Consider the following 72089-nt stretch of genomic DNA (forward strand, 5'->3'; position numbering starts at 1 on the left):
CTCTGCCCCAATCCCCTCCTCCGCGGGAGAAAGACGAGGGCTGGACCACGCCTCCCCCCGAGCGCTGAGATGGGTTCACCCACACCCGGTTCACTGAGCCTGCGAAACAGGAACATACCATTAACCGCAGGGGGGTCACCTACCTGTTACAGTACAGATTAAAATACATGACCTTCTACCTGTTCAGGTTTTTAACTCTATCAGGTTCCTCACTCCAGCAGTTCTCCTCATTTTAACGCTTCTGTCCCTAAACTAACCCACTAAACAGCCGCCTCTTAACATCATCACACACCACGTCTAACCAGCACACTACACTAAACTACACTAAACTACACTAAACCAATCCCCGTCACCATCACAGCACATCCTATATCTCTGAAAAAATTCCTGATTTTATTTATATTATAAATAATGATATTATGATATATATATGATAGTTTCCTTTATAAGCCTTTATAAACCTAATAACCTCAGTTCCATTCATAAACTGTCACACATTCACTCCTGTCCCTAATTACTGAGGAACTTCACAAAATGATGATTATTGCTGGATTTCATACAAAAAAAAATAATAATTTTTAAAACTTTTCAAGCTCTGGAACACAGTAAACATTCATCTGGCTCTGATCTTCACTGATTCCTATTAAAGAATTTTTTTTTTTTTACTTTACTGGCACTTCCATCATTTCTATTTATTTTAAAACTTGTGCTTGTATTGTGTTTTATCTTTTACAGATTTTTTTTTCTTTCACTGCTGTTATTATTTTCCTGTTTTATTTGTGTTTTAGCTTCAGGCTGCAGCTGCACTTCCCGCTCTGGCCAGCAGGTGTCAGTAATGTGCACTGAGCTGAAACGCCTCTCTGACGGAGCTTCTCTGTAATAACTGAAGCTGTTTATTACTTTTTAATAAAAGTTAATGAAGTTAGCACAGGCTAGCACAGGCTAGCACAGCCCGGCCTGACCCAGCTGACTGACCTCCCCCGCCGCGGGCGGTTTGGTTTCTCCCTCCTCTCGGGTGTTCATTCCAGCATTTATCTCCATATCGACATCTTCCCTCGAGGAAGTAACTACACACCGGCATCTTCACACAACAACACGAGCCAAGAGAACAAAGATTTAGAGCTGGAACAAGAACAAACAGGTTTCACTTCTTCTTTTGCTTCTTCTGCTTCTTCTTCTTCTTCGTCTGCTGCTTCTTCCTCGGCTTTATGGCAAACAACTGCTTGGTGCATTATCGCCACCTGCTGGTGTGAAGCGTGAACCAACATGTTTCCTAAAAATAACTTCTCCTTCTTCTTCTCCTTCTCCTTCTTCTTCTCCTCCTCCTTCATCTACTTCTTCTTCTCATCCCTCTCCTTCTTCTTCTCTTCCTTCATCTTCTTCTTCTTCTCCTTCTCGTCCCTCTCCTTCTTCTTTTCCTCCTTCTCCTTCTTCTTCTCCTCCTCCTTCATCTACTTCTTCTTCTCATCCCTCTCCTTCTTCTTCTCTTCCTTCATCTTCTTCTTCTTCTCCTTCTCGTCCGTCTCCTTCTTCTTTTCCTCCTCCTCCTCCTTCTTCTCCTCCATCTTCTTCTTCTTCTCATCCCTCTCCTTCTTCTTCTCTTCCTTCATCTTCTTCTTCTTCTCCTTCTCGTCCCTCTCCTTCTTCTTCTCCTCCTCCTCCTTCTTCTTCTCCTCCATCTTCTTCTTCTTCTCGTCCCTCTCCTTCTTCTCCTCCTCCTCCTCCTTCATCTTCTTCTTCTTCTCGTCCTTCTCCTTCTCCTCCTTCTTCTTCTCCTTCTTCTTCTCCTCCTCCTTCTTCTCCTCCTTCTTCTCCTCCTCCTCCTCCTTCATCTTCTCCTCCTCCTCCTTCTTCTTCTCCTTCTTCATCTTCTTCTTCTTCTCGTCCTTCTCCTCCTCCTCCTCCTTCTTCTTCTTGTCCTCCTCCTTCTTCTTCTCTTTCTTCATCTTCTTCTTCTTCTCCTCCTCCTCCTCCTTCTTCTCCTCCTCCTCCTCCTTCTTCTCCTCCTCCTCCTCCTTCTTCATCTTCTTCTTCTTCTCCTCCTCCTCCTCCTTCTTCTTCTTCTCCTCCTCCTACATGAGCTGGTACCCATAAAAAATAATTATTCTTCCTTGTTGATGAAACCTGTATGGGGTCTGAAGACTTTCTATTGGTACGTTTTGTCTTGATGTCGATTTCTCATTCGTTAAACGTATGAGAACTAGAAAAACAATCTGAACTTCCTAAAAACCACTAACCCTTAAGTTACTAATATTAAATAATATTCATGAATCCTTGCGTAACATAAAATACAATAAACAATAATCATACTTGTATATATTTACACTTCTTCATCTGTGTTTACTTTCACAACTGCTTCTTTACATCTAATCTTTTACTCTATTATTCTGTTTTTGTTTACAGCTTCCCTTAGTTACATGTCTATACTCCTCTGTACTCCTCATACGCGTAACGAACTTACACGCAAAATAAACAGATTCTGATTCTGAGAAGATTATAGGTTTTTTTTTTTTAAAGATGTAAATATCAGCTGGAATTCTGATCTACACTATATGGTCAAAAGTATGTGCACCCCTGACCATCACTCCTACATGTGGTTCTTCTCCAAACTGTTGCCACACACTCTGAAGCTCACAGTTGTATAGAACGTCTCTGTGTGCTGTAGCTTTACAGTTTCCCTTCACTGGAACTAAGAGGCTCAAACCTGTTCCAGCATGACAATGCCCCTGTGCACAAAGCGAGCTCCATGAAGACATGGTGTGTGAAGGTTGGAGTGGAAGAACTCGAGTGTCCTGCACAGAGCCCTGACCTCAACCCCACTGAACACCTTTGGGATGAACTGGAACTGGAGACTCCTTACCCAACATCAGCGCCTGACCTCACTAATGCTCTTGTAGCTGAATGAACACAAATCCCCACAGCCACGCTCCAACATCTAGTGGAAAGCTTCCCAGAAGAGTGGAGCTCATTATAACAGTAAACACAGGGGAATAAATCTGGAATGAGACGTTCAACACGCACATATGGGTGTGATGGTCAGGGGTGCACATACTTTTGGAAATATAGTGTACATTCAAATCAGATATTCATCTTTTGATCTCAAACCCAAATGTCTTCAGTGTAAAGCAAACACACACACACACACACACACACAGAGAGAGAGAGAGAGAGAGAGAAATGATGTCAGATCAATTAATTAATTAAAATATAGCTTTACACTATTTACATATATATATATTAAATACAGTGATAATCAGAGTAGGGGAAATCTATCTATAATAAAATCTAATATATTTATAAACACTACACACGAGATTTTATTTCTCTTCTTTCTGTTCTCTGCTGTTCTTGTTTTTCTGATATTTTCTCTTTTTTTCTTATTTCACATCTCTTCTCTTCTTTTTTCTCTTCTCCTGTGTTTTCTTTTATATTCTTTTTCACTTCTTTACTTTTCTCTTCTATAATATTATTTTATTTTAATGTTGTGTTTTATAACCTTGGTTGAGAGGATCATGGTGTCCTGGTACATTTTAATTCACTTCTTTTTTATTTTCCAGCAATTTCGTAAAGATCCTGTAGGATCACTTCTACACGATTCTGTAACGGGATCCATTTAAGATCCTCTTCAGGTCTACGTGTGATATTTTTACGAATCCTAAAGGTGCACTTTTCCACCGTAATTATTATTATTTTACTAAACAAAGCTGCTGTATGAATATGTTTACAAAATGTTATTGTAATTACCTGGAAAAACAGCACATCTTTCGGTAATATTTAAATGTCAGAACAGTATATTTCAGCTTTAAATAAAAGAAATGATCCATGAATTATTAACCATTAATGACCAGTACAGATTAAGATGTTTACAGGATGCTTTTTTAAGATTTATATGATATATTTATATATTAGTAATAAGATAAAATACTCTAATTTTAAAGAAACTCTTTTATGATTTTAAAGCTCCCAGAGCACCCTGTGTAATTTCCAATAACTTTCCAATAACAGGACATTATTTCCAATAAATCGAATAATCGGACGGACTGAAATTCCAGTAGGATTTCTTTGACAAGGGTTGTGTTGTGATAGTTTGGGGTAATGTTGGGAATATACAGCTCTCTCAGCAACTCTGTTTAACTTTATTTCCTGTGTAGATGAGTTATTACACAAAAACTGATTATTAGAATGAATTCTTCCAATGTTTCTGTAAATCTGGACACAAAATGGAGACTAGTAAATACTTTACTTTTATTTGGAGTGAATGGTCTCGTGCCTCAGGACCTGAGCGAACTTTTGGTCTTTTATGATCCTTTTATGATTTTATGAGCTGTAGTGAAGGATCTGTAGAGCTTTCTCTTACAAACCCCACAGTTATGGAACAGCCTTCCACTTAGTGTTCGGGGCTCAGACACAGTCTCAGTGTTTAAGTCTAGGCTGAAAACATATTTGTTTAGTCAAGCCTTTAGTGAATAGTTTTTTCTTAGGTACAGGAGCAGGTCTGGAGGGTTTCACAGGCATAGAGTGTTGTGGTGAACTGGGATGTTTGGATGCTGTCGCCCCCCCACTCTCACACGTTCACTCAGGTGTGTTGATGGTGGAGCGGCTGCTGCTTTATGTCCCAGGAGCCCTCATGTCTGTGTTAGCTTCTGGCTCTCCCTTTCAGTTATGCTGTCATAGCTAGTCTTGCCGGAGTCCCTGCTTGCTCTCTGCATGCAAAATACATTGTCCTTAACCATTAGAGGACAAAAGCTCACCTAACAGTCTCTCCCTCTCTCTCCATCTCTCTCTCTCCCCCTCACTCTCTGTCGAGCTACACATGCTACTTCTGAGATGCCAGTGATCCTGACCCCTTCTGCTCCTCCTCGCTGCCTGACCCATCCTGATGCCCTACTTCTGGTTGGAGTTCTCATCGGTTGAGTTCGCTCGCTGCTGCTGGGGCCCCATATGGACTGCCTGAAGAACTGTTTGGATTGCTGGGGATGGAGCCACCTGGGGGCTGTGGAGATGGCTTGGGGATCTCATATGGGGAGCTGTACTGTACTGTACTGTACTGTAATTGCTTGGGACTGCGATTGCTGTAGTGGCTTTGGGGCTGCAGTTGCCACGAGCAGCTTCGTACTCAGGACTCCATCAGTGGACAGTGGATATCCTCAGCAAAACAGACTTCATGTGAAAACTGTGATGAATTTATTGGTTGCACAATTGCACTATTTGTCCATATAGTACACAATAATAGAAGGGAATGATTTATAATCGCACTATTCGTTGCACCCAGATGAGGATGGTTCCCTTTTGAGTCTGGTTCCTCTCAAGGTTTCTTCCTCATATCATCTCAGGGAGTTTTTCCTCACCACCGTCACCTCTGGCTCACTCATTAGGGATAAATTTATAAATTTACATCCTGAATTTATTTATTTCTGTAAAGCTGTTTTGTGACAATGTCCATTGTAAAAAGCGCTATACAAATAAAATTGAATTGAATTTGCTGTGAAATTTACCAGAGAAAACACTTTTTTTTTTCATTTTATTTATTTTTTATTATTATTATTATTTGCAGTTAAGATGACTGAATTTGATGTGTTTCTATTTGTAACAAAAATATAAAGATAGAATATATACAACTTGAATTAACTCCCATTTTGTCTCACTGTCACTCTAGTTGTTTACAAAGCACTGAAAACGCTCGCGCTTTGTTGTTATAAAGTAAATACAAACAGAATGAACCAATGAGAACGTTGGAGCGGTGGAACGAGCCGGGTGACGTCATATAGGCAGACCGTCCGTTCGCGGCACATCGACCAATGAGAACGCAAGCTTGTGTGGAGCTACGTGATGGACACACGGCTTCAGCCAATAGCGAGCGGCTTTGCTGTCACACGGGGGCGGGGCATGTTCTGATTTGTGTTTTGGGATCCGCAGGTAGAAGTTTTAATGATGGAGGTGGAGGATTAAAACTCGTACTCGAGTGAACAGAATCCTCAGACTGGCAGTTCAGCTCTAACATCAAAATGACCGTTTTTGAAGTTAGCAACCGGCTAATGGAGAGCGCAGTTGAGAAAATAATGAGCGAAAATCTGGCATTCACGATTCTTGCAACGTCAGCTTTCACGCTCGCACTGGCGTATTTATCTAAAATGGTGTTCAAACAGCAACAACCGCAGGATAAAGACGACGGACAAGTGAGTAAAGAACTGCATCCTCGCCACCTCGACGCCATTTTAGCGCCTTTGCAGCGGTGCTGACTGGCGTCGCGTGTTGCCATGGCAGCGGATCATTCCACCGTGCTGCGGAGTGGGGGGAGTACTGCATCCCGCTCTGTCTCTAAAATAGCGAAATAGCAATTAATACATCCGAGAAATGTTCAAAGGCTGATTATTTATTTCTTTAATCTTAATTATAAATTTTTAAACAATTCTACTTTTTTGTAGAAGATTGTCTACATTGTTGGGTATACCTCACTACCCCTATGGAAGTTATGGATGCGCCTCTTCAGATGAAGAGAAATATGACTATGCTAAGCTAATACTCCACCAAAAATACACTGTTAAATTGAATTTGAACTATTTTATTTTATGTAACGATATTCCGATATTTACTTTTTTCATTCAAAAACATTTTTTTTTGAGTTGTTTGTGATGGCTTTTTCAAAAAAATAATATTTTGAATGAAAATACTTTAAATTATTTACTTGTAATTGCCACAGGTCAATCTATTTGCAAATAAAAGTAAATAATGAGGCAATTGTGTCAATGGTAATTTTGTAATACACTTACAAAAAATACATACAAATTCAAAACAGGTTTTTGTGTTAATTAACGTTTAATGCAGTATCATATGAACATAAATGACATAAAATTCACAGTGGTGAATTTTGACCAGTAAAAGGGACACTTTTTAATGAAATTTCCTCAGATTAATAAAAAAAATAAATATAAATCCGAGGTTTTAGGGTTTACAGTAACACACCTTACACAGAGATTAACACACCTCTCATATTTAGTGTCAAACCTGAATATTTTGAATAAATAAAAGTGTCTACAGACAATAACTGCACAAGAACTGTCACAAATGATGAAAATCACTCAAACTGTTGTTTCGTTTTCACAGAAATATCCTCCATACATCCCGTCCAGTTTGCCGTTCCTGGGTCATGCCATCGCTTTCGGAAAAAGCCCCATCGACTTCCTGGAAAACGCGTACGAGAAGGTGACATGTCCTCGTCCGGCCTTCAGTGGAACCACCACATGATCTTATATTAATTAATTAGTCCAAAATACCTCACTGCAGGTACCGCAGTAACAACTGTTACTACATAAGACGTGTTTCCTTACGATATTTTTATTCATAGTCACTGTCCATAATCACTGTGATGTCATAGTCACTGTCCATAATCACTGTGATGTCATAATCGCTGTGATGTCATAGTCACTGTCCATAATCACTGTGATGTCATAATCGCTGTGATGTCATAGTTACTGAGTTATTGGTAGTTATTTTAACTACCACTAGAAGGAAACCTTTAGTAAACGTACTGCACGCTCAGAAACAAAGGGACCAAACTGTACTTTTCCTTGTCGGTCCAGTGGTACCATCAAAGGTCCATCTTCTGTACCATGTTAAGCAGGTCATATGGTGTAGCTTTAATTGGCTTTAAAGTTACATCAGTGGTCCCTAAGGTCCAATTATGTTCCTTAAATTAGTGTTAAAGGTATACATCTTCATTCACGTTTCTAGCTGAAAATACACCTGAGGAACAGTACAGTTCAGTTCACTGCCTTTAGTTCTGCAACTTCCTGGTTTTATATACTCGATGTGTGTGTGTCTTCAGTACGGACCTGTGTTCAGCTTTACGATGGTGGGGAAGACGTTCACCTATCTGGTGGGAAGCGAAGCAGCCGCTCTGATGTTCAACAGTAAAAACGAAGACCTGAACGCCGAGGACGTTTATTCACGGCTGACCACGCCCGTGTTCGGCAAAGGAGTCGCCTATGACGTCCCCAACCACGTACGCCACCGTGCACTTCCTGAAGGAAACACAGTGATTACAATGAGCTAAGAGTGATGGAGGGGTGAAGGAGGAAAGAAAGAGAAAACAATAGAATGGGAGAAGAAAGATTGGGAAGAAAAAGGATTGTGGAAAATACAGCACATTTAAGAACAGCTGTAAATGATCAGAAATTTTCTGATTTCAGTATTTAACATCTAGAAAAAAAGATTTAATTCAAAAGATGATTTTAGTGTTCACCTGATTAGTGTTGTAGAAAAGGTCAATGTGATGAAATTTATCACATTAAATATCACAACGCACAAGTTTATACGATTTATTTTGTTAATTGATTAGTTAATTAACTCATTTATGATGTACTGTTTTTTGGATCTGATGTTATTGATCAGCTAATAAAGAAGAACCTAGCGTAAAAAAAGCATAAATATCCCCTTCTGGTGAAAATGTACCCATAGATGCTTGTGTGTGTGTATGTGTGTGTGGGTGTGTGTGTGGGTGTGTGTGTGTGTGTAGGTGTTCCTGGAGCAGAAGAAGCTGTTGAAGACGGGGCTGAACGTGGCTCGCTTTAAGCAGCATGTACAGCTCATCGAAGAAGAAACGAGGCAGTATTACACCCGCTGGGGGGATAGTGGAGAGAAGAGTGAGATACAACACACACACACACACATACACACACATACACACACATACACATACACACACACACAGAAGTTTAGCTGAGCTTTCCTCAGAGGCAGATTCAAGACTTCCACTTAATTGGACTCCTTGTTTTTTAGCTGCAACTCAAGGATATGCTTTTTATGCTGATGTGCTGAAGATTCCCCACAAGGGGGCGCTACTAACACTAATGAGATGCAAAAGTACTGCCTCCGGAGCCCAACAGACCAGCGCAAAGCACTATGGGAGAATGTTTTGTTGGTGTTTGTAATCATTGGTTAGATCTTGGTTCCAGTTCAAGTTCACATGAGTTAGCTGATTTTTGCGTAAGCCCTGATACAACATGGCCGACACCACTAGCGATGCCCAGGTGACAAGATTTAAATTACATGACGTCAGACTTTCTACTTTTAATCTGATATTACACCATTTTTGCAATATACATCCAGTTTATTCTTCCCACAAGCATCCAGATCAAACACACAACCAGTTCAACCCAACCAATATTAATATCAGTAATAATAATAATAATAATAATAATAATAATAATATCAGTATCAGTAATATATATATATATATATATATATACAGTTCTGTGCAAAAGTCTCAGGTACATGTAAAGAAATGCTGTAGAGAAAAGACGCCTTCAAAAATAATGAAATGAAATGTTCCTACATTTAAAAATCCTATAAAGAGAGTAAACAGTAATAAATGAAACAAAGTCAGTATTTAATGTGACGATCCTTCACTTTAAATAAATAAAGCAGTATCTGAGGTGCAGTGTGTGCAGTTTTATAAGGAAATGAGCTGGAAGTGTTACTGAGCATCTTGCAGAAGCAGCCACAGTTCTTCTGGAGACTTTGACTGTCGACTCGCTTCTTATTTCTGCAGCGAAACCCAGCAGCCTTCATTATGTTTTTATCTGAAAAGTGTCTCTTATGGAATCTGCTGCTTTCTTTACTGACGTACAAACATTTTTCTGTAACATTTCATTTTGTGCTGGAAAACTAATGTTTGGAATCTGAAATGTTTTTGTACTGAATCAGTACTGTATTAGGCAAGGATGAGATCATAGCAAATCTTCTTGCTTATTTGTGTTTTTCCTCATACTTTTCTCCTAACACACTCTTTCTTCCTTTACTCTTCCCTTTACTTCCTTCTTTCTTTTTTCCCCCTTCTCTATTCTCATTACTGCTTTTCCTCCTCATATTGCTCTCCAGATCTGTTTGAGAGTCTGAGTGAGCTGATCATCCTCACGGCGAGTCGCTGTCTGCACGGCGTGGAGATCCGCAGCGTTCTCACCGAGAGTGTTGCTCAACTCTACACCGACCTCGACGGAGGATTTACCCACGCTGCCTGGATATTACCTCAGTGGCTTCCTTTGCCTAGCTTCAGGTACACACACACACACACACACACACACATACCAAAACCCCACCCCAGCTCATAGCAATCCATTGTTCTTGGACGCATTGTCATGGCTCTATAGTGTGGTACAGTTGCTACAGACAATGCCGGGCTGGGTCAGGTTTCTCTTTTTTAGACAGGTCTTTAGCAGTTTCCTCCAGGCTACTTTGTGTGTGAAAGAGATCAGTTTATAGGCCATCGTTTCACAGCTGCTTCCTCTGCAGAGCACACACACCCACATATAGACTGGACTAACTGGATTTATAAAAACTGGCTTGGCAGGCATCACCCTACATGTGAGCGCTACTGTATATGAGGCAAGAACAAGCACGGCTCTATGGGCACTGTAATGGTTTCTACAGGTGCCTGGATCTCTAGGATCTGCTGAAGACACTTCATATGGAAATTCTCCATCAGCATCTAGTGGTTTTACATGATCCAGGCATGAATTTCCAGGAATATGTACAAAACCCAATCTCCAGAAGAAGTCTTCCAAACATGCCAAGATGAGGCTCGCACCCTGGCCATCTGCACTGCAGAAAAACGTCATCTTAGCAAGTTAAAGTATCTTCAGTGGATAGTCAGAAAGATCTACATTTACATTTATGGGATTTGGCAGATGTTCTTATCCAGAGTGACTTAGAAATGTGCTTTGAAATCTATCAATAAATACATCCTGATACTGGTTCACTAGGTCACAAACTAGGAATACCATCAGTCCAAAACTCTGTTGGGGAGGTGATAGAGTAACAAGCGCTCAGACAATATGTTTTAAAGTGCTACTTTAAGTAGTTCAGGAAGAGGTAAGTCTTTAGACGTTGTTTGAAGACTGCCAGTGACTCAGTCAGCTGTTTGCACATCTAGAGGAAGTTCATTCCGCCCCCTCGGTGCCAGAACAGAGAAGAGTCTCACATTTCATTTTAGAAGATTAGAGAAATCTAGCATTTCCTTCTAGAAGATTACAAGCCACCAAATCTGAGCTCATCAAACCTATTTTTAGATATGTTTACTAACTTCAAGCTTGAAATAGTCTAGTTCTATTGGCATATAATTATATAGTATTTATTTCTAGAAAGAAGCAAACTTATTTGCCAATAGAATAATAAAATTTAAAGCTTAAAAATGGTAAAATATGTCTAGAAATAGGCTTAATAATCTTATACATGGTGTATTGTAATCATAGGAAATACTAGATAAATCTGACTATATTTAAGATCTTTTCACTTGCTCAGATGTTAGTTTTTGCAGTGTGATGGTGGGTATGAAAGGTTATGAAAGTTAGTCTCAGTGGTAGAAGAAGCCGTGTGTAGATAATATATCCCCAAGAAGACGTGCGCGTGTAGAGGGAAAAGCGGAAGAGGCCCAAGCATCGAGCCTTGAGGGACACCAGTAATGATTCTGCATGTAGCACATGGGGATCTTCACTCAACCTCAGACTTCTGAGGACCATCGCAACTATGAGATCCTCTTCTCTCCACACTTCACTACTTTTTGATGCTGAGAAATGAACAGTAATGTCCTAAATTAAGTGTTCTCTGTTGCAAGTCCATTCTTTGCAATGTTGGTGTTCGGAAACCGCCGTAGATCCAAGGGTGATGTTAACGATGGGTTAAAATGTGCTATCTGTTGGCAGGCAGAGAGACCGTGCTCACAAAGCCATCAAACAAATCTTTTACAAAGTGATCGAGAAACGCAGGAAGAGCGCAGTGAAAGAGGACGACATCCTACAGACACTCATAGACGCCACGTACAAGTACGACATCACTCATCTTACGCACTGTATATAGTATGTGTAACACGGCGTATGTTTTAATACCGCATTACCGTGTCTCTCTGTAGAGATGGACGCGCTCTGAATGATGATGAGATTTCAGGGATGCTGATTGGTCTGTTGTTGGCGGGTCAGCACACTTCCTCCACCACCAGCGCGTGGCTTGGGTTCTTCCTGGCGCGAGACCCTGAGCTGCAGAAACGCTGCTACAGCGAGCAGAAACAAGTGTGTGGAGAAAACCTGCCACCCGTCACCTACGAACAGGTCAGGCACCACCACAAGACACTACACTACCCATGAGCACCTGCTTCTGCTCAGCAACTCCCACATATTCACCAGGGAAAGTTAGGATGCTTTCACAGCCCAGGGTTCGGTGTGAGCGCTGTTTTCGAGAGAGCCGATCCCTGATCTTCTCGAAACAGTGGTTTGGGGTTCACTTCACCTGGAAGCTAACCTCGATCGAGAGTAACACGATTCGTTCAGTGTGTCACATTACCTGTGGTTTTGTAACGTGACGCGCTCCGTGATGGTGAGGAAAAGGTTATTATAGTCAGAGGAGGAGATGGAACAACTTATTGATATATAAAATCAAACTTTAGAACTGGATCACTGTAGTTAGATCAGCTTTATGGAGCGAGCTCCTGCGCTGAGAACATCACAAAAACTTACATCTACTGTACTGATGGCCTGCATTGGCTAAAAAACTTACCTGAGCTGTTGTTGTGTGGTTGATGTTGTGCAGCTGAAGGAGCTGACCCTGCTGGACTGCTGTCTGAAGGAGACTCTGAGGCTGCGCCCTCCCATCATGACCATGATGAGAATGGCTCGAACTCCTCAGGTATGAACGCTTCTGTTCTGGTGGAAATCCTGCTGCTGTTTAATTGCACATACATCTTACAATACGTACCTTTTTTACTTTCTCTCTTTGGTGTAGAAAGTTGGAGGTTACACCATCCCTGCAGGACACCAGGTGTGTGTGTCTCCCACAGTAAACCATCGACTCCAGGACACCTGGACTCATCGATTGGACTTTGACCCTGACCGTTACCTTGGTGATAACCCCGCCGCTTCGGAGAAGTTCGCCTACGTGCCATTCGGAGCAGGTGGGCTTGGGCTCACGTTACCGCACATAACACGGGGTTGAGTTTAGCTAGCTGTAAACGAACAAACATTCTTAACGGAGAGTGATTTAGAGCTGGGACGTGATAACAGATTATTCAATAATAAATTAATAAATTATTCAAATTATGCAAATTATTAATGACTGAGAAACAGATTCCAGTGTTTAAATACGCTCATCACGTCACACCCATATGAGGTTCTTCCACAAACTCTGAAGCACACAGTTGTGTAGAACGTCTCTGTGTGCTGTAGCTTTACAGTTTCTCTTCACTGGAACTAAGAGACTCAAACCTGTTCCAGCATGACAATGCCCCTGTGCACAAAGCGAGCTCCATGAAGACATGGTGTGTGAAGGTTGGAGTGGAAGAACTCGAGTGTCCTGCACAGAGCCCTGACCTCAACCCCACTGAACACCTTTGGGATGAACTGGAACACCGACTGAACCCCAGACCTCCTCGACATCCCAACATCAGCGCCTGACCTCACTAATGCTCTTGTAGCTGAATGAACACAAATCCCCACAGCCACGCTCCAACATCTAGTGGAAAGCTTCCCAGAAGCGTGGAGCTCATTATAACAGGGGGAATAAATCTATATTAATGCCCAGGGTTGTGGAATGGAAAAAGTTAGCCATAAACATGGGGATGATGAAACACGCTGAATGTTAGACAAGCTGCCAGAAATCCTGTAAGAGGGGAATCAGAACAGAAGGAAACACACACACAGGACAGTGAGAGGAAATAGAGTAGCATGCAGTACTAATTTCTGCTGTTGTGGTTGTTTTAAAGTTTTTATTTATTTTTTTTCTTTCTCCAGGTCGGCACCGGTGCATCGGCGAGAACTTCGCCTACGTGCAGATTAAGACAATTTGGTCGACGTTGTTGCGTTTGTATGAGTTTGAGCTGGTAGACGGATATTTCCCCACTGTGAACTACACCACCATGATACACACACCCAACAACCCCATCATCAGATACAGACGGAGGACATAACACACACCGTCACACACACACACCGTCACACAAGGCTGGCTGATGAAGGCCTGGAATAACACCCAGGAGGTTTCTGGTATCACACAGGAAGCAGTGTTCGAGCACAATAATCACACACACACACACACACTCTCTCAATCTCTCCTCAGTGATGCTATTTGTAAATAAACAGTTTTATTAATATATACAAATCAATTTTGCAACTTTGCTGAACTGTGAAAATGTTTAAAGAATGATGTGTAAATGTTCCATTAAAATTGTTCCAGTCGTCTTCTTCTGTTTCTGTTTGTTTTTTTTGTTTTGTTTTTCTGAGTGTTTACCTGAAGGAGATTTTAAGGATGTCCAAAGAAGAATTAAACTAGAGTTAAAGATCTTTAATGGAATAAGAACATAAAGGGTTAGGGTTAGGGATAGGGATGGATCCTGATTACACCACTTTCTGCTACTGACTCAAATTTTCATTTCAGAGTAAAAACTTTTTAGATATTCTTTTACATAGTTTACAAATGGCTGCCATGACTGTCCAGCCTTCATCAGTTCTACTGCTTAGGATTCAGTTATTGTGTTTAAACAGCACAGAGACAGGCATGATCATGTTTTAGAGTTTCGCTTTCTGCACAGATCAGACAGATTACTTGCACGCTAGTGGTTGTGGCAAAGGTTGGTGAAGTAGGGCATTCAGTATCCTGCAGCATGTTGTGCTCATACTGCTGTATGTGTTTAGTATCAGCTGGTGTACCTTTTTCTCTGAAACAAGGCACATCGATTTTATATTTAACATTAATTATATTTTCCTCTCGGTATTAACATGGTGGTTTTACTGCTTTATCTGTTTTTTCACATTAGCTTACTGTGGAAATATGCATTTTTGCAGTGGTTAATGACTGCAGTACAGGAAACCAAACACTACATCCTCATAAACACTACAACCTCATAAAAAGCACCTGTGCAGACATGGTAAAACCACAGGTTAGACATTCAGTATGCATTGTTTTAATCATATGTAAGACCATGTTTGTAATGAGCTCTCTGCCAGTCAAATAACTGGAAAAAAAAACTTTTAGACTTCTGAGTGAATTTTGAGCAATGAACTTCATGTTTAAGGAATGATGTGTAAATGTTCCATTAAACTAGTTCCAGTCTTCTGTTTGTTTGTTTTTATTCTTCTGATTGGTTAAAGATCTCCTAACTGCTTACCCTTCACTGTCCGTCTCCAGCGTTGTCATGCTCTAGTAATCTGAACACTCGACATGATTGCTCCAAAGCTGCTGAACCTATTTTATGACCTCACAAACATTCATTTGAAAGTCTCTGTTTGTGGGTAGTCCTTTTCTAAAGAATTTCAAGTGAATTTCTAGATTTATTTGTTTGTGTAGTGTGGCTTAGTCACAGAGACAGCTGTGGGCTGAAACAGAATCACAGGAAGTAGAATGGTATTTTCCTGGAAAAGCACACGTGTTTTATTCCTCCAGTTTTGTAGCATTTGGCTGAATGTGAGCAGAGAGTGTAGCCCTATACACCTCAGAATTCATCCTGCTACTTCTGTCAGCAGTCACATCATCAGTAAACACCAGTGAGCCCGTTCCATTGGCAGCCATACATGCCCATGCCATAACACTGCCTCCACCATGTTTGACACATGATGTGGTATACTTTGGATCATGAGCTGTTCCTTTCTTTCACCATACTTTTCTCTTCCCATCATTCTGGTACAAGTTAATCTTGGTTTCATCAGTCCAAAGAATCTTATTCCAGAACATGGGAGGCCTTTTTAGATGTTTTCTGGCAAAGTCTAATCTGGCTTTCCTGTTCTTGAATGTTCCCAGTGGTTTGCGCCTTGTTGTAAACCCTCTCTATTAACATTCATGAAGGCGTCTCTTGATTGTAGATTTTGACAATGATACACCTACCTTCTCCAGAGTATTCTTGACTTCTGTTGATGTTGTGAAGGGGTTTTTCTTCACCAAGGAAAGGATTCTGCGATCATCCACTTTAGTTGCCTTCCGTGGTCTTCCAGGCCTTTCGATGTTGTTGAGCTCACCAGTGCTTTCTTTCTTTTTAAGAATGTACCCAACTGTTGATTTGGCCACACCTAAGGTTTTTGCTGTCTCTCTCATAGATTTATGTTGTTTTTTCAGCGTAATGATGGCCTCCTTCACTTGCATTGAGATCTCCTTGGACTTCCTATTGGTAGCTCCAGTCGAACAGCTGCCAAATGCCAACTCAATATCAACCTGATATCAACTCCAGACCTTTTATCTGCTTCATTTGTCTTGTAGTAACGAGGGAATGGACCACACCTGGTCAATTAACTTCTTGTCAGTCAATTGTCCAAATACCTTTGAGCCCCTGAAAATGGAGGTACTTTGTTGAAAATGGCTGTAATTCCTAAATGGTAAATGCCATATTTTTGTGGAACCTTTTAAAATAAAGCTGAAAGTCTACACTTCCATCACATCTTGATTGTTTTATTTCAAATCCATTGTGGTGGTGTATAAAGGCAAAATCACAAAAACTCTGTCATTGTCCAAATACTTCTGGACCTGACTGTGTATGTGTTTGTGTAGTGTGGCTTAGTCAAAGAGACAGCCGTGGGCTGAAACAGAATCACAGGAAGTAGAATGGTATTTTCCTATAAGAGCAATTTATTCCTCTTACACCACAGCAAATTACCAACAATGTTTTCCACTTGAATGTTGCTGGTTGCTGTATCAAATTAACAGTGGAAAAAGATCTGACATGATTTATCTTGGTTTCATATTCTTCCCTCATATAAACCTACCATTTTAACAGCAGTGTGTAGACTTTTATATCCACGGTACATGAAGTGTCCACTGTACACTCCCCTGTGAATGAGCTGTTACTATGGAAACGATAACATGTTAGAACGAGCGCATTAATATAAACCTCTGATTTGGAGCTGCACTACTGTCAGGGCTGCTGTTATAGAAAACTAATCAACACCTGAGAAAAAACACCCATCTTGCTGGAAAAAGGAGGTGATTCAGATATTCCTGAGGAGACCCAGGAAGGACGAAGTGGACCCAAGAAACAGAGAACGTACAGAGACATTGCTCTCCTCCCTAGGAAAGCAAACTCCAGAAAACCCAAACCATAATATTTCAATATTAAACATTCTAACAGGAGTCATAACAGTTTAATGCAATCAGAACATAATGGAGATTAAGAAGTGATGTAGTCACACTGAGCATTGTGATGTATTTATTGTTTATGCAGCATGGATCCTGATTACACCACTTTCTGCTACTGACTCCACTGTTTTCATTTCAGAGTAAAAACTTTTTAGATATTCTTTTATATAGTTTACAAATGGCTGCCGTGACCGTCCGGCCTTCATCAGTTCTACGGCTTAGGGTTCAGTTATTGTGTTTAAACAGCACAGAGACAGGTATGATCATGTTTTAGAGTTTCGCTTTCTGCACAGATCAGACAGATTACTTGCACGCTAGCGGTTGTGGTCGTGTGGTTCCAGAGCAGACACTGGATAAACCACAGGTATATGAGCTAGACACGCAATATGTATTTTCGTCGTGAGATCTTGTTAATGACTGCAGTACAGGAAATCACAGATGAAGAAACAGCACATTACTTCCTCATATTTTAAAAAGCCCCAGAGCAGACCGCAGGTGTCTGAGCTAGACATGCAGTAAACACTGTTCTAATAATACATAAGATCATGTTTGTAATGAGTACTCTGCCAATAAAAAAAAACATCTGACAAAAAAAAACATCTTTTGGAATTTTGAGTGAGCAATGAACTACGCAATTCTCTAAAATATATGCGTTAGTTGAGAAATGTTCATTCATTTTCTATTTGTATTACTACACCCTGTATTTGTCTTGGAGTTGACGCTCACACTGCCTCTGGGTCTTTTATCTATGTTTATATTAAGAGTTTTATCTACACTTTACACAAGTTTGCCCTTCAAATGCACCGAGAGCGGCCGTTATGTCCTCAGACTGGTGGGAATTGTTTTATATTTTGACCATCTTAGAATAAATAAACTGTAATAAAGCATAAGAGACTCCAGAGCTCCAGGGTTTTCCTACTTGTTTTGTGAGGCAGGTCCCTAAATTAAATCCACATTTATAACATAAAAGAAAAAACAATACTAATGACATGAAGGTACTTCAGAGCCAGAGAATTGTTTTGCTAGTTTTTGTGAAATGTTGAAACGTAGGTTTTTTGTTGAGACACAGCATTTTGAAACCTGCAAATGTGGCTTCCACATACTTTACACAGATGGGTCTTAACTTGAGAAGAGTCTGGAGAAGAGCTCTATATAATCACAGGGATGTGTGTGTGTGTGTGTGTGTGTGTGTGTGTGTTGAGAAATTTCAGGGACGCCTCGACTGAACTCGGTTGCATAAAGCTAACATGCCTCATGACGCACCTCCCAGAAACACCTGTGTGTCTGTGGATCAGGTTTCAGTGTGTTTCTCAGCCAGAGCTGCAGCAAACAACAACAAGATTGACAAACAAACAAGATGATGAACCGACTATAAATAATATTAACGCTTCATTTGAAATGACGTCATCTTCCATCTCGGCACGTTCAGCTTGCGGAATCGCAAATAAAACATGGACGCCTCTTTTATTAGCAATAATCGAGCCAGCTGAGATGAGTGATGTATATTTTAACAGTGAAGTGTAGAGTCAGTGTTACAGGTGAAAATGTTAAGTGCTGTATGCTGTTAAATGCTGTGTGCTGATTGGTCTAAAGCTAATGTGTGTATATTCAGTATAACATTAGTGTCAGTATCAACATTAGCCATATTCTACAGAAAGCGGGCAGAAATGATCTCGTCTATTTTTCTGTTTTACTTGGTCCCAGTGGGCAGCCTTTTTTGCTGCGGCGCCCGGGGAGCAGTTGGAGGTTCGGTGTCTTGCTCAAGGGTCTCAGTATGCATTTTTTTAATAATAAAAAAAGTTGAAGCTCCCACATCCTCTGGGTCATTTTCACTCCCATTACCAATCTTGTAAATCTTTCAATTAGACAGTGTATATTGTCTGTTTGTTGCTTCAGGTGGGAATATGTTAAAATGCTGTTCATGGCTGCACTTACAACCAGGGAGAAAAACTGAAAGTGTGGCTTAAAGAAGAATGCTGTATACACAGACCTAAAGTTAAAGCAAACTGCTCCTAGAGCTTTAACTATAAAACACTTGTAGAGCTCAGATAATGCTACTGCTACTAATAATAATATTAATCATCATAATCATTCTTTATATCCTTCCACAATATTGCAGCTGCGTGACAACAGGAGCAACCACAGTCTGACACGTGATGTCGACACTAAAACCAACACTTCTGCTTTCAAGAACACAAAATCATTTCCCACATCTTTTATAACACATGACTGACTCTATTACTGTGAAGGTGCTGGTAATCCTCCGAGCTCTTCAGATTGCTCATTGTCTTACCGTCACAAGCAGCTGAATTAAAATAAATAAATAAATAAATAAAGCTAAACATGCTACTTTAAGTTATCCGTGGCCGCTTTTTTAAATCATCCTCCCATTCCTCTATTAAGGAAGGGACGGGTGTGCTGATGTTGTCCTTTAAAAGCTCTGTCAGAGTGTGATTCCACATCTTGAGCCTTCTTGAATGAATGACTAGCGACACTGTTGCGAAAGGTTTGTTTACTTCTTAATGTAAGTTACTCCTTTAATTCACACTAAGAGTTATGTAGCGTAGCAAAAAGGTGGACACACAAAATAATTCATTGTTCCCCGTGCAGTTTGGGCTTCGAAAACAACATTCAATGGAAACTGCTTTCTGGTATTTTATTGAGCAAGTGAGGTCAAAACTCGACAGGAGTGGGGTTGTAAGTGCTGTATTGCTTGAGCTACATAAGGCATTTGGCACAACAGTGTACTTTTATCTAAATTATCACATTTTAATTTGTCAGTTAATGCAACGGAATGGATCGGGTCGGATTTGACTATGAGAAAACAGCGTACTCGGGTTGAAACAAACATATCCACCTCAAGAGACTGTTCAACTGAGGTCCCTCAAAGGTCTACCCTTGGGCCCCTACTTTTCAGTTTGTACTTGAATGATCTTCCAGATGCCTGTCCAGATGATGTTTTGTTTCTTATAAGAAAACTTGTCAGAAGTTTAGGAGAGCGGAGGTTTGTATCAGACTGGGATCCTGCGAGATGCAATTAAACAGTCGCACCAGCAGGAGGCTTTTACTTTCATTCACGGGACAAACAAAGACCATGCTCAGTAACATCTATCCATCCATCCTCTGTACCGCTTATCCTACACAGGGTCGCGGGGAGCCTGGAGCCTCAGGGCACAAGGCAGGGAACAACCTGGACAGGGTGCCAACTCATCGAAGGCCACAATCGCACACACTCATTCACACACTACATACAATTTTGGAAATTTTATTTGTATAGCGCTTTTAACAATGGCCATTGTCACAAAGCAGCTTTACAGAAATATATAAATTCAGGATATACATTTTAAATTTACGAATTTATCCCTAATGATCGAGCCAGAGGTGATGGTGGTGAGGAAAAACTCCCTGAGATGATATGAGGAAGAAACCTTGAGTGGAACCAGACTCAAAAGGGAACCATCCTCATCTGGGTGCAACAGATAGTGGGATTATAAATCATTCCCTTCTGTAACTGTGTACTACATGGACAAATAGTGCAGCTGTGTAAACAGGAAATTCATCACAGTTTTCACAGGAAGTCCGGTTGGTTAATATCTATCCACCGTCCACTGATGGAGTCCTGAGTGCAAAACTGCTTGCGGCAACTGCAGCCCCAAAGCCACTACAGCAATCACAGTCCCAAGCCATTACAGTACAGTACAGTACAGTACAGCTCCCCATGTGATCCCCAAGCAGCACCATCTCCACAGCCCCCAGGTGGCACCATCCCCAGCCATCCAAACAGTTCTTCAGGCCGTCCATATGGGGCCCCAGCAGCAGCGAGCAACTCAACCGATGAGAACTCCAACCAGAAGTAGGGCATCAGGATGGATCAGGCAGTGAGGAGGAGCAGAAGGGGTCAGGATCACTGGCATCTCAGGAGTAGCATGTGTAGCTCGACAGAGAGAGAGAGAGAGAGAGAGAGAGAGAGAGAGAGATGGAGAGAGAGAGAGCTGGAGAGAAAGGAAGAGATTGTTAGGTGAGCTTTTGCCCTCTAATGGTTAAGCACAATGTACTTTGCATGCAGAGTGCAAGCAGGGACTCCGGCAAGACTAGCTATGACAGCGTAACTAAAAGGGAGAGCCAGAAGCTAACACAGACATGAGGGAGTCCTGGAACATAAAGCAGCAGCCACTCCACCAGAAATGCCCATCAGCCTACAACACATGTCTTTGGACTGAGGGAGGAAACCAGAGTACCCAGAGGAAACCCCCAAAGCACAGGATTCGAAACCCCCAACCCTGGAGGTGCGAACATTAACACGAACATTAACATGAACATGAACACGAACATGAACACGAACATTAACATGAACATGAACACAAACATTAACACAAATATTAACAGGAAAAGGAACATTAACGTAGCTGAGTTTGAGGACCAGTCAGAGCCACAGTTTGCACACCATGCTCACACTGCTGATGTTTCTACTGCTGATGGTTTTACAGTGTTTCTGGGGGACAGGGTGTTAGAGAGTCATATTCATTTTAAAATAACACTTCTGGTTTAGGCCACGCCCACTTTACGTTTGATTCTGAATACAGATACAGGTAGTGTCACCGTGTTAGACCACTAATACAGCGTTATTTTTACTCTTAAGTGGAAATTACCCACCAGAGCCTACACTTCCTGAGGAGCCTCAGAACTCAGCTTCTACTCTAATGCCATGAGACTTTTCAGCTGTAACACAAATAAGATCTGCTGACACTTCGCTGCCATAATGTATGTTATGGTTATTAGACTGTTATTGTACGTTTACACGCTACTTGCACACATGACGGTAAAGTTTTGAATCCTTGAATCTAGCTTTTCTACTCTGTTGATATTCAGCTCTGTGTTGGTCTTGAACCATGGACACTACGGCTCCTAATCCTAATGTACAGACACAAGTATTCCAAGGAGCAGATAGATGGCTTACGCGTGTGTCTTCATCCATGTGAGTGTTGTGGTTTCAGGTATGTGTGAAGTGGGCCAGCTGGGTTTGGGGCCAGGTGAGAATGTTTCAGTCCAGGTGTGTGTGTTCTAGGTCCAGGTGAATCTGCTTTTGGTCTAGATGAGTGTGGTTTGGGTCTAGATGAGTGTGTTTTGGTTCCGGAAAGTGTGGTTTGGTTCCGGTAAATGTGGTTTGGATCTGGGTAAGTGTGGTTTGGGTCAGAGTAAGTGTGATTTGGGTCAGAGTAAGTGTGATTTGGGTCTAGATGAGTATGGTTTGGGTCTGGGTAAGTGTGTTTTGGTTCCGGTAAGTGTGATTTGGGTCCGGGTAAGTGTGTTTTGGTTCCAGAAAGTGTGTTTTGGGTCTGGGTAAGTGTGTTTTGGTTCCAGAAAGTGTGTTTTGGGTCTGGGTAAGTGTGTTTTGGTTCCAGAAAGTGTGTTTTGGGTCTGGGTAAGTGTGGTTTGGTTCCAGTAAGTGTGGTTTGGGTCAGGGTAAGTGTGGTTTGGTTCCAGTAAGTGTGGTTTGGGTCAGGGTAAGTGTGATTTGGGTCAGAGTAAGTGTGATTTGGGTCCGGGTAAGTGTGTTTTGGATCCGGGTAAGTGTGGTTTGGGTCTAGATGAGTGTGTTTTGGGTCCGGGTAAGTGTGTTTTGGTTCCAGTAAATGTGGTTTGGATCTGGGTAAGTGTAGTTTGGGTCTAGATGAGTGTGTTTTGGGTCAGGGTAAGTGTGTTTTGGTTCCAGTAAATGTGGTTTGGATCTGGGTAAGTGTGTTTTGGGTCTAGATGAGTGTGTTTTGGGTCCGGGTAAATGTGTGGTTCGCAGGTCAGAGGTGACCAAACTTGAACTTTAAAATGCAGAGAAAAGAGAAACTTCTTCACCGTTCTCCAGCATTCGCAAAGGTATGAACAGAAGTCAGTGGAACTGAGAGGTTTAGCATTATCACTGCTGAGGAATGTGGCCTCGTCAATCTGGCTTAATAAACACAGAAAGGCCATCATGTGGATATAAAGAAGCAGGTTCTGTCACACTCAGGTTAAACGGGATTTCTTGTCAAATACATCTCTGTGCAAACAAAACTCAAGTTTCTATTTATGTGTTTGTGTTTAATTCTGTAAGTATGCAAAGCTGTTCAGAAAAAGCAAGAAGCTGAATTGGAAATATGAACTAGACATGAATTAGATGTAAACTGAGTGAAACTACAGATAAAGACACAGTGAGAAAAAACACATTTTTAAAAAGGGAATGCGTTAGTTATACCTGAAGGACAAATTACTTACTTTAGAAGATCTACAGTCTATAAAAAGAAGAATCTCTGGTACAAAAGCAACATGCAAACTGATGGTTACGAGCTGGTTTAGCTGGTTTAGTGTTTCTCTCAGCTTCTTTACCCATTTTATGGAAAATGAAGTTTTTCTCCTTCAGTCCACATGAACATTCCATTTTGGGTCAGTGAAAATAAATCTTTGCAAAACCTTAAAACTGTTACTGTTTTTGTGTTGAGGTGAAAAATGTATATTTTTGAAAGTGCTGTGTAAGTGTGGGTGTGGCCTCAGACACTCCACTAAACCAAGGTCTTCAATATTATCAAAAAAAAAAAAAAAAAAAAAGCAGCCGGGATTAGTTGATTAAACAAGTCATTACTCTTTTTTTGTACCTGAAGCGACACACACCAAATGTAAGGTAGTGGAGCCTCAGGCCTGTTACCACAGCCCTGATCATACATATTTGTGTAGTGTTTTGGGTACAGGTGTGTTTGTGTTTTCATACAGGTGAATGTTCCGGTTTCAGGTATGTGTGATGTGGGCCAGCTGGGTTTGGGGCCAGGTGAGTATGTTTCAGTTTCATCCAGGTGTGTGTGCTCTAGGTCCAGGTGAATCTGGTTTTGGTCTAGATGAGTGTGTTCTAGGTCTAGATGAGTATGGTTTGGGTCCGGGTACAGGTGTGTGTGTGTTCTAGGTCTAGAGGAGTATGGTTTGGGTCTGGGTACAGGTGTGTGTGTGTTCTAGGTCTAGATGAGTATGGTTTGGGTCGGGGTACAGGTGTGTGTGTGTGTTCTAGGTCTAGATGAGTATGGTTTGGGTCTGGGTACAGGTGTGTGTGTGTTCTAGGTCTAGAGGAGTATGGTTTGGGTCTGGGTACAGGTGTGTGTGTTCTAGGTCTAGATGAGTATGGTTTGGGTCTGGGTACAGGTGTGTGTGTGTTCTAGGTCTAGATGAGTATGATTTGGGTCTGGGTACAGGTGTGTGTGTGTTCTAGGTCTAGAGGAGTATGGTTTGGGTCTGGGTACAGGTGTGTGTGTGTTCTAGGTCTAGAGGAGTATGGTTTGGGTCTGGGTACAGGTGTGTGTGTGTGTGTGTGTTCTAGGTCTAGATGAGTATGGTTTGGGTCTGGGTACAGGTGTGTGTGTGTTCTAGGTCTAGATGAGTATGATTTGGGTCTGGGTACAGGTGTGTGTGTGTTCTAGGTCTAGATGAGTATGGTTTGGGTCCGGGTACAGGTGTGTGTGTGTTCTAGGTCTAGATGAGTATGGTTTGGGTCCGGGTACAGGTGTGTGTGTGTTCTAGGTCTAGATGAGTATGGTTTGGGTCTGGATACAGGTGTGTGTGTGTTCTAGGTCTAGATGAGTATGGTTTGGGTCCGGGTACAGGTGTGTGTGTGTTCTAGGTCTAGATGAGTATGGTTTGGGTCTGGATACAGGTGTGTGTGTGTTCTAGGTCTAGATGAGTATGGTTTGGGTCTGGGTACAGGTGTGTGTGTGTTCTAGGTCTAGATGAGTATGGTTTGGGTCTGGGTACAGGTGTGTGTGTGTATGTGTTCTAGGTCTAGATGAGTATGGTTTGGGTCTGGGTACAGGTGTGTGTGTTCTAGGTCTAGATGAGTATGGTTTGGGTCCGGGTACAGGTGTGTGTGTGTGTGTGTTCTAGGTCTAGATGAGTATGGTTTGGGTCTGGGTACAGGTGTGTGTGTTCTAGGTCTAGATGAGTATGGTTTGGGTCGGGGTACAGGTGTGTGTGTGTGTTCTAGGTCTAGATGAGTATGATTTGGGTCTGGGTACAGGTGTGTGTGTGTTCTAGGTCTAGATGAGTATGGTTTGGGTCTGGATACAGGTGTGTGTGTGTGTTCTAGGTCTAGATGAGTATGGTTTGGGTCTGGGTACAGGTGTGTGTGTGTTCTAGGTCTAGATGAGTATGGTTTGGGTCTGGGTACAGGTGTGTGTGTGTTCTAGGTCTAGATGAGTATGGTTTGGGTCTGGGTACAGGTGTGTGTGTGTTCTAGGTCTAGATGAGTATGGTTTGGGTCTGGGTACAGGTGTGTGTGTGTTCTAGGTCTAGAGGAGTATGGTTTGGGTCTGGGTACAGGTGTGTGTGTGTGTGTTCTAGGTCTAGATGAGTATGGTTTGGGTCTGGATACAGGTGTGTGTGTGTTCTAGGTCTAGATGAGTATGGTTTGGGTCCGGGTACAGGTGTGTGTGTGTTCTAGGTCTAGATGAGTATGGTTTGGGTCCGGGTACAGGTGTGTGTGTGTTCTAGGTCTAGATGAGTATGGTTTGGGTCCGGGTACAGGTGTGTGTGTGTTCTAGGTCTAGATGAGTATGGTTTGGGTCTGGGTACAGGTGTGTGTGTGTTCTAGGTCTAGATGAGTATGATTTGGGTCCGGGTACAGGTGTGTGTGTGTTCTAGGTCTAGAGGAGTATGGTTTGGGTCTGGATACAGGTGTGTGTGTGTTCTAGGTCTAGATGAGTATGGTTTGGGTCTGGGTACAGGTGTGTGTGTGTGTGTGTTCTAGGTCTAGATGAGTATGGTTTGGGTCTGGGTACAGGTGTGTGTGTTCTAGGTCTAGATGAGTATGGTTTGGGTCTGGGTACAGGTGTGTGTGTGTATGTGTTCTAGGTCTAGATGAGTATGGTTTGGGTCTGGGTACAGGTGTGTGTGTTCTAGGTCTAGATGAGTATGGTTTGGGTCTGGGTACAGGTGTGTGTGTGTGTTCTAGGTCTAGATGAGTATGGTTTGGGACTGGGTACAGGTGTGTGTGTGTTCTAGGTCTAGATGAGTATGGTTTGGGTCTGGGTACAGGTGTGTGTGTGTATGTGTTCTAGGTCTAGATGAGTATGGTTTGGGTCTGGGTACAGGTGTGTGTGTGTATGTGTTCTAGGTCTAGATGAGTATGGTTTGGGTCTGGGTACAGGTGTGTGTGTTCTAGGTCTAGATGAGTATGGTTCGGGTCTGGGTACAGGTGTGTGTGTGTGTGTGTGTGTGTTCTAGGTCTAGATGAGTATGGTTTGGGTCTGGGTACAGGTGTGTGTGTGTTCTAGGTCTAGATGAGTATGGTTTGAGTCTGGGTACAGGTGTGTGTGTTCTAGGTCTAGATGAGTATGGTTCGGGTCTGGGTACAGGTGTGTGTGTGTGTGTGTGTGTGTGTTCTAGGTCTAGATGAGTATGGTTCGGGTCTGGGTACAGGTGTGTGTGTGTGTGTGTGTGTGTGTTCTAGGTCTAGATGAGTATGGTTTGGGTCTGGGTACTGACTGACGCGGAGCACTTCACACCTGGACAGAAGTAGACGTGAGAAGCTGAATTGGAGACGTGAACTACACATGATTGAGACGTCAACTGAGTGAAACTACAGATAAAGACACAGTGAGAAAAAACACATTTTTAAAAAGGGAATGTGAATTTCTCCAGACAAAATTCAATTCTATTCAATTCAGTTTTATCTGTATAGCGCTTTTAACAACGGACATGGTCACAAAGCAGCTTTACAGAAATAAATAACTTCAAGATATACATTTTTAACTTATAAATTTATCCCTAATGAGCGAGCCAGCGGTGATGGTGGTGAGGAAAAACTCCCTGAGACAATATGAGGAACAAACCTTGAGAGGAACCAGGCTCGAAAGGGAACCATCCTCATCTGGGTGCAACGGATAGTGCGATTATAAATCATTCCATTCTACAGTGGATATAAAAAGTTTACACACCCCTGTTAAAATTTCAGCTTTTTGTGATGTAAAGAAAAAGAAACTAAGATAAATCATGTCAGAACTTTTTCCACCCTCAATGTGAAATTACAGCGTATAAAAATTAAGTGAAAAACAATCAGAAATATTTTAGAGAGAAAAAGGAAAAAGAAAAAACTTACAATAACCTGGTTGCATAAGTATACACACCCTTTTATAATTGGGGATGTGGCTGTGTTCAGGATGAACCAATCACATTTAATCTCATGTTCAAAAGTAATTATCATACAGGTGTTATCAATGAAATTCTTCTGATTAACCCCAAATAAAGATCAGCTGTTTCTGCAGGATCTTCTTGGTTTCATCCGTCTGCTGAAGCCATGTTCCACAAAAGAGCTTACAAAGCATGCACAGTATCTCACTTGTTGAAAGATATATTTTGCACCCTCAGGCAGCCAGGCTCCACCCTGCTCATACATATTCACTCAGCTCTAGCATGTTATGCTCATGTAGTTCCTGTTGGCCTGTACACTTAGTGTGTACTCTGTTGTACAGTGCCACATTTCTATTGGACTGATCTTAACACCCTGTCCTCTGTGCTGTCCTCGTGTGTAATGTTATGGCCTGAACCTCGGTCTGGAATGACATGCAACACACTTGAGCATGACACAACAATGATCAAACAGGTTAAGACACTTTTGAGTCACTGACTCTGCCAGAGTTAACTCTCAGACTGCGGAGGTGCATTCACACTTTTCTTCAGCAGGAGATTCAGTGGATAAACTACACCATTAGAGGATTTGATTTCAAATATAGGTAAGTTTATTCTTTTAATATTTACAAGCAGGTTTCATGTTAAGTGAATAACTGAATGCTTTCACTACTGCTGCACTGTTATAATGTCATATTCATGGGGAATACGGGCAGATGGCATCAGACACTGAGATGTTTGGTAAAAGTATCAGATCTTTACATGACACATAACGCTATATGGGGATTTCTGTAAAGCTGCTTTGTGACGATGTGACTGCTTTGTGACGATGTCTAGTATCAACATAATTCTGAGAATACTACTATAATACTCTAGTAAAGTATAAATATGGCAAAATAATACTCAAGTGTAGTACCTAAGTACAATTACGCAAGAATTTTCCACCCCTGATTTTAGCTGTACAAATAAAACTGTATTTAATTAAACTTTAAAGCGCAAGATTCAGAACATGTACTACGTGTTATGTTTGTTATACACTAGCAAGAGACAACAAGATATCAAGATACACTACATCACATGTTCGTAAATCACTTTAAGCGTAAGACTTATTTACACTTATTTATACATTTGAGTTAAATATATTTTTAAAGTATATTTACATTTCGGTCTTTTTCTCCATCAGTGGACAGTGGATAGATTTTAACCAACCGGACTTCTTGCGAAAACTGTGATGAATTTATTGGTTGTACATTTGCACTATTTGTCCATATAGTACACAATAATAGAAGGGAATGATTTATAATCGCACTATCCGTTACACCCAGATGAGGATGGTTCCCTTCTGAGTCTGGTTCCTCTCAACGTTTCTTCCTCACATCATCTCAGGGAGTTTTTCCTCACCACCATCACCTCTGACTCGCTCATTAGGGATAAATTCACATATTCACAATATATTTTTTTGAATCCATTTATTTCTGTAAAGCTGCTTTGTGATAATGTCCATTGTTAAACGCGCTATACAAATAAAATTGAATTGAATTTTCTTTTTTTTTTTTTTATCTTTTTTATTTTTACTTTTGTCATTTGTTTGGTATAAAACACTGGTTTCTCAGCATACGCACACACACACACACACTCGCACAGCATCATCAATAGGAGATAAGGCAGGTGCAGAGCAAACAACCAACATGAAGAACAAAAAGCGAGAGGTCCACAATAGTAATAGACACATAATAATCAAAGCCAGACAACAGTACAGGCACAAAGAGAACACACAAAACCCTGAAATGGGTCAAACCTGCAAACAAGACATAGACGCAAACTAAAGGTCAGTGTGGTTGTTGCTTTGTGTCTTCCGTGATATGAGGTTAGCGCTCAGGTTCCTCACTGTTTTGGGACTCAGGCTACTCTGCTTGTCTGCGTACATCTGCATACATCAGTGTTCTATGTCTCAGATCGTTCTTGTCTATCAACATATTTGTAGATGTTTATGATAAATTTTGGGATTCGGAGTCAGTCACTGAATGACTCTAGGCCAATGTTTCTGATTCACTTTCATATGAAGTTTTGATTTTAACCAGTGTTTGTGTGACGTTGTGTGAGTCCATGTGCATTGTACGGTGGTGTGTGTGGAACACGGGTGGCTGCTATACGATGGGCCTCCTGCAAATTCTAGATGCACGGACGGATGGATGGATGTGTTTTTTTGTGGGCTGTTTAATTTTTTTTTTTTATTCAGATGTTGTTGATGGTACAGGTGAGGTCCTCTGAGATGTGTAGTGGAGAGTGGTCACCATGGATCCTCCTGAAGCCAACAGTCATATTTCCTTTTATCGACATTGAAAGATTGTTGTCTCTGCACCAGCCTGCGAGCTGATCCACTTCTAGTCACTGTTAGTCATGAGGCCCACTACTGTAATGTCCTCAGCAAACCTGATGATGTGGTTTGAGCTGTAATATGCAGCGCAGTCGTGAATCAGCGGCACAAACAGCAGTGGACCGACAGTGCACTGTGGTTGGACGCATGCTGGGGTCTTCCAGTCAGAAAGTCTATCTGAACATGTCTGAATCTGTTTGCTTTAAACAGTCCTGAAGTGCTGTGATGGCCCCCTCAGGCTAGGCTTTTCCCTGTTCGGTACGTGTGAGTAGTTGTCTGTATGCTGGAATTAGCGTAACAGACATGTTGGTTTAACAAGGTGTACTGTATTTACTGTATGGGTTGTGATATCAACATGCTAATGGAATTTAGCCATCATTGACATCAAGACATCAGTTACAAAAAAATCCATCAGGGTGTGTAGACTGTAGATTACTGAAAACACAGAGTTCATTAACTACTTCCTTCACATTGGGCCAGGTGAAACGTACAGTGCAACAGTAAGCATGGTGGTGAACTCTCTGGGGAGGTCGTATGGTCGAACACCAGCATGAGACTTACCAGATAGAGCTACTATCCTGACAGCATGATATGGAGCTAGCCCAGCTGACTGAATGGCTGCATCCGGAATGCTGTCATTTATGAATTATGCAATAAAATGGACTATCATCATTGCCCTAGATTTCATTTATAGCTCTCTCTTGTTTTTGGCTCTACATCCATCAAAGCTGCTCATGATCATCACTGCTATCTTCCTAAGTGCAATTCAAAACCTTTCTAAGTGCATTAACTGTGAAGAACCATTCTGTGCAATATCTTGTACTACACTTACATTTACACCTGTGTGCATATAATTCTTTATTTTGATATCTTCCTACAACCTCAAAACAATACAGACTCAGTGAGTAGCAACCCTCTATTTCCATTTTCGCACCTTGCACTTTTGTACTTTGTCATTTCTACCTGCATTTGTACACATTTTTATTTGTGTCCTTTATTTGATATCATCTATCTTGATGGCATCTACTGGCTTGCTCCAAACGATACCTCACTGTACTTGTACAATGAAAATAAAGGTATCATCTTATCTCCCGGGGTTTGGGGGTTTGATTCCCACCTCCGCCCTGTGTGCGTGGAGTTTGTATGTTCTCCCTGTGCTTCGGGGGTTTCCTCCTGGTACTCTGGTTTCCTCTCCGAGTCCAAAGAGATGCGTTGTAGGCTGACCGACATCTCTAAATTGTCGGGGCAGACTTAGAATCTACATATACACTATATTGCAAAAAGTATTGGGACACCCCTCCAAATCATTGAATTCAGGTGTTCCAATCACTTCCATGGCCACAGGTGTATAAAATCAAGCACCTAGGCATGCGGACTGCTTCTACAAACATTTGTGAAAGAATGGGTCGCTCTCAGGAGCTCAGTGAATTCAAGCGTGGTACCGTGATAGGTTGCCACGTGTGCAATAAGTCCATGAGAAATTTCCTCACTACTAAATATTCCACGGTCAGCTGTTAGTGGTATTATAACAAAGTGGAAGCAATTGGGAACAACAGCAACTCAGCCACGAAGTGGTCAGCCACGTAAAATCACAGAGCGGGGTCAGCGCATGCTGAGGCACACAGTGCGCAGAAGTCGCCAACTTTCTGCAGAGTCAATTGCTACAGAGCTCCAAACTTCGTTTGGCCTTCAGATTAGCTGAAGAACAGTACGCAGAGAGCTTCATGGAATGGGTTTCCATGGCCAAGCAGCTGCATCCAAGCCTTACATCAAGTGCAATGCAAAGCGTCGGATGCAGTGGTGTAAAGCACGCCGCCACTGGACTCTAGAGCAGTGGAGACGCGTTCTCTGGAGTGATGAATCACGCTTTTCCATCTGGCAATCTGATGGACGAGTCTGGGTTTGGAGGTTGCCAGGAGAACGGTACATTTCGGACTGCATTGTGCCGAGTGTGAAATTTGGTGGAGGAGGAATTATGGTGTGGGGTTGTTTTTCAGGAGTTGGGCTTGGCCCCTTAGTTCCAGTGAAAGGAACTTTGAATGCTTCAGGATACCAAAACATTTTGGACAATTCCACGCTCCCAACCTTGTGGGAACAGTTTGGAGCCGGCCCCTTCCTCTTCCAACATGACTGTGCACCAGTGCACAAAGCAAGGTCCATAAAGACATGGATGACAGAGTCTGGTGTGGATGAACTTGACTGGCCTGCACAGAGTCCTGACCTGAACCCGATAGAACACCTTTGGGATGAATTAGAGCGGAGACTGAGAGCCAGGCCTTCTCGACCAACATCAGTGTGTGACCTCACCAATGCGCTTCTAGAAGAAGGGTCAAAAATTCCCATAAACACACTCCTAAACCTTCTGGAAAGCTTCCCAGAATAGCTGAAGCTGTTATAGCTGGAAAGGGCCAACTCCATATTAAACCCTACGGATTAAGAATGGGAGGTCATTAAAGTTCATGTGCATGTAAAGGCAGACGTCCCAAAACTTTTGGCAATATAGTGTGTGTATATATATATATATATTTAATTATTAATGCTAAATAACGTAAGCTGAAATTTTAAATATCGATGTTAAAACACTGAAATGAGGGGCTCATTCCTATATTTTGCCTAGAACCCCCAAATCACTAAATCCGCCCCTGCATAGTGTGTGTGTGTGTGTGTGTGTGTGTGTGAGAGAATGTGGTACAGAGAACAGATGGATCTTATCTCCTGTAACAGCCACGTATTTAACAGTAATATGTAAATGAGTAAAGAGAAGCCATGAAAATCATGAAACATCACCAGTACGACAAATTAATATTAACTGCAATATCATAAATACAATGTTTTTTTTAAAATTATTATTTATATATTTTTATTTTAGGTGTGGAAGGTTACAAGTCATTGCAATTTTATGAGCTTCATGGAGACTAAATGTAGCTGAAACAATTAAGATTTTTTTTCTTTCAAGTTTGCTTTAAAATTCCAGGTATTCTGTAAATGTGTTATTTATCTATGATTAAAGTCTTAATAACTGGCAGATATCTACATAAACCCAGCCTCTGTAATAGGTGGTGTTAATGTAATCTATGGGATAATAATAATAATAATAATAATAATAATAATAATAATAGATGATTTTAATAGATTATTATGCCTATTGTATGTTCAGACGAACACATTTTTGACATTTAAACCAATATTACGGTTTTTTGTTCCGTTATAACCAGACAATGTGTGTTTATTTTGCTTAACGAGACTGTAAACTGATAGTCATTGTTTTTTGCTTCCGCGCATGCGCAGTCGTGGCCAGGTAACGCCAAGGGCTACCTGTGTATCACTGCAAGAACCCGTTTATGGTCTCGTCAAATCTTAATTTCTCAGAATCTGATTATTCGGGTTTTAATTCGTCATGATTCGTCATCAGTCATGAAGTTGATGACATCAGGTGAAGATCAGGTGATGATCAGGTGATGATCAGGTGAAGATCAGGTGATGACCAGGTGAAGATCAGGTGAAGATTACTGCGTTAAATCACTTTAATGGAAAAAGAAGAAAGTGATCAGTAGCAGACTGTCTGGACTGGATTTTTTTCCCGCAGAACAAAGTAAGTATTAAGTCTGTATTTAAGAGTTGTTAGTTTATAGTGAATAAATGTCGCAGTGTGTGTTTAGTGTTCAGCCACCCAGCCACGCCTCACTGTAATTAATCCAGGTATACAGGTAACAGAAGTGTACAACGTCTACACTGTGCGTTTTATTCACGCGACTCACTGAGCTGTATATCAGCTGTTTAGAGCTTAAAGAAAAAGGAAATGATCAGCAGGAAATAAAGGAAATAATCAGTACCAGTAATTACTGTATCTCATCATGAGCGGAAGATGAGTGTCAGTTATGGCGCTTTGTCGACACCTTGTGGACGTTTATATATAAAACATTTCTTGTAACTTTATCATTAACACACAAACAACCTACAGCGCTGTAACCCTTGTAAAGGAAAAATGGAATTAAGTGTCATTTTAAAACTTATAATTAATATAAATATTTATATATGTTTCTAGTTTTAACACTTTATACACACACTCCTGGTCAAAAACATGCCCCAAGCCCCAAATGGCAAAATATGAAGCTTTTAATGGTTTGAACAACAAATCATTGGTGAGGAAATGATCAGGAATGAATCAGAGAGATAAAGGAGCTCAGTATGGGAGCTTTTCCCTTTGATTTCTGTAAATGTTTAAGCCTCGTGGCTCTTGATGAGCTGCATCAGGTGGCAGAAAACCAAATAATCACTAATCTTTTAAGAAAAAAATCCCATAAGATATTTTTGGAAAAGTTTGTACACCCAGACACGTGTTAGTCTGAATTTTACATCAAACATTTTAATCATCATGATTTTGTGTAGAAGAAGACTGTAGAAGTGAATTTCGCTGTTTCTAGCTTTTCCCCAAACAGCGAAAGGAAACCAGTGAATGGAGGCACAGGAGCTCTCAGGAGCATCTGCTTCATTCTGCTCATTTCCTCACCAGTGATTCGTTCTTAAGACCATTAAAAGCTTCAGATTTGACATTTTGGGCTTGGCCTGTTTTTTTGCCCAGGAGTGTCCTGTAGTAAATGTATTATTTTGGAATAACTTATGACAAGTGTATTTGGATTATAATTAATCTATGCTTAAATACATCTTAGTAGATTTAAGAGTTCAATTTGTAGACACAGTTATTACACTGTAAGTACACTGTAAATATACTATTGTGTGTACTGATAACATATACACTATATGGCCAAAAGTATGTGCCCCCCTGACCATCACACCTATATGTCTTTCTTCCCCAAACTATTACTACAAAGCAGGAAGCACACAGTTGTATAGAACGTCTCTGTGTGCTGTAGCTTTACAGTTTCCCTTCACTGGAACTAAGAGACTGAAACCTGTTCCAGCATGACAATGCCCCTGTGCACAAAGCGAGCTCCATGAAGACATGGTGTGTGAAGGTTGGAGTGGAAGAACTCGAGTGTCCAGTACACCTTTGGGATGAATTAGAAAGCCAACTGCACCCCAGGCATTCTCGCCTGACCTCACTAATGCTCTTGTAGCTGAATGAACACAAATCCCCACAGCCACGCTCCAACATCTAGTGGAAAGCTTCCCAGAAGAGTGGAGCTCACTATAACAGCAAAGGGGGATGAACTCTGTGTTAATTTCCACGGTTTTGGAATGGGATGTTCAAGTCAAGCAGTGAGTAAAACAGTGTGTAATTCTTGCAGTGAAATTCTTAACTGCTTTCTGAACTGTAATGTGTGAATAGCAACACACATTAGACATAAAGGACAATACAGTGCAGGGAAAATAACTATAAATATCTTTGTACAGATTGCAGTAGGCAAGTGCATCTGATATATGCTATACAATACTCAGGTGTCCGCATACTTTTGGCCACATAGTGTTCCTCAGTGCTACTTATACTGTAACTAAAATACACTCATTTATTGTGCTATATATATTTTAATTTAATGCAAATATGCTTTACATACTTGAAATGTTATTCGTGCATTTAAGTAAGCGTCATTTTCACAAGGGAAAGTTTCAATTTATTCATTTTCAAATTAACATAATGTTTAAAGTTCAATATTTAAGTATAAAAAGCCGAAGGACTTAAAATCGTATTTAATCAAAACTAAGGCAGATTTCGTTGTAAATGTATGAAGCTCTGTAAGTCATAAATGTGTTTTTGGAATATAAAAATAATTTGTTGCAGAATGCTTAAAATTCTGCATGTTATGTTAACAGCTTTCATTCGTCTGGGAAATAAGCATCTTTTACAAATTTAAAGAGGTGTGTAAAGAGGAAGTTTGTCCCTATGTACGATTAAAATCTAAATATTTTATGCAAAGAAAAAAAAAACCACTGGGTTTGAATATAATGTTCAGTTTCATAAGGCTGTAGCTCATCATACCAACTGCAGTGAAAAAGCTCAAGCGTTTAATTCATGATCTGCACAAAAGATTGCGATGGAGAAGTGGTATTAAAACACAGTTATTTTACAAGTATCCTGAAACAACTTAAGAATAAATAATTTCACCTATTACATAATAACGAATGAATGAATGAATTACTAATAAAAACAAACCTGTTAAAAAATGGCCCAGTTCTGCCAATGTTCTGATGATGTGTCCTACCTCATCAAACTGTCCTAAAACTATACCACACGTATTCAAGTGTTCACACAAGTGCTCTTTTGTTTACTTTATTACTCTGACTTTATCACAGCATTAAAACATATGAAGAAGCATAGGACGTCTCTGTGGGTCGGATAATTTGTCAGAAAACATCTGCCTATAAATCTCAGAGCAACATACGGTGCTGATTTACACCTGGGTTTGGGGAGGAGCATAAAATCACACAATGCAGAACCAAAAGTCCAGGGGGCGGAGCTGGATCCGATCCAACTCCTGTAACATTAACCCTAACACACACAACATTGTACAACACAAAACAACACATTAAACACACTTATCCTGACTGAAACACACTCCACCTGCTGGACTTTTGGCTTGACTCCGCCCATCTCCACCCAGGAAGGAGGAGCTGGATCAGGCCAGGCTCCACCCTGTGGACTTTTTCTTCTGCAGTGAGGGGTATATGTTTTTTGTGTATGAGAAGCACACTTTATCCATTCTTAAACTTGCTAAATATTGACTACAGGGAATATTAGTCTCAAGCAGATTCACACTAAACAAAGAAAATAAATAATAATGTGATTGAAAATACACCTAACCATTACACTGAAAAAAATGTGTCTTTCTAATTTGTATTTGTATTTGTAGAAGTAGAAAAAATAAAACAAATAGATGGTTACACAGCAAAATCGCTTATCTCCTGACTTAACTCTTGTAGAGTTCATTTGTCTTGACACAGTAGTGACAGATATTCCTTGTTAACTGGCCTTTCTTTTATAACTTTATGGTTTTTGCCAGCTGGCTCTTCACCCAGTCTTGTCCTTTCAGCCTTACGAAAAATGAAAAAGCTTTTCTTACACACTCTCAGAAAAAAGGTACTAAACTGCACCTTTCCTTGTTGTTGAGGTGGTACTACAGTACCTTCTGTACCTTTAATCTGTATCTTTCACCTAGAAATGTGGAAATAGTGACCTTTAAAATGATTGGGGTAATTGGATTGTAATCTTATTTTATAGTAAAGCTTTAAAGATAAACTAAAAGCACCATTGTAGGCAAGGCCGTAACCAGCGTGTGTAATTTTACTGAGTTATTTTGATTTACAAGACAGCCTAAGTTATGTATTTATTTCTGACTTACTTACTTTCCTTTATTGTCCACAAATGGAAATTTGTCTTTGGCTTCACAACACATTATAACAAAACCAATACAATAAAAGACACTTACACAACAACTGTAAAAGTTAAGATAGAATAAAATACCATACAATACAATCGACTCAACATACTTGTACCTTGTAAGAATTGTCTTTAATACAGTAGTTAATAATGAAATTTATCATGCTCAGAGTATGTTTTTAATGAGTAACGCTACACAATACAACAACGTACAACTGAACTAACGTTAAGTGTTTATTTATAGCCAACTAAGGAGTTTGCAGCCTAACTGGAGCAGCTAATGTTACTGTAACTAGCAGTCTGATTTGGCTAACAGTCTCACAAATAAGCTAAAAAAAACAAGCAAACAAACAAATAAATATAGCTGAGGTTTAGTTTTTACAAACTGCCAGCTGACCTCATTAACATTACCATTTATATCAAATGTTCTCGCATATGTTACATATCCGCCTTCGCTGCTCTGAGGTCAGTTGAGAGCCGATCATTGGGTAATGTGCTGATTGTGTAAGGTCCAGTTTGGGACCCTTTTTTTCTGAGAGTGTACAGTTACCTGCAAAAAAGTTTTAAAAGACAATTTACAAATTTTCCAAACGTAAATCTTGTAATTAACGGCAAAAATGTTTAAAAATAATTAGCATTCGTTTCATTTTATTCCATCATCACTTTATTAACGTGAAAGTGATTTTTTTTAGTTTTAAATTGTCGGTTTTTGTTTTGCACATTGCCTAAATCGACGTGGCACCAAAAGTGGGTTCACTTTATCACAAACTACTTTATGAAGCTGATAAATATCTTAATGAAGATAACCATCATAGTTTGCAGTTACTGTGTAACTAGGATATAACTTCCGTAACACAAATTTGGTCTCACCTGCTTGTCAAACATGTGGTTACTCTTTAATTATATTAAGAAACAAAGGCTTGGTCACTGCAGTGCCTTTGATATCACTCTGTGGATCAGGTGTATCGAAGTGTTTGTGCGCGTGTTCAGGTGGAATTAGACCACTTTCTGCACGTGTCATTTAAGTACCGTGCACGTGAAGACCTGCAGAGTGTGCTTCTCTTACTCATACATATGCACTTGAAGGAGGAAGTTGGTGCAAAAAAAAGGGAGGAGAAACAGAAAATTGTGTGATTTCAAGTGATTTTAATTAATAATAAGTTTTGGATGATGAGCAGAAGTTGGGATTTTGTCCACCTAAATTTAACTGTAAATCAGTGCCATGTGTGTTGCCAAGTGTGCAGTTTACCCTTAAAATTGGGGGGCTTTAAACTGCAGACAGGTTTTTAATTCATTCTTATAGATATTTTTTTATTTATGACATAATGTATAATACAAGAACATATTTGGTTCTTGGTAAAAGGGAAATCTGTGTTAATACGGCTTGTCCTCTGGGCTGCTTTTGTCACTTATATCTAATTTGCTGTTGCGTTTTTGGTTTCTTTACATATTTCGCAGTTACATGCCACCATACATACTTCAGTTTCCTCTCATCTAACAAACTCTACTCATTAAACAGCACTTTTGTGATCCTGGAAATTTGTCAGATATTGTTAAATGTTATAGAAGCTGCAGTCAAGCACTAGATAAAAAAAGAATAGAGTTTAATTACGAAGCTCATACTGTACAGGACCAGCTTTCCATTAAAGTCAGTAAGTAATCAATGGCATATTATAAGACCTTTATTTAATACCACATTATCTCCAAACTGCGGTTAACCATTTGCACCACTTCACATCGGCTTCTGATGTGCTACAGCCTTAATAATCTGAATGTTATTTTCAGATGTATTGTAAGTGCATTTTGTGGTTAAATCATTGAGTTTTGCGCTGCACTTCCTGCATCTAGCCCCTTGTCTTCTAATGTAGTTGCTGAAAACTCTTTAATGAGGGAATTCTTCAGGTTAAGTGGCATTAACCAACCTTTGTTTTATTTCTGTCTTCTCTGGATGGTAGAAGATGACATCAAAACCATCAATAGGATATTTTCATCATCTCCTGCCGTCTCTTATTCTCCTGGCACTAACAGAAGTTCATGCGTTTTATTTCTCTCTTCTCCAAAAGGTAAAAGATGGCATCTAAAACTTCAGCAGGACGTTTTCAGCATCTCCTGCTGCCTCTCTTTCTGCTTTTTTGTTTTGGAGGAGTATTCTACACTTACTACAAGCCAACTATAAGCTGGGCACTGTGTTCTGATGGTGCAGTCTCCTCATATGAAGTCTGCTTAGATAAATGCCTCAATGCTTTCAAAGAGAACTTTACCAGAAATTTAACTACCATCAGCACCCTTAACTACACTTTGGTAAAGCAACTACCACCAATCACCAGTCAAGCTGTCATGGAAGAAAATAAGGAAAATCATGACCTTGACACCATCATGTTAATCTGGTCATGGCCTTTTGGTTTTAAATTTGATGTAAAAGCCTGTAGTCCACTGTTTGGTATTAAAGGTTGTCAAATTACAGATGACAGAAGCCAGTATGACAAAGCCCATGGTGTTATGTTTCATCACAGAGATATCGGTGGTGATGTCACAAACCTGCTAAACACACCACGACCTCCACACCAGAAGTGGGTATGGATGAACATGGAGTCTCCTGATAATTCACAAAGATGGACTGGGCTAGATGGTTTATTCAATCTGACTGCAAATTATCGGAGAGATTCAGATGTCTGGGTGCCTTATGGGAGAATCACAGAAGCATCTGAGAAGGACAAAACCTTTAAAATACCACCAAAGGACAAATTAGTGTGCTGGATTGTCAGTAACTGGAACCCCAACTTTAGGAGAGTGAAATATTTTAATGAACTGATCCAACACGTCAAAGTAGAGGCTTACGGTAGACACTTCGACAGGTATGTCAGCAATGAAGATTATAATAAGATTGTACAAAGCTGTAAATTCTACTTATCGTTCGAGAGCTCCATCCATAAAGACTACTTCACAGAAAAGCTGTTTAATCCCATGAAAATCGGCACGGTTCCTGTGGTTCTCGGTCCACCCAGGGAGAACTATGAGGATTTCATTCCAGCAGATTCATTCATTCATGTGGACGATTTCAAATCCCCTCAGGAACTGGCAAAACATCTCACATTTCTGGACCAGAACCAGGAAGTTTATGAACAGTACTTCACCTGGAGAAAACACTTTACTGCTGAAGGTGCACCTTTCGGTCTAGAACATGCTTGCCGAAGTTGTGATTATATAAGAAACAATAAGGGCTACAGAGTATTTAAAAATCTCAATAAATGGTATTGGGGTTAGCTAGCATTTTATTTTACAAGCATATGTAGGCTCTTGCACTGGAAAACATTTTAATACTAAACCATGCCTCCACCTGCTACATAATTCCATTTAAGGATATATTCCCAGTTCATAAGGATTACCTAATTATTTGCCTTGTCATGGAGTGCAATACTGAATATTATATTTTATGCATTTAAAGAGGGTTGGCTGACTGATGCCAGTGTTGAGAAGGAATGTCCATGTAATTTTTTTTTCAAGTGAGAAGTATGTGTTTCTGTGTGAAATGGGTAACTGATGTAATGTGTGCTGAATGTTTGGCATGATTAAGAGCTCTAGCAGCTGAACTTTATAACTCTAAAAGTCTATTTAGGGTTCTACTAGAAATGCCAAACAACAGAGGTTGTGAAAGTGTGAATCATGTTCACGGCATCTTTTAAACTAAACAAAGCACTGATAAAAAGCGATTTTGGTCAGTGACACAAAGTGGGAGTCGAAGGCGTGTGTTATCAAAAATTAGGTCAAAGCTCTGGGTTACTGATCAGAAGGTTGGAGGTTCAAACCCCCGCACTGCCAAGCTGCCACGGTTGGGCCCTTGAGTGAGGCCCTTACTGCTTTATACTCCAGAGGCACTGAATCATGTCTGACCCTGTCCTCTAACCCCAATTTCTTAACAAGCTGTGATATGCAAAGAAAAGAATTTCACTCTACTGTAATGTATATGTGACAAATAAAGCCATTCTTTTCTTCATCTTCTGTATGGTGTCTATCTGTGATAACTTTGCTAAAGTATAGTGGTGGGTGATATGGCCTTAAAAATAAAATCACAATTCTTGGAGCACTTTAAGCAAACCCTAAAGCTGTGGGTTCACCCGACTGAGGACCTCCTATTCCAATAAGTGTTGTTTGTCTATACGTAGCTTTTGCCATCATGCCTGACACACTTGGCATGTCGTACTACACAAACATGTCACACAAGCATGCTAAAACTACATAATTTTCACATTACTTAAGAAGAAAGGCTACAATTGTCTGAGTGATCTGTGTTCAATTCAATTCAATTTTATTTGTATAGCGCTTTTAACAATGAACATTGTCTCAAAGCAGCTTTACAGAACATAAGAAACAAAAACATGCAAACAGTCCTAGATATTAGACAAAATTATCCCTAGTGAGCAAGCCTGAGGCGACTGTGGAGAGGAAAAACTCCCTTAGATGATATGAGGAAGAAACCTTGAGAGGAACCAGACTCAAAAGGGAACCATCCTCATCTGGGTGACACTGGAGAGTGTGATATGAACAATGTCCTTTCTGTATTTATTTATTTATAGTCATGGAGGTTGTTGTCTTCCTCAAAGTCCACATAGGGTTGGCAGCATTGCTTTGAATACCCAAATCCTCACGAGGCAGAAACCGGCTGGAGCAGGTCCATCTCTGGAAGCCTCAGGATCCTCGTAGGGTTGGACTCGTCTACTGGAGCTGGCACAATCTCTATGTGCCTCAGGATGGGTAGAAGAAGGGAAACAAGTGGAAAGGAATTAGCGTAGCTGCTGTTCAAATATTAGTAAGCCCTAAGTCATAATTTGCAATTAATCAGATGTACTGAAGCACAAGGTTATGGTATGTGTTAAGTGTTAAGTGTATTCCTGGCTAAAGATATATGTCTTTAATCTACGTTTGAACTGGGAGACTGTGTCTGAGCCACAAACACTGTCAGGAAGGCTATTCTAAAGTTTAGGAGCTAAATACGAAAGCGCTCTACCACCTTTTGTAGACTTTGATATTCTGGGAACTACCAGAAGTCCGGAGTTTTGAGATCTTAAGGAGCGTGGTGGATTGTGACGTGTTAGAAGACTGGCTAGATACGTGGGAGCTAAACCATTTAGAGCCTTGTACGTAAGTAGTGCTAGTTTATAATCAGTTCTAAACTTAACAGGTAGCCAGTGCAGGGATGATAATATTGGGGTTATGTGATCATTTTTTCTTGAACTAGGAAGAACTCTGGCGGCTGCATTCTGGACTAACTGTAGCTTGTTTACTGAAGATGCAGGACAACCAATGCATTACAATAGTCCAGTCTGGAGGTCATGAATGCAACTAGCTTTTCTGCATCAGATACAGATAAAATGTTCCTAAGCTTGGCAATGTTTCTAAGGTGGAAGAAGGCTGTTTTAGTAATATTGGAAATATGATTTTCAAAAGACAAGCTGCTGTCTAACATTACGCCCAGGTCTTTCACTGTCGAGCTAGTAGTAATAGAACATCCTTCTAAATGCAAGTTGAATTGTAAGAGCTTTTGTGTACTGGTTTTTGGACCAATAAGTAATATTTCTGTCTTATCAGGATTTAGTAACAGAAAATTATCAGTCATCCAATCTTTTACATCTCTAACACACTCAGTTAATCTAAACAATTTATTTATTTCATCTGGTTTTGATGAGATGTATAACTGGGTATCGTCAGCATAACAATGGAAACTAATCCCATGTCTTCTAATGATGTTACCCAAGGGAAGCATGTAAACTGAGAACAGCAGAGGTCCTAAAACTGATCCTTGTTGAACCCCATATTTCACTGGCATTACACTGGATAGTTCTCCATTTAAATCTACAGAATGGTATCGATCAGACAGGTAGGATCTAAACCATTTTAATGCCTGTCCCTGAATACCTGTGTGATGTAAGCGATCTACGAGAATGTTATGATCTATAGTGTCGAATGCAGCACTAAGATCAAGTAGGACTAATATTGAGATGCAGCCTTGGTCCGAAGCTAAAAACAAGTCATTTGTGATTTTTACTAGCGCAGTTTCTGTGCTATGATGGGGCCTGAAACCTGACTGAAATTCTTCAAGGATATTGTTTTCCTGTAAGAAGCAGCATAATTGAGCAGACACAACCTTTTCTAATATTTTAGATATAAACGGAAGGTTTGAAATTGGTCTGCAATTTGATAATTCATCAGGGTCTAGTTTAGGTTTCTTAAGAAGAGGCTTAATAACTGCTAACTTGAGAGGTTTTGGGACGTGATGTAAATATAAGGAGGAATTAATAATGTTGAGAAGAGGCTCTCCAGCTGTATGTATCACTTCTTTCAGCAATCTAGTTGGGATTGGATCTAACAAACACGTTGTTGAATTAGCCGTGCTGATAAGTTTATAAAGCTCTTCCTGTCCTATACCTGTAAAACATTTTAGCACTAAATGTGGAGCTTTAGGCTGGACTAGATCACAGGATGCTGTCAAAGGTTGAACATCCAGTATTTTGTTCCTGATACTATCAATTTTTTCTGTGAAGAAATTCATAAAGTCCTCACTACTAAACTGTAATGGAATACTCTCTTCAGATATCTGATGTTTTGTTAGTCTAGCCACTGTGCTAAATAAGAATCTGGGATTGTTTTGGTTTATTGCTATCAGTTTGCTCAGATGCTCAGCTCTAGCAGCTTTTAGAGCCTGTCTATAGCTAGACATACTGTCTTTATACGCAGTTCTAAAAACTTCTAATTTAGTTTTTCTCCACTTTCGCTGGAGGTTACGGGTTGCTCTCTTGAGGGCGTGAGTATGACTATTGTACCCTGGTGCAGGTGTTTTATCTCTGACCTTTTTTAATCGGTGCTGGTGATCTGCATAGGCAGAAGATCTGTAACATGCTTTCAAAGAAGCCTGGAATCACCTAGCAGGCAATTTCCTTAGAAAACTATCAGACTGTAAGAGAATTTATGCACAATTATGATTCGAGTTTTTTTTTTAGTAGTTATTTGACCATTTACTTTTGAATATAGTAATATTTTTTTATACTTAGATTAGTGTTCAAGGTATCTTCACTTTAAAAAAATTCTTTTGCACAGCACTGAACTTTCCTTTGACAATAAACTGGACGACTCCACACTGCTGCTTACTACTCAAGAGATCGGAGACCTATGAGAAACATTCTCAAATAAAAATCCTAAACATCTACAGTACTCATGTGAAAACAATAGCACCTTTGTTTTGGTGAACCCAAACAACTTGCCCAAATTTACATACATGGACTACATTTTCTTTCTTATACAAATTCAGGCTCTCAGACTGTGACCCGAACAAATCAAACTGGCTCAGAAACGGGGGAAAAGCTGGCCGGAAAGAGGTTTAAATTGACAGTTTTAAGCACACTGACTGTAATATGTTCTGGAAGACTGATGTGTAAAATTACTTCCTGAACCTGAACCGTACACACCCATGTATGGAAAATTCACAGCCACTTCCTGGACTGCAGTGTCAGATGGCCTTAAGTCATTGTTGCCCAAAAAACATATCGAAGCACTGAGGCATTATTCCACACACTGAGCCCCTGCTCCTGAAAACTCTCGGCATGTTCCTGCTCAGATCCAAACCCAGTGCAGCAGTAACAATTCAGAACATAAGAACAAAAATACAAAGTGCTAAGACTCCTCTTGTAGTCTCCCAGATGACTGTTAAAAGGTGTTACAAATAGTATTAAATTCCCTCCTTCTCCGGTATTGGGCGATTTCCAAAAAAAATTTATAACAATCAATTTTAGCAAAATGTGCACTTAAATCTTAAAGACTGTTTCATGTCACACATGTTCTCGTTAACCACAACAAGTCACCACTCAGTTCCGCTTTATATTCAATTATTAGGCATGTAGCAATACAAGGTACAGTATTGTTCGAGATGCATGAGTCATTACATTGCATGAGTCAAGTCACCTTTATTTTTATAGCACATTTAAAAGACAATAAGTGTCAGCCAAAGTACTGTACATCATCTCAGCTAAATCCAAACAACAGTGAAATAAATCAAATAAAATGAGATAAAAGAATGAAAAGAATAAAACTTAACAAGTAACTCAAAGGAGAAGTAAAAACCACAGAAAAAGGACAGAACAAAAACAAAAACAAACAGCCCGATACTACAGATCTATAAGACCTTTGGAGCTTCAACATGTTTTTAAATTGGATTTAAAATTGTCGACAGTGGCAGTTGCCTTTATGAAAAAGGGCGAGTTGTTCCATAATCTGAGATGCCAGTGATCTTCTGCTCCTCCTCGCTGCCTGACCCATCCTGATGCCCTACTTCTGGTTGGAGTTCTCATCGGTTGAGTTGCTCGCTGCTGCTGGGGCCCCATATGGACGGTCTGAAGAACTGTTGGGATTGCTGGGGATGGAGCCACCTGGGGGCTGTGGAGATGGCTTGGGGATCACATATGGGGAGTTGCTTTGGGGCTGCGGTTGCTGTGAGCAGTTTTGCACTCAGGACTCCATCAGTGAACAGTGTATAGATTCAACAAAACAGACTTAATGTATAAACTGTAATGAATTTACTGGTTGCACAATTGCAATATTAGTCCATATAGTACACAGTTATAGCAGGGGTTTATTTATTTATTTAGATGAGGATGGGTTCCCTTTTGGTTCCTTTCAAGGTTTCTTAATTTATATCCTGAATGTATTTATTTCTGTAAAGCTGCTTTGTGATAATGTTCATTGTTAAATGTGCTATACAAATAAAACTGAATTGAACTGAATAATCTCCGAGATATGACAGAAAAGGCCCGGTCACCTTTGAACTTCTTTTAAGTTCGAAGAAAGGCAAAAAGTAGCTGATTAGACTATCTTTATTTAAAGACAGAGTATGTCAGAGGTATAACTTGGTGCTGTACTGTACTTGACTGGCAGCCAGTGAAGGGAGGCCAAGACAGGAGACGTGTGTTTCCTCTTTTTGTGCTGTTCAGGAGCTGAGCAGCTGCATTTTGGACCATCGAAGACAGGACAGGTTTGACTGTCCCATGTAGAGGAAATTGCAATAATCAATTCGACAGGAAATGAACGCATGAATAACAGTCTCCAGAAATGACAAGCTAAGTTTTAATGTGGCAATAATTCTCAGTTGAAAAAAGCTTCCCCTCACAACTGAGTTTAGCTGCTTGTTAAATTTCAAGTCAGAGTCGAAAATAACACCAGTATTTTTTTTTTGCATTGTTTTGTATATAACTTAATCAAGACCTCATTCTCACCTCTGAAAAAAGTCGCTTCCCCTTCATCTCGAATCAGGAGAGGCAACACTAGGTTATTATATATACTCAATTACTGTACTTTTATAATACTGAATGTTTTGATCAGTTGAAAATGGAAACCTAAGACACATATTCAGGCAATGCTTATTTTACTGTGTCAAAACAACTGACACCGCCATATCGTATCGAATAAAATTTTGGATTTTGTGGGTTTTTTTTTTTTTTTTCATTACACCTCTACTGATTATAACCAGCTATTAATAACAAATATTAAACCATGGCAAGATGGAGGCTCTGTGTACTAATAACCTGCAATTTGACACTGACACAAAATTAATAATCTTATTAAAATGAGAATTTTTTTCCCCCCTATGCAAATACCATTGAAGTAGACTTTCTATAAATGTTAGAGATTCAGACTCAGTTTAAAGACCTGTTTAGGCAAACATACAGGTTACTTTGAAGGTGTAGAGGCGTAGGTATAAAAAGACTCATGACTCACAGAGCTGGTGAGAGGAGAATGGACTCCCCCTGCTGAGCAAAGCTCCTCCCAAGGCTTCTTCCTCTTTAGCTTTTTTTTTGTTTTTTCCACTGTGCATGCGTGTAAGGGTGCTGTGTGTTTACCATATTTTGTTCATTAAAAAAATCTTTTAATAACCATGGGAATAGTAAATGGTGGAGAAAATTCCACTATGAAGAAGAGCAGAGAAAAGCTCAATCAAAAAGGTGTTGATTGTGCCATGGAAAAGAGAGAGAGAGTATACTCTCATTGAATACGATACAAAAACACTTGATACAAGAGCAATTCAAGTGTTTATCTTACTCATAAATGATCACATTGATCTAACAAAGGAGGAGTAAAGACAGGTCACTGGACTGCAAGTGCAACATAAAACTGCCTCAAATTGTTTTTTTTTCTATGGCAACAAGAAATCACAAACTAAAACCTTGAGGATGTGATAAAAAAGGCATACATACAGCATCACATGCAGCAAAAATATAATAGAGACTAAATCCTGAGCTAAATGTGTGCAGATGATTAAGTACAAACTGATATCAAAACAGAAATCAAATGTAAAAACATAATGCAGATACAGAATACTGTAAATAACAGAGAGAATAAACTATAAGTAAAATTTCAACTTCACCAGTAAACATCCTGAATTATCTTGTACATTTTAATGATGCATTTTCAAATATTAGCTTATGGTGTATAGCCCAAACACTGCACACAGGTGTAAATGTCACCGTCTCCGTGTGCTTTTGGAAAAGTTTGCATGTAGTTTTAATTGCAAATCGACCCCAAACCATGTAAATAATATTCACATCCGTGAGCACTGGCTGCTGAACTACAGTCGAAGAGAGTGAATACATCACTCATTACTACCATAAACGTGATGGGTGCTGCGCAAAACACACTTAACACTTTTCCAAAAAACGTAATAGGAGCGTGTTCGTTCTGTACCTCAGCCCCAGAGTCAGTGGATAATCTAGAGCATTAAGGTATGTTTACCAATTCTGATTTATTCCCTTTCATTCTTATTCAAAAGTGTAGGTTATATCTTCAACTATGTTTTTGTGTGTGTCTCTAAAATCAGGTGCTTTTACAGTCCTTTCTGATTAACACTTTCATGGAAGTAGGTTCTCTTTTAAATATGCATATGACCATACACCGATCAGCCACAACATTAAACCCACTGACAGGTGAAGTGAATAACAGTGATTATCTCGTTACAGTGGCACCTGTAAAGGTGAGGGATATATTAGGCAGCAAGTGAACAGTCCGTTCTCAAAGCTGATGTGTTGGAAGCGTAAGGATCTGAGCGACTTTGACAAGGGCCAGATTGTGATTGCTAGACGACTGGATGGACGGGTGTGTGTGCGCCACATACCTGGGGAAGAGACGGCACCAAGTTTAAGTTTCAAGTTTATTTGTCATATATACAAGTGTCAGTGACAATGTACATTGAAATGCTTTTTCTGAGGCTTAGGCAGTCTACAGCAGTACAATAATAATAACAGAAATAAACACTAAAGGGGCAAGCAAGACAGAAATTCACAATACAATAACAATAACAATAAAAAGTGAAAAAAAAATTATACACACACACACATTATTTTATATATATATATATATATATATATATATATATATATATATGTAGAAAGTGCGCAGGTGCAAGGTGGAGGTGGAGATTTTGCTTTGAGGTAGTGTAATGTAGTTGTGCAAAGTATGCAAGATTTCAAAAAAGACATGATGTTTTTGTAGTCCTTGATATGATATGAAGGGGGATAATAGTGCAATTTTAGAGAGTTTTTACAGTTTATTAAGGGTTCTGAGGTAGAAGAAGCTGTTTTTCAACCTGCTGGTTCTGGACTGAATGCTCCGGTATCGCCTGCCTGATGGCAGTTTGATAAACAGACTGCGTGCTGGGTGACTAGGGTCAGTTGTGATATTTCGGGCCTTCCTCAGACATCGCAGATGAAAGATGTCTTGAAGGGATGGAAGTTTGTTGCCGATGATGACTTCAGCTGTTCTCACAACTCTCTGAAGGGCCTTGCGATGGAGGAGTGAGCAGCTGCCGTACCATACAGTAAGGCACCCCGTCAGGATGCTCTCAATGGTACATCTGTAGAAGTTTGTAAGGATATTGAGAGGGAGACCAAAGCTTTTGAGCTTCCAAAAGAAACAGAGCCGCCGGCGTGCAGATTTAACTGCTGATGTGGTGTGCAGAGACCAGGACAGGTCCAAATTCCCCAGATCTCAATCCGATTGAGCATCTGTGGGACGTGCTGGACAAACAAGTCCGATCCATGGAGGACCCACCTCACAACTTACAGGACTTAAAGGATCTGCTGCTAACGTCTTGGTGCCAGAAACCACACACACCTTCAGAGGTCTTGTGGAGTCCATGCCTCGACGGCTCAGAGCTGTTTTACTGGCACAAGGGGAACTACACAATATTAGGCAGATGGTTTTAATATTATGGCTGATCAGTGTATACAGATAGAGGAATAAAATATGGTGTTAATAATTAATAGATGATGATTTGGTGGTAAAATATGCAACAAGATTTTTTTAATGAAAGCATGGCTTACCTAGGGTGAAAAAAGTTAAGAGGTCTCTTACATTGTTCTGATAAACTGCTAAAGGCTAAAAGTGATGATCTTTAAAAGTTCACATTATGCGTAACAATAGAAGACAAAAGCTGTGCTTAGCTTACATACATTAATAATAAAATAGATAGAACTGTATGATTAGACCAGAAGCAAACTTTACTGGTAATTTTATTGGATATTATACAAATATTTAGTTTACTTCCAAAGACTGCTAATTAGCAACAACCAACATGCAGAGTAATCATATGTAGTCCCTATATATTGTACACTAGGGGAACAAAAGAAACCAGGAAAACCAAGTTCAAGACCTTGGAATTATAAGGTTCTATCAGGGTGAAGATCTGGGGATTCAAAGCTCCAGCTAGCAAAATACTCAAATATTGTGATCTGTGTTTATAGCTCAGCAAGGTGTACATTAGATTATCAAAATACTGACACATTTAGAAAGTGGATTTTTGAACTGTATTATTCTGTAAACTCAAATAACATTTACATTTATGGCATTTGGTATCTATAATGACTTACAGAAATGCTTTGCAGTCTCTATCAATAATTACATCCTCATACAGGTTCAATAAGTCATGGACTAAGAGTACTATCAGTCTAAAATCCCTGTTGGGGAGGTAATGTAGGATGAAACACACAAGACAAAAGATTTTTTTTTTTTTTTTGTAACATTGCTGTAACAGTAAAATTGCTAATTCAATTCAATTTTATTTGTGTAGTGCTTTTAATAATGGACATTGTCACAAAGCAGCTTTACAGAAATATAGAAATTCAAGATATAAATTTAAAATTTATGAATTTGTGTGAATTTAATGAGAAGGCCAGAGACAACGGTGGTGAGGAAAAACTCCCTGAGACGATATGAGGAAGAACCAGACTCAAAAGGGAATCCATCCTTATCTGAATATCCTCATTATAAATAATTTCCTTCTATAACTGTGTGCTACATGGACAAATAGTGCAATTGCGTAACCAGGAAATTCATTACAGTTTTCACACGAAGTCTATTTGCTGAAGTTATCAACTGAACACTGATGGAGATACAAAACTGTTTGTCGAAATTGCAGTCCTAAAGCTATCATAACAATTATATCCCTAAGCCATCGTAGCAAAACTGTTCATCTCAATTGAAGTCCAAAGCCATCTTCTTGGTTTCGAGGTGGTACCATCCTCAGTAATCTCATGGAACTTTAGGCTGTCCATGTGGGTCCATCCTCAGCAGCAGCAAGTGGATTCCAAGGGATGAAAACTCCAAGCAGAAGCAGGACATCAGGGTGGATCAAGCAGGTCTGGAGAGCAGAAGGGGTCAGGGTCGCCGGTATCTCAGGAGGCAAATTTAAAGGCTAATTTAAGTACTTCATGAGGGGGTAGGTTTTTAGCAGGCCTTCTTTGTACCCTGAGAGATGGTGGGATCAGTCGAGAAGCTGAGTCACTGCCAGTCTTCAAATGACGTCTAAAGACTTACCTCTTCCTGAAGTACTTAAGTTAGCACTTACAAAAAAAAAAAAAAAAAAAAAAAAGTATTGTCTGAGCACTTGTCTGTTACCTCCCCAACAGAGTTTTGGACTGATGGTATTCCTAGTTTGTGACCTAGTGAGCCAATATCAGGATGTATTTTTGATAGACTTCAAAGCACTATTGTTAGTCGCTCTGGATAAGAGCATCTGCCAAATGCCATCAATGTAAATGTAAATGAGAAGTGCTAGAGGATCGGAGGGAGTGTGGTGCCGTGCGGGATGTGATAAGGGCTTTGATCACAAGATCCTGATGTAGGGATGCATCAGAGTTTGATTGGAGAGGTAACTGTAAATGCATGGAATTCGAATGAGATGTTGAGATGAGACAAGGAAAGAGGTGTGAAGCACCTCGAAAACAAAAGCTTGTACCATCACCCCTGCCAGTTTCACATGGAGTGTGAGAGAAAGCATAAGCAGAGGACAGAGCAGCCCTTGTAGCCAAGTTCTGTGGAGTGATCCAGGTCTGTGTTAATGCCAGAAAGTGGGGAGAGTTTTGGGAAACTAAAACTGAGATGAAGTCGAGTTTCTGTATGGCAGTTCCAGAGCCCACCTACTGTTTGGGACGGAGACAACAGTGGAGGGTTGATGAGGTTACTGGTTTGTGGAGCAGAGCTTCTGGGTGTGTGAGAGATGATAGGTTTGAGGCACATGTCAGCAGGAGTGAGGTCAGTGAGTTTAAATAGGGCTGAGAGGAAAAACACGATCTAACTAAACTTAACACTTCTAATCAAATTTTGCTTCTAACCACTACAGAGCTTTGCTTCTAATAGCTACACCTTCTTTATATCTTATCTTATCTAATAATAATAATAATAGTGTGACCTGCTCATGTGACTGAATTAGTACGACTGCGCCCAAAGACAATGATACTGCACTCATGGTACAGCTACAAATACTGTAGCAGCTATGGAGAAAAGTAAACGAAACATGCTAATGGACAGAAAAAATCTTATTACTTCTAGTGCACTTTGAATAATACTTGGGTTTAATTAAGCCCATGGATAGTACCACATAGAAACCATAATGATGGCTGTGGATGTTCTTCCTTGGATAGTCTAACGTCTGCAATTGCTAAGAACCGTTTACACCCAAGTCTCCATCACTGAACAATAACTTCAGTTTGATATGTTAGACTTAAAGGTAACACTCTAATGATGCTCATACTCAAGTTCTTGTTAACACATTTAATAATTTTTGACCCTATAGTATACAGTATATATATATATATATATATATATATATATATATATATATATATATATATATATATATATATATATATATATATATATATAAAATATACATATAGTGTAGTTATAGAAGATTATAAATAATTATCGCACTATCCGAGTCACCCACATGAGGATGGGTTCCCTTTTGAGTCTGGTTCCTCTCAAGGTTTCTTCCACATATCATCTCAGGGAGGTTTTCCTCACCACCGTCACCTCTGGCTCACTCATTAGGGATAAATTTAAATTAAAATGCTTTGTGAGAATGTCCGTTGTTAAAAACATTATATAAATGAAATTGAATTAAACTGTAATACCAACTTTATCTGAGTTTCCATATATTACACAAAAAACCTTAATAAACACTTTTTTCTGACCAAATGCCACACAGAAACTAATAACAACGAGGCCATGAGTTAAATCATTAATAAAAATCATTAATGTTTTTTCTCAGGTAACTTGGCATTAACTGAAGTTCATGAATTTTATTTCTCTCTTCTCCAAAAGGTGAAAGATGACAGCCAAACCTTCAACAGGATCATTTCAGCATATCCTGCTGTCTCTCTTTCTGCTTTTTTGTTTTGGAGGAGTATTCTTCACTTACTACAAGCCAACTATAAGCTGGACAACATGCCCTAGTATTCCAGGCTCCAGACATGGAGTCTGCACAGATGAATGCCTCAGAACACTGATGGAAAACTTTAACCAGAGTATAAACAACACCAGCACTCTTAATTACACTTTGGTAAAGCAACAACAAGTGATCACCAAACCACCTGTCATGGAAGAAACTAAAGAAAATCATGATCATGACATCATCATGTTAATCTGGTCATGGCCTTTTGGTTTTAAATTTGATGTAAAAGCCTGTAGTCCACTGTTTGGTATTAAAGGTTGTCAAATTACAGATGACAGAAGCCAGTATGACAAAGCCCATGGTGTTATGTTTCATCACAGAGATATCGGTGGTGATGTCACAAACCTGCTAAACACACCACGACCTCCACACCAGAAGTGGGTATGGATGAACATGGAGTCTCCTGATAATTCAGGTAGACGTGATCAGCTAAATGATGTATTCAATCTTACATCAAATTATCGGAGAGATTCAGATGTCTGGGTGCCTTATGGGAGAATCCTAGAAGCGTCTGAGAAGGACAAAACCTTTAAAATACCACCAAAGGACAAATTAGTGTGCTGGATTGTCAGTAACTGGAACCCCAACTTTAGGAGAGTGAACTATTTTAATGAACTGATCCAACACGTCAAAGTAGAGGCTTACGGTAGACACTTCAACAGGTATGTCGGCAATGAAGATTATAATAAGATTGTACAAAGCTGTAAATTCTACTTATCGTTCGAGAACTCCATCCACAGAGACTACTTCACAGAAAAGCTGTTTAACCCTCTGGCATTAGGCACGGTTCCTGTGGTTCTCGGTCCACCCAGGGATAACTATGAGGAATACATTCCAGCAGATTCATTCATTCACGTGGACGATTTCAAATCCCCTCAGGAACTGGCAAAACATCTCACATTTCTGGACCAGAACCAGGAAGTTTATGAACAGTACTTCACCTGGAGAAAACACTTTACTGTTAAAGGTGCACCTTTTGGTCTAGAACATGCTTGCCGAAGTTGTGATCATATAAGAAACAATAAGGGCTACAGAGTGTTTAAAAATCTCAATAAATGGTATTGGGGTTAGCTAGCATTACACCAGCATGAACTTCTGACTGGAGACGCTGGAAATCCCACCATTCTTCAAAAGGTCTCAAGAGTAGTTTTTCCAGACCAAGACCCTTGATCTAATTTTCTTTCCAGTCAATGTAACATTACTTAACATAAGCATTACATAAGCATTACTTTCATGATAATTTTCATCTAGGGTTTGATGGTGCACAGTCTCCTGCTATTTTATGCCCAGGAAACCATCACTGATAAGATTGAATGTTAACTGATAGCTACACATTCACGTTATACCATTCTACAGGTTTCTACTATTCTGTAGGTTACTTCTCTACTAACTCAATAATCACTGGTGAGACATTTAGGATTTATAATAATAAGTAAGTAAATCAATCAACAAATCATATGAAGCCACTGTCCTTGTTAAGACTGTGTTAATCAATTTTTATACTGCAGGGTGGGAATGGTGTTCAGTATTTAAAACCTGAGCTCAGGCTTCTGTCTGTGTGGAATTTCTTGTGTTCTCCCTGTGTTTTATTTCCGGCTATGTGCCCAGTGATCCAGGGATAGACTTTGAATATTGCTTTCTGAAGATTAATGAATACCCAAAGCTTCAGTTGTGAGAGCTTACGTATGAAGATCTAAAGATGAAGGCATTCTGGTATTTATTTATCCACTTTTTTGTAAATGTATACAATTTACAGTGTGTTCAATACAGTGAGCAGAGCCATTCTGCAAGCCATAAAACTGGACTTTGGACTCCTTTGTTTCATCTTCTGCTCTTTGTTCTACTTCAGCACCTACCTCCATTAGAACACACACATTAATATTAAAGTTATTCTCATTACTCACTTACTCCATAAATATACTCATAGTTAACTCATATAATGTTAGATTTCATGGCCATAGTATTATAAGCTTCTGTCTGGGTTGGAATGGACTTTTAAGCTTAGGTCTTGTAGCACTGCTATCAGTTAAAACACAGATGCTCAGCTGCAGTTGTATGCAAACGTTTGAGCATCCCTGGCCAAATTACATATTTTATTGTTTTTTGAAGTGAAAAAAACCTTTGCACATGCCCAAAATTACTATTTTTTCAACTCATCAAAAATATGATAACTGTGCATTAATATTTGCAGATTTTTTTATTTTTTTAAATTCAGAGGTTGCACAGCTTGTGCTTCTTACTTTCCTATAAAAATATGTAATTTAGCTGGGGTGCCAAAACTTATGCATACAACTCTACAAAGCCAAAAATAGACCCCACACCTATCTTAAGGCACTTTTCAAACCTGCTCTGCACCACAATCCCTCTAGCCTCTAAAAGGGCTTAACTTGAACCTTGAAATACAAGGAAGACATGCATCAAGACTCTTCCTGTCCTGCACACAGGTGGTGAAATAAACTTTAACTACTTCTTAACCAGGGTTTAAGACCCTGAACTCTTTGTACTAACATGAGGAATTGCTTTTTAGGGAGACAACAAAGCACTTCTGTAAGTCACTGTGTAAACATAAATTAAGCAAGTACCATCAAGATCCATGATTTCATTACATCAGGTCTAGAACAGCAACCAATAAATGGCCTCCTAAATGTTTATAAATAGTCCATTTAATATTAAAGGCCACTGTGCTTTCTAGTGGTTCAATCTAGTACTACAATTAGGAATCACAAATCACTTTGTCATATACATTAAAATGTGTTGGGATATTTTTCCTGGTAGTTAGTCTAGCAGACCACATCAATCAAACCCAATCAACATACACAATCATATATACAGCAGGATGAAAACTAACAGCTGCATGGCAACTACACTGTGCAATTGTACTTGTCTATTCTGATGAACAAATAGATTTTTTGATAATGTACAAAGAAGTCCTAAGCATAAGCCCATACAGTGGCTATATAAAAAGTCTCCATACCCCTGTTAAAATGGCAGGTTTCTGTGATGTAAAAAATGAAACTAAGTTAAACCATGTCAGAACCTTCTTCACCTTTATTCTGAAATGGTGACATAAAAATCAAGTGACAAACAACCAGTCACATCCAAACTCATGTTAAATACTAATTAGTTTACACCTGCCATCAGTTCAAGTGACTGGTTAACCCCAAATAAAGTACAGCTGTTCCTGTAGGATTTTCCTGACATCTTGTTAATATCCATCTGGAAACCCATGGGCTGCAAAAAGCTTACAAAGCAGGTACAGGATCTCACTGTTGAAAAATATCAGTCAGGAGAGGGTTACAAAAAATTTCCAAGGCATTAGATATACCATGGAACACTGTAAAGATAATAATCAACAAGTGGAGAAAAGATGTCATGACAGTGATATTACTAAGACGACGACATCCCTCTAAAATTGATGAGAAGACCAGGAGAAAACTGGGCAGGGAGGCTACCAAGAATTTGTAGCATTACAGCAATTTCTGGCAAGTACTGGTTGCTCCCTACATGTGACACATATATCATGATATGATATATGATATATGATATAACATATTGGCCCAGCTAAAGTTTGCAAAAAAATACATCCAGTCTCCCAAAACAATGTGGAATAATGTGTTATGGTCTGATGAGGTCAAAGTTGAACTTTTTGACCATAATACCAAAAGATATGTTTGGTGAAAAAAACCCACAGCACATCACCAGAAGAACACCATGCCCCTAGTGAAGCATGGTGGTGGCAGCATCATGCTTTGAAGCTGCTTTCCTTCAGCTAGAACTGGAGCTTTACTCAGGCTGGAGAGAATAATGAATAGCTCCAAATACCAGTCAATTTTGGTGCAAAGCCTTAAGCATTCTCCTAAAACACTTAAAATGAAGAATTTCACTTTTCAGCATGGCTATGAATTGAAGTACACCTCCAAATCAACAAAAGAATAGCTTCAGCAAAACAAGATCAACATTTTGGAATGGCTCAGTCAGAGTCCAGATTTAAATCCAATCAGAAATCTGTGGGGTGACCTGAAGAGGGCTGTGCACAGGAGATGCCCTTACAGTTTGACAGAGTTAGAATGTTTTTGCAAGGAAGATGGCAAAATATTGCTAAGTCAGGATGTTCCAGACTGAGTGACTCTTTACCCAAAAAGACTGAATGCTGTGATATAATCTAAAGGTGCTTCAACTATGTATTAGTTTAGGGGTTTGCACACTTATGCAACCAGGCTTTTGTACATTTTAAAAAAATTTCCCCTAAAATGAATTATTGTTTTTCATTTTAATTTATAGGTTGCAATTTTACAATAAATGTAGAAAAGGTTCTGACATGATTTATCTTGGTTTCATTTTTTTTACATCACAAAAACCTGCCATTTTATCAGGGGTGTGTGGACTTTTTCTATCCACTGTAAATGACAAATACATACAGCAGATAGAATAAATTTATTGTCATCATAGAACTACTACTACTACTACTACTACTACATCATGTACTCATTCTACCGTGGCACCATTGAAAGTATCCTGACCAGCTGCATCACTGTGTGGTTTGGGAACAGCACTGCTCAGAGCCAGATGACACTGCAACACATAATGAACACAGCAGGAAAAATCATCGGTGCCACATTACCTTCCCTCACAGACATTTACAGCACCCAGTTAACCCGGAAAGCACTCAGTATAGCGGGGGACCCCGGAAAGCACTCAGCATAGTGGGGGACCCCACCCACCCCTTACAAGGCCTCTTTAGTCTTCTGCCATCGGGGAGGAGATTTCTCAGCCTCCAGGCCCAAACCACAAGACTGAAGAACAGCTTCAGCCACCAGGCAGTCAGAAAGCTGAACTCTCTCCCCTCTCTCTTAAGAGTCACTAAACTGTTACTGCACACACACACACACACACACACACACACCAAATCACACAAATGCACAAGCCACTTTTACTACTGCTGCTCTCTCTGTTGCACTACAGTGTAACCAGGTCCACTTCCACAACTGCTGCTCTCTCTTGTTTTGCACTAAAATGTAAATATCTTCACACTCACATGTGCCATGAATGTCTATAGTGTACACTGTATTTTATTTTATTTTACTATTTAATTACTTGTCTTATGTTGGTTTCTCACATCATGGGTCTGGGGGAAACGAAATTTCAATCCTCTGTGTGTCCTGTACATATAGCAGAATTGACAATAAAGTTGACTTTGACTACTACTACTAATAATAATGATAAACCTCACACTCATCATACAACAAGCAGGTTTTCATTATAGAAAAGTGCTGATGTAACATCACGTTTATAGTTTATGGTTGTGTGGTGTTTATCAGTGCAGTGGTTGGGTAAGAAGCTGCGTACAGAGCAAGAGCAGCGCTTCCAGGCTCTTCTCCAGGCCCAGGCTCTCCAAGATCTGACTGCAGGATGACCCAGAAGCATTCATCAAACTCTCTGGGCATGCCCGCTTTTATTGGCCAGGCATTTGCGGTGATGCTCGCAGGTGGTGTGTATGTCGTGAATGTCTGCTGGTGAATCTTCCTGGTGGATTGCGCAACACATTACCCCGAAGCTGTGCCTCTTCGCAACATCTCAGTACGCAGTGTTGCGGAGGCACTCTTCAAAATTATCTCCCGGGTTGGGATCCCGAAAGAGATCCTGACTGATCAAGGCACCACATTTATGTTACACACCCTTCATCAAGCTCTTCATCAACCCTCACCCCACCCTCCTGCACTAACACAATATCAATCTAAAGTTTTCGGGCTACAGGCTTCGGCCTTTAGCTGTTAACCAGCTGATTTTAGTATGTCAGTTCCTATTTGTTCATTTCTTTTTAACTTCTCCCGTTTTTCATTACAGCTATTTTAAAAATAATTTAATAATTTAATTTGTTTGTCCTGACAAAATGCTGATGCTCTTATGGTTAATGTTCTACATCTTACCCTTCGTAAACTATATGAACTCTTAGGGATTAAATTGATTCATAATTGAATAATTCATAATTCATAATTCAATTCATGGATTGAGTGATAAAAAGGGAACGCCAGATATGGTGCAGTGGACGGAGCCGTGCCAAAAGGCTTTTACTCAGGCAAAAGCTGCACTCTGTGGTGGACCACTCTTACATTCTCCTGACTTCTCTCTCCCCTTTGTTTTGCAGGCTGGCGCATCAGACAGAGGGCTGGAGGCCGTCTTGTATCAGGTGGTGGAGGGGTAGAAACACTCCATGCTGTACATCAGCCGCAAACTCTCGGTGCAAGAGAGTAAGTACAGCATGATCAAGAAAGAGTGTCTGGCTATCAAATGAGCAGTCCTCACCCTCCGATACTATCTGTTGGGATTGGCCTTCACACTCTGTTCAGACTAGACCCCACTCCAGTGGCTCCACCGCATGAAGGACGCCAATGCGCAGATCACTCGTCAGTATCTGGCACTTCAGCCGTTTAAGTGGTTCAGCCGTTTGAGGTGGTTCACAGGCCAGGGGCGCAGATTGCTGTGGTGGATTTACTCTCTCGTTATGGGAAAGGAGTCAGTAACAGGCCAGACAACTCCCTGACCTGAGTCGGGGGGTGGGGGTATGTGGAGGTGGGGGCATGGTCGAGCGCCAGCTTGTGAAAGGAGGGCAGAGCCAGGAAAAGTGAGTGGTAAGGATCTACACCTGTGCAGAATTTTGCTAACAAGTGTTCTGTGTTTCAGTGAGAGGCGGCAAGGATGAAGAGGGGAGAGACGAGAGCCACGAGAGACAGCTGAGCAGCACAGGGCCGTGTGTGTGTGTTTGGTAAAATAAAATAACTGAAAAGCAAAAGAACTAGTGATGGAAAATAAAGAGCCCCTTTTTGAGTCTTCCCAAGCCTGCTTCCTGTCTCTTCATTTCTGGTCTAACCTGTAGAGTGTCACATGAGCCAACAAGATAACTCGACATTGGGCTCAGCACAATATGGCAATCAGGTTTAAATGGGTATGACTCCAGGGGTGGGTCCTGGTAGTCCTAACCTGGACTGGGTACACTTAAGTGTTTTTTTTGTTTTTAGTTTTCATGGAGTATCTTTAGGATCACTTTTTGCCTGACCACCACTCCCTTAGATCTGTTTACAAAGGCTGGTCATTCTGACAACAATTGGGAGTCAGTGACAATGCCCTGAGGTTCACTGAAGTATACAGTACAAACCCCTTCATCAAGACATGGTCTCAGTCAACAAAGGGTCTCATTTACCTCTAACTTTCTATCCATCAGTCATGCAATTATTATTTTAAATTCACCAGCAACATGGCTGATATCTGCATATAAATTGATACTCATTATTTGGGATCTTTAATAAATCGGAGCCACAGAATATAGGACAAGGACTGATATTACATCAGGTGTTGCACGGTAGGTGTTCTTCCTTCCTGTTCATGCTACACAATGTTCTCAAGGCTGTTGTAAGTCATCAAATTCTCACTATCAAGTGATGGAATGTGAGGGATTAGTGCTTGTGTGCTGTACAGACAAAAAGCAAGGTACCATGGACAAGCTTCAGAAAAGGAGATTACAGTAATAAAGGATCCCTTTACAACTTCCCTGTTTATAAAGTATTAACCTTTGGACTTCTGTATCTTATATATTCATTTTTGTGATTTTAGCATTTTCTCATGTTACTATTTTATATTTAATGCATATTTTATGTTTTTACTATTCTAAAAGCAGCTTAGAATGTTTATTAATAAATTCAAACTTCAAACTCCTCTACTGAAAATTATACAGGTCGTGTTTAAGACCTATGTTTGTCTATTTGTATAAATCATATAGAGATGTACATTATGTCATAATTTAGTAGTAATGTTTTCTGGCAGTTTACAAATTTACTCACCTTTCAGAAATGTGTGCATGTGAATCAAACTGATCAATCACCAAGCACCCTATAAACATGAATAATAAGTCTAAAAGATAACTAACATGAGTAGATGAATTAATATAATTTAAAAGGGCTACAATCCTGATCAGTCCTTGCCTTAAATTACCAGCGGTTCCATGTTCCTTGGTATACACATCCCACACCACCTGAGAAGAGCAAAAACATTCATACTCTGCTTATTGTGGCAGTTGTAGTCAGCTTTTAAATTTTCCTGTGTGTTTAGGGACACTTAAGTGATCATCCATGACTTCTTGTTTTTACTAGGGTTTTACTTCAATATACCAGCATGCTTAAAGGGATCAAATGCAGCGTTACCAGCTGATTGCAGTTGTTTTTCCATTATGGTCTGAAACTCTGGACATAAACTCATTTTCATTCACCATGAACAAAGCTTTGGAGGTTTTGCAGAGTTGGGAGTGTCTCTTTCTGGTTCTACATTAAAGGTGTACATGGGGACTCACAAACAACCTATGCATGTTAAACGTCACCTGATTACTATTCGGGCACACCTGTTCCTTTCAGAGAAGATACTGTGCCTTATATCCTCTTGTTTGCATTTTGATCTAGGATTTGCCTAGTCGACATCTGTTTGTCCCACCTGACTATTTGCCTGAATTATGAACTCTGAATTCTTGTCTTACCTGCTGGTTCTGGTTCACCTGTGTTTCTCTTAATAAATTCAGCCCTGCTCTCGCTATTACAATTTCATGACACTTAATGAATCGCATAAAATCTCCCATTTGAGATCCAGTGTGTTTCCAGAAACTTAAATGAAGTGACAGTGCTTACTGATGAATTATTTAAGATGATTGGGGAGGGGGAAGATGTGCGTTAATAATAGTTCAAATAATAAAATGATAGGGAATTTTCCACCATTCTGTAAATCTGAAGAAACAGAGGAATTAATTCGATGTTCCCTCTGAATATGGTCACAATTTACTACAACTTGGCATTTCAAAATAAAAACATTGCCATGGGAAACCACTGATAATCATATCCTGCTCACTCTAATGTGACTAAGTTGCTAACATGACCTATAGGTTAACGGTTTTCTGTTATCTGGTGCACACTAACCTGCATATTGTCTTTCGGATCCTCCGGTTTTTCCATTCAGTACAATCGGAAAGGTCACAATGTGAATATTATGCAAAAATGGGTTTGTCATAAAAATAAGGGCTTTACCATGCGCAAAAGATTCCTTAAAATACACTCTCAAAATGCAGGTGTTATAAACATTACTGTGTTTTTTTTTTTAGCATACTGGTATGTCCAGTGTTATTGTTAACATACAATAGTCTTTCAATGCTAAAACAAGTTACAAACCCAGTGCTGTAGATTTACACAGCCAATCAGTGACAGTCAGATTAGATCTGATCTCAATATATTCTATCCCTTTTCAGTTATGCATCAAATCTACGTCATCAGCAGTCACATTATGGATGCAGTCGAATGCGAAAGTTTAATGAATGTGAATGAAGTGGATTATTTACTCCATCATTTTTTCCCTGAAAATGTGATTGGAGGAGAAACTAAAATTATATAGACTAAGCAGACATTGTAATTAAAATACAAATTACACAAAAGGATGACAAAATCTTACATTTGTTGGTTTTTTTTTTGTTTGAATGAAAGGGTTTTAACTGTTCTGTTTATCATGTTTGTTATTCAGTGAAAAAAAACACACCATGAAGCCAGTACAGGATTAAGTACTTGAAATACCTCTAAGTGTGTGGGTATTAATTTTCCCTGATATTATACACACTTAGAACATTTAATAAACACTCTTATCCAGCACAACTTAGACTTTATTGAGAATCTGTAGTGCTGGAACCCTGTTGTAATTGTTAGGATTTTTCTTCCCTCTTCTTATTTTTCTGCCATAAAATGAATCGTGCAGACCAAACCGTAAATCACAGAGACCTGAAATCTCAGGAAACACATTGAGACCATGTCCACACTAACGTGGACTTGATACAGATATTTCTGAGCTGTAGTGTGGACTGCAGATATTTCAATGGATAATGTCTGTCATCTTATGATAAGCCAGAAATTTGTTTCTTCTCCATCTTCAACAACATCGATGTGAACTAGGTTTTATCACAAGCACAACTTGTAAAATGTAGATTCAGACAAAGAGAAATTTTATCATTTCCTTGAAACAACTATTAAATGTAATTTAGTTAATTCTAAAACTACTTGCTAATTAGCTCAAATTAGTCTAGATGAGTGGAATACTGAAATGCAATATATAAAAAAAACAATCATAAACAATGAGCCAATTTAGGCCTTTTTTATGCTTTACTACACTATAGAATATGTTAATGGTGCATTTAAACTAATAATTTAATTGCATACAAGTTATTTATACGAGGCTACCGGGGGCATGGAATTTTACAAAATGTCAACAACAAATAAATAAAGAAGCAATCATATAATGGCACCCTACCGATATGCGAGTCAAAAGTTGAGTTTGCAGTTTCCTATCCTTCAGTAATGAGTGTGGATGCATCTATTTTTTTTTTCTTTAGACAGATTACGAGTACATGTATTTTGGTGCTCAGCGATACTGAAACAGTTTAGTATCAATCAGTCAGGAGCATGATGGAAAATTATTTTGCTCTGCTCATGTTGGTTGCTGCTGTATGCTGATATCGATGAACTCCATGTGCTGAGTTTTATGGTTAAGATGTTATGGCATTTAAACAGTATATTTAATAGAGCATGGAAGGATGAAGGACTTGAGTGTGCAGAGCATCATCAGTGAGCGTGGTCATTAAAATGTGCCAAACTCTCCATGAATTTCACCTCGACTAGTGAGCAGAGCGAAGACGCTGGCGAGTGAGGAGAAAGGAAGTGCGTATTTCTCAGTTCTCACAGAGCTGAAGCGCTCGTAAATGCAACAGTTTCTCTGCAGACTCACTTCACCACTGCTGATCTTTGTGCACATGCATCTTGAGCTCATTTTTAAATGACAATGTTTACCGATACTGCTCTGTTTACTCAGGTCGGCCATATTAAAGATACTATTTAAGATTTTTTACAATATATAGCATACCTAACTTAACATTTTATCAAGTTCCTTGAATTGTAGGGAGCTGCTGTAGTTCCCCCTCTTGATATTTTCACAGAGGACAGTTTGCAGTCAGCTTTGTTTTGATTATTAATCGCTAAATTCATCTAGATCGCGATCATTTAGTGTCATCTGTTCATTAGTGCAGCAACATACACTACGCTTACAGCACCTGGTATCAAAGCATTTTTTAATGTATACGAGTAAATGAGCACGGTATTGGATCAATAGCTGCTACCAGTGTCAGAATCTACACCTCTCTATTAGAGTAAATAAAACATGCACATTACCTGTGTTTGTATTTCAGTCTGATGATCTTCCTAGGGTCAATAAACTACGATTTGTCCTTTATCCTTTATTTGAGCGGACAAAAATATGAAATCCTCTAAATCAACATACATCAAGAAAACATACACTCATAATATATATTTATAGTAACAAATAACATGGTGGTGGTCAAGGCATATTATAAGCTAACTGGTGTCTTGTCTATGTCTTAATTTGTTTCTCAATTTGAGACACACATAATCCTTTGCCTTTTTCTATAACTGCCACAACTTCTATTGTTTTCAAATTTACTGCATAGCTACACATATCCATCGCATCAGGGCGCGTGTTTAAGAGAAGGTTATACATGAGCACAAAAACAAGGAAAACTCTTGTGTTTTCATGCACAACAATATCACTATTCTTAAATTATTTATAATTCTCAGCCAAAAGTTTTATCCCCTAACACCTGAAGCTGAGACCATAATATTGTAATGAACGTTTCTTTTATTTATTTAAAAGTTGGGAGACGCACCGAGGGTGAGCAATCATTCGCAACAGCGTGTAAAAAAAAATAAATAAATAAAAAAATTAGGAATCCACTTCTGAGATATGCTGAACATTAATCAGGATTTATTGACCTTCATAAAGACCAGAGGTGAAGTTCAGAGGTTCTCTTTAGCTTTAATGGCACACTGTATGTTAGATAGTTGCACTGTTTTCCTCGTTGTATTTGTGCTCATGTATAACTTTCTTTTACACACACGCCCTTATATGATGAATAGGTGTAACGATGGAGTAAATTTGAAATACGAAGTAAATTATCAAACTTGTCTTTCCAGTTTCAGTGCTCAATAATAACTGATGAATTCTACACCCCCTAAGAACGCTGCTATCTGATCACGCCCTACACTGACATGTTCAATCACCTGAACAATTGCTGCGCTTCTGTTTCTCTTTATATAAATCACTCAAGCGCAACATCACACTCATTAAATGTAAACCTTCAGCCACAATTTCCCACCCTAATTATTGTCTTTGTTAATGAGCAGAAGGGAATTTTATTCATTTATATGGCAATATTAGGTACTTTACCCTCTTATCTCTCATCTATAATCACAAATGGAACAACCTGCAGCAGTCCCTGAAATCTGATACTTTTATCTCATTTGATTATTTTAAATCTAAAATTTCAACTTTCATCTTTTCATGATGTTTCTACATGTTTTACTCAAACTTTCAAATGTAAACCCTCTATGCTTTTATTTCTTACTTGTTTTTGCACCTTTTACTTGACCATTTTACATGTTTTATGTAGAGTATATTGTAATGTGTGCTATGATGTGTTTGTTGAATTTATATGTTTTACTGTAACAGGCCTCTTGAGATTATGATCCCAAAGATACCATGTGTTAAAATAAAGAACATAACTTCCACAAAACTGCAATTTACATGTGCAGGGTGATGCTATGACATCAGCATTTCCAAAAACATATGTTTTTCCTCTCCACTTTTGAGGGCAATTTTGAAAGATTTTTTGAGGTGCAGGCTATTTGTTGGTACCTCGAATAGTGCGGGCTACAGCTGGGGGTAGAGCTTTCTCTTACAAAGCCCCACAGTTATGGAACAGCCTTCCACTTAGTGTTCGGGGCTCAGACACAGTGTCAGTGTTTAAGTCTAGGCTGAAAACATATTTGTTTAGTCAAGCCTTTAGTGAATAGTTTTTTCTTAGGTACAGGGGCAGGTCTGGAGGGTTCACAGGCATAGAGTGTTGTGGTGAACTGGGATGTTTGGATGCTGTCGCCCCCCCACTCTCACACGTTCACTCAGGTGTGTTGATGGTGGAGTGGCTGCTGCTTTATGTCCCAGGACTCCCTCATGTCTGTGTTAGCTTCTGGCTCTCCCTTTTAGTTATGCTGTCATAGCTAGTCTTGCCGAAGTCCCTGCTTGCTCTCTGCACACAAAGTACATTGTCCTTAACCATTAGAGGACAAAAGCTCACCTAACAGTCTCTCCCTCTCTCTCCATCTCTCTCTCTCTCTGTCTGTCGAGCTACACATGCTACTCCTGAGATGCCAGTGATCCTGACCCCTTCGGCTCTCCAGACCTGGCTGATCCATCCTGATGCCCTACTTCTGTTTCGAGTTCTCATCAGTTCAAAATCTGCTGGTGAGGATGGCCCACATGGACAGCCTGAAGTTACATGAGATTACTAAGGATGGAACCACTTAAAAACCATGAAGACGGCTTTGGACTGCAAATGATACAAACAGTTTTGCACTCGGGTCTCCATCAGTGGACAGTCGATAGGTTCAACAAAATAGACTTCATGTGAAAACTGATGAATCCATGTAGTACACAGTTATAGAAGGGAATGATTTATAATCGCACTATCCGTTGCACCCAGATGAGGATGGTTCCTCTCGTCTCAGGGAGTTTTTCCTCATCACCATCACCTCTGGCTCGCTCATTAGGGATAAATTCATACATTTACAATTTATATCCTGAATTTATATATTTCTGCAAAGCTGCTTTGTGCCAGTGGCCGCTGTGACAGGACATTCCATGGTGTTGTCATATTGGAGCAAGGACACCAGTCTTAACATAATCATATATAAACCATTTAATTATTAAATATTACATCCGTCAAAGTGAATGTGACAGTAAGAAATGCATTAGTCACCACAGGGGAATTTGCTGGTTTTCATGGAGGACTGGTTCAACAGAAATGCCAACACTGGGCTGAGGGTATATGCCAATACTGATCCTTCTTGTTATGTATAAACTGTTATGCGCAAACAGCCCTGGGGAAGTAGTAATACGTGCGTACGGCCCCAACAACACCGCTGAGACACAGTACAGTACAGTACAGCTCTCTTTTCTCTCCTTTATCTCCTCGCTGGCACGCACCGAAACACAGAGCCCTCATTAATCATTCATCCACAGGTACAGGCTCATCTTTAACACTCTCACTCACGCCTACACCCTCCATTCAAACCGGCGCTCAACCACACCCCGTGCCCCACTGTACTCAGAGACAACTATTCACCTGTTACTTATTAAAATATAACTTAATATGAATATAATTTATATTAAAATATAAATTAATTCTTCTGAACGTAATATTCAGTCTCATTACCGAAGCACAGTTATCATTTCTGAATTTATTATTTTTAATTATTTAGACATTCAGTGACTTTACTTTTTTAATTATTAATTCTAAATATTCTCACTAAAGTTTAACATTTTTTAACATTAAAAAATTAACTTTCTACTTTAATCTAAAAAAAAAAAAAAAAAAAAAAAAAAAATTGCTTTGAAATAAGCTCTTATATTGTTGATAATAAGAGAATGGTTAATATTCACCAAAATTAAAAATTAATAAATGAATAGTCTTAGAGCATTTACTAAGCATACATATGATGTGCTAAAAAAAACTATTTTAATTTCTTTAAATAAACAGTCTGCATTACCAGTCTTGGTCAATTATTTTGTTGCTGTAATAAGATTTTTTCTGAACAGTATCTAAAAATGCTTATAAAAAATACAACAAAATGACCAAAACAAGCCTCCATATTATAACGAACTATAATTTCAGATCTAACTGTTTATGTTCCAAAGCAAAAGATCTCAAATAAACGACTTAATAATTTCAATGAAATTACTATTTCGTGAGAACTACCCAGTTAGTGATGTGTACTGGCGGTTTTACACCGTTTCACCTCTCACAGTAAGAAATCCTAAGTCCCTTGCTCTTCATGTGTTTTGTTCCATGGACTAGAAGGAACAACGTTTCCACTGTTTATATGAATATTAATGAGAGGACAGTAAAACTCACTGCCTTGATAGAGCATTGACAGAACAGGTTATTCAGCAAAGCGCTTATCCTAACACTGCTGTTCAATCGTTTCTCCAGGAAGAGGTTCAATAGATTATCTCATCAATTACAGGATTTGATTTACAAATTCAAGTGAGTTTTTCTTTTAATTCTGTTTCTAATACAAAAGTCTAAAAGGCATTTGTTGAGTGTTATACTTAAAACTTTTCAAAATGTGGGAATCTGATGATTCGTTACTTAGGTTAGGTAAAATATGCAATTGATTTGTTTGAAAACATAGTAACCTACTTTTATTAATAAACAAGTAAAAATCTAATCATTAACAATATTGCAGCAGTTTCAAAGATTGAATAAACTTATAAAAATAAGTATAACAGCATATTTGGTCAAACAGGACTTCAGTTTTATCCATAGATGTGTGTGATTGTGAACAGTGGGTATTAGACCGCAATGCTAGCTTCTTTTCAGTAAAGAGATCCCTGTTCTTTTCCACCTGATGTGAAACTGAGACTTACTAACAATCGAATATATTAGGGATGTAACTGAATACAAATACGTTATTCAGAAAGAACTGATAATGTGTTCTAAATTATATATATATATGCGCCTTCAAAAACAATTAAATGAAATGTTCCTACATTTAAAAATCCTATAAAGAGCAGTAAACAGTAATAAATGAAACAAAGTCAGTATTTAATGTGACGATCCTTCACTTTAAATAAATAAACAGTATCTGAGGTGCAGTGTGTGCAGTTTTATAAGGAAATGAGCTGGAAGTGTTACTGAGCATCTTGCAGAAGCAGCCACAGTTCTTCTGGAGACTTTGACTGTCGACTCGCTTCTTATTTCTGCAGCGAAACCCAGCAGCCTTCATCATGTTTTTATCTGAAAAGTGTCTCTTATGGAATCTGCTGCTTTCTTTACTGACATACAGACATTTTTCTGTAACGTTTCATTTTGTGCTGGAAAACTAATGTTTGGAATCTAAAATGTTTTTGTACTGAATCAATAATGTAGAAGCCAGAAAATAAACATCTATAACAAAGTTTGTAGTAAAAAAAAAAGAAGGATTTTTGCACAGTGTTGTATATATATAGCAGAGTCAGCAAACTATGTTCTAGGAAACAAGTCTCTAGTTGCTGAGGAAACTGGCGTGCTATGTTGATTATTTATCATTTACAGAAGTTAATGAATTTTATTTTTCGTCCTCTAAAGCAACCAAGACTTCAATGGGAGGTTTTCAGCATTTCCTGCTGTTGCAGGTTTTGCTTCTGGGAGTCACAGGAGTATTCTACACTTACTACAAGCCAAACGCAAACTCGATACCGTGCCAGGAGGTTGCAGTATCCAAATATAAATGCCCAGATAAATGCTCAGATAAATGCCACAATGCTCTCAAAGGGAACTTTATCACACGTTTAACCACCACCCTTAAACAACTAACACCAATTACCAAACCAGTTGTCCTGGAAGAAAATAAGGAAAATCATGACCTTGACACGGTCATATTAATCTGGTCATGGCCTTTTGGTTATAAGTTTAAAGGAGAATCCTGTAGTCCACTGTTTGGTATTAAAGGTTGTCACTTTACAGATGACAGAAGCCAGTATGACAAAGCCCATGGTGTTATGTTTCATCACAGAGATATCGGTGGTGATTTACCAAACCTGCTAAACACACCACGACCTCCACACCAGAAGTGGGTATGGATGAACATGGAGTCTCCTGATAATTCACAAAGATGGACTGGGCTAGATGGTTTATTCAATCTGACTGCAAATTATCGGAGAGATTCAGATGTCTGGGTGCCTTATGGGAGAATCACAGAAGCATCTGAGAAGGACAAAACCTTTAACATACCACCAAAGGATAAATTAGTGTGCTGGATTGTCAGTAACTGGAACCCCAACTTTAGGAGAGTGAAATATTTTAACGAACTGAACAAACACATAAAAATAGAGGTTTATGGTAGACACTTTAACAGATCCATTAGCAACGATGATTATATAAGCACCTTGTCGAGCTGTAAATTCTACTTATCGTTCGAGAACTCCATCCATAAAGACTACTTCACAGAAAAGCTGTTTAACCCTCTGAAAGTCGGCACGGTTCCTGTGGTTCTCGGTCCACCCAGGGAGAACTACGAGGATTTCATTCCAGCAGATTCATTCATTCATGTGGACGATTTCAAATCCCCTCAGGAACTGGCAAAACATCTCACATTTCTGGACCAGAACCAGGAAGTTTATGAACAGTTCTTCACCTGGAGACAACACTTTACTGCTGCTCGTACGATATTTGGTGTAGAACACGCCTGTCGCATATGTGATTATGTAAAACAATATAAGGGATACAGAGTGTTTAAAAATCTCAATACATGGTATTGGGGCTAGGCAGCTTGGGAAATGAACAATGTTCAAACAACGTTTAGTCAAACGTCACACACTATTTCATGTTACAGAAGACAGAACAGAATGGGAAGATAGGATGCACCATCTACCCATGTTATTAATCCACTGGTAAAAATAAATAAATAAAATTTATTACAAATACTTACCTTATCATCAAATCACTTAGAAATTAGATTACTAAACCTCCCCAGATAAAGTTAATCTATCTTAACTAGTACTTTATGTCTTTGTCAATTACTGAACCAAAGGTTTTGACTACATGACACTTTCACTGGGTAAAAGGAAGACAATATGATACCATTTTAGTGCAATTGTATTCTTTTTCTTCATTTATAAATAAATTGGGAGTTTGGTGTGCTAATAATATACATGAAAATAAACATTTAATCAAATGTTATTCTGTAATAAAACTCTTTTCTATGTTTGCATGCACATATCACCTGGTCAAAAGTCATTATCTGTATTTTATTTTCCTAAAGCAGGAAGAATCCAAACTCATTCAGTAACCAGTAAACAAGGTCCAAACGTGTCAACACACTCTTTACTGACTTGCTTTCTCTGCCTTCTGTTGTTCCAATCTGCTTGTCCATCTAAATTGCTGTTTCTTTTACTTTACCAGCTCATTGGAAGTTTGCTGGATGTGCACTAGATGGAGGATCAAAGCATCAGCATCGACAAATTATTATAAAATAATACAACAATACCTGAAAACTTGTTTGTCCATGTAAACAGGAGTGTTCGTATGGACCATGCAGCTAGCTAACATGACAGGATCAGATGGCTAGTTAGCACAGTTGCTAAATAGAATTTTATTATTAAAATTAAAAGGGAAAGGTGCATTAAAGATATTTTAAGAATAACTCGGAGCTTAACTAGAGAACATAATAGCATAATTGGCGCTAAAATACCTAATTTCTAAATATTAAAAGTAGAATTTTGACATTTAAAAGTAGAAATGTAGATAAATAACCTGTTTAATTGCTTTGTTACCTCAGTTTATCCACCATTTTGTCTTCTCTCGCGATCTTCTCCTCAGGCTGCACTGCCTCACGCCACTTTCTGGAATTTTCCATGGGCATCTTTTTTTTAAAAAAAAAAAAAAAAAAAAAAAAAAACATAAAATAAAAAAATTCCCGCCACAAACCGCTTGACCAATCACATTGCACGGGAGCTCATTTTGTCATCAACTGCTATGCAGATTTCCTAAATGTAATCGGTGATTGGACGGCTGAGAAATAACGGTCATATTTTAAAATATTAAACCTTGTGTATAGGATGAGGATCCGAGGAAACAGCCTGGTGTTGTAGTTGTTGTTTTTTTCTTGGCATGCACCAAAATGGAAATTAATTAATTTTTTCATAATTTTTTACAAATAAATATTGACTGTATTAATTGTTTCTACTTCTTTCAACACCAAAGTCTAGAAAACATACTTGTGAATTTAAATTCTCTGGTGTAATTGTGGACCTTTATTCTCTTTTCATGAATAAAGATATGATAAAATATGCAGAAATAAATTTTGGGTGATTTTTCTCAATTTATTCTTAAACTGCAGCAATCTGAAGTGATGAAAAATAAACACAAACACAAAAGCTTTGTGTAATATTTATTTTTTTAAAAAACAAACCTGTTTTGAATATTTCATCCATATACAGTTTTTTTTTTATTATTAGTTTTTTTTCTCTTTTCTTTTTGAAACTAAAAGCAAACCGTTTTGACTTCCTTCTGCAATCAGGCTGGATATTTCTCCCATCAACTACTCGTCCATCTTAGAGTGAATCTGACTGCAACACTGCAAGTAATGTTTTATGCCATTCATATATGTATTATGTTAATACAAAGCTATACATAAAAGATTTCTTTAAGTTTTTTATAAGTTCAGTCAATATTTGAAGCAGCA

General features: G+C 39.3%; 6 protein-coding genes across 9 annotated transcripts in view; 4 read left to right on the forward strand and 2 right to left on the reverse strand.

The window, feature by feature from the left end:
• The window catches only part of nup42 (nucleoporin 42), a 4674-nt gene extending 3456 nt beyond the window's left edge, over nt 1-1218 (reverse strand). Inside the window, exons 1-2 of the mRNA XM_026911721.3 lie at nt 976-1218; nt 1-99 (exon numbers count right to left, since the gene is read on the reverse strand). The exon at nt 1-99 is cut by the window's left edge and continues 163 nt beyond it. Coding sequence (XP_026767522.3) covers nt 1-99; nt 976-1081 — 205 coding nt within the window. The 5' untranslated portion in view covers nt 1082-1218. The remainder of the gene's footprint in view (nt 100-975) is intronic.
• Nucleotides 1219-5918: 4700 nt separating this feature from the next.
• LOC113525251 (lanosterol 14-alpha demethylase) lies at nt 5919-14222 on the forward strand. Its single transcript, XM_026911723.3, has 10 exons — nt 5919-6176; nt 7105-7203; nt 7826-8002; nt 8516-8642; nt 9880-10054; nt 11700-11819; nt 11906-12101; nt 12580-12675; nt 12772-12940; nt 13776-14222. Exons 1-10 carry the CDS (start codon nt 6006-6008, stop codon nt 13949-13951), a joined length of 1506 nt encoding a protein of 501 aa, XP_026767524.1. The 5' UTR covers nt 5919-6005; the 3' UTR covers nt 13952-14222.
• Nucleotides 14223-27539: 13317 nt separating this feature from the next.
• On the forward strand, nt 27540-54536 carry LOC113525258 (4-galactosyl-N-acetylglucosaminide 3-alpha-L-fucosyltransferase 9-like). 2 transcript variants are annotated; one of them, XM_034302325.2, is made up of 2 exons: nt 27540-27845; nt 52593-54536. In XM_034302325.2, the coding sequence occupies exon 2, from the start codon at nt 52600-52602 to the stop codon at nt 53791-53793; it is 1194 nt and encodes a 397-aa protein (XP_034158216.2). In that variant the 5' UTR covers nt 27540-27845; nt 52593-52599; the 3' UTR covers nt 53794-54536. The 2 variants fall into 2 exon arrangements, with proteins under 2 accessions (XP_034158216.2, XP_026767531.3); XM_026911730.3 differs by lacking the exon at nt 27540-27845 and adding an exon at nt 47368-47716.
• LOC117596676 (4-galactosyl-N-acetylglucosaminide 3-alpha-L-fucosyltransferase 9-like) lies at nt 32733-40947 on the forward strand. Of its 3 annotated transcripts, XM_053237130.1 has the most exons (3): nt 32743-33209; nt 34450-34837; nt 39017-40947. In XM_053237130.1, the coding sequence occupies exon 3, from the start codon at nt 39024-39026 to the stop codon at nt 40215-40217; it is 1194 nt and encodes a 397-aa protein (XP_053093105.1). In that variant the 5' UTR covers nt 32743-33209; nt 34450-34837; nt 39017-39023; the 3' UTR covers nt 40218-40947. The 3 variants fall into 3 exon arrangements, with proteins under 3 accessions (XP_053093106.1, XP_034158218.2, XP_053093105.1); XM_053237131.1 differs by lacking the exon at nt 34450-34837 and having other exon boundaries at nt 32733-33209; nt 38909-40947; XM_034302327.2 differs by lacking the exon at nt 34450-34837 and having other exon boundaries at nt 32737-33209.
• A 12822-nt stretch (nt 54537-67358) lies between the features above and the next one.
• Nucleotides 67359-70831, forward strand: LOC113525256 (4-galactosyl-N-acetylglucosaminide 3-alpha-L-fucosyltransferase 9-like). The gene has a single exon (XM_053236813.1). The coding sequence runs from the start codon at nt 69007-69009 to the stop codon at nt 70168-70170; it is 1164 nt and encodes a 387-aa protein (XP_053092788.1). The 5' UTR covers nt 67359-69006; the 3' UTR covers nt 70171-70831.
• A 947-nt stretch (nt 70832-71778) lies between these two features.
• The window catches only part of msto1 (misato mitochondrial distribution and morphology regulator 1), a 21105-nt gene continuing 20794 nt past the window's right edge, over nt 71779-72089 (reverse strand). Inside the window, exon 14 of the mRNA XM_053236811.1 lies at nt 71779-72089. This exon is cut by the window's right edge and continues 696 nt beyond it. The gene's annotated coding sequence lies outside the window, so the exon portion shown is untranslated.

This window comes from Pangasianodon hypophthalmus, chromosome 9, assembly GCF_027358585.1.
Source record: "Pangasianodon hypophthalmus isolate fPanHyp1 chromosome 9, fPanHyp1.pri, whole genome shotgun sequence".
In the NCBI taxonomy this organism is placed as follows: Eukaryota; Metazoa; Chordata; class Actinopteri; order Siluriformes; family Pangasiidae; genus Pangasianodon; species Pangasianodon hypophthalmus.

Excerpts from the sequence above, each read along its gene's own strand:
- LOC113525258 (XM_034302325.2), top strand. The coding sequence starts at position 52,600 with ATGACAGCCAAACCTTCAACAGGATCATTTCAGCATATCCTGCTGTCT.
- LOC113525251 (XM_026911723.3), top strand. The coding sequence starts at position 6,006 with ATGACCGTTTTTGAAGTTAGCAACCGGCTAATGGAGAGCGCAGTTGAG. Across the intron at positions 8,003-8,515 it reads CCTATGACGTCCCCAACCAC|GTGTTCCTGGAGCAGAAGAA; the intron begins GTACGCCACCGT and ends GTGTGTGTGTAG. Across the intron at positions 11,820-11,905 it reads CTCATAGACGCCACGTACAA|AGATGGACGCGCTCTGAATG; the intron begins GTACGACATCAC and ends GTCTCTCTGTAG.
- LOC113525256 (XM_053236813.1), top strand. The coding sequence starts at position 69,007 with ATGGGAGGTTTTCAGCATTTCCTGCTGTTGCAGGTTTTGCTTCTGGGA.
- LOC117596676 (XM_053237131.1), top strand. The coding sequence starts at position 39,024 with ATGGCATCTAAAACTTCAGCAGGACGTTTTCAGCATCTCCTGCTGCCT.